Raw genomic sequence first — 72,089 nt, forward strand, 5'->3', positions numbered from 1 at the left:
TTACTCGATTCTTATTGGCTGCAGGGGTGTCCGTATAATCAGGTGATAATGAACACCGACTAAGCAGTTCCAGTAACACTCTGTTCACCGTTCTAAATTATTGCGCTGGCAATGAGCCTGTACAAATTGTCTGAAAAAGTAGCCTAACCATAAAAAAAGGGGTGCAGTCAAAGCCTCCGTTTACAATTTTGAAAGACTTTAACAAGCTAACTTGTAATTGCAATGAGTGACTTCAATAGCCTATTTCTTGTAACGTAACCTATATTTGGAAAATGTCACTTCAGAATTTAATGTGTGTCGTTGAGGTTGGCCAATGTAAGCCCTGTTCAAGGTTAAATACACCCCCAAGTGGCCAAAAAGTAACATTACAGCAGTAACGCAAAACGTGACAAACATTTGCATGTGTGGTCTAGATTTAACATTATGAAGTGATTTTATAACTAAACTATCGCTATATTTATAGCAAGTAAGCTACCTGACACGCTTGCAATGTAGGGCTACAATGTACATGATGCTGCTTTTAATTACACACTTCAAAAATGTAAAGATGGTACAACATGGAAGGTGAAAAATCTAAAGATGATTCAAGGTGAAAAAAATATTCTGCTCCATTTCTATAATTTATTTACCAGTTTAGTTAGTGTACTTCAGGTACAAGTATTATCACTTAAAAGGCAGAGAGACGGTTTACCAAACATAGAGCGGCGATTCTGGGTGAGACCTGGGGGGTGCTCCATCAACTTTGCTAACGCAAGTCGCGCTAACACGAATAAGTCTCACTTGGGTAAACGTCAACTTAGTTTAAGCCTCAAGCCGTTCCACTAACGTTCGGTTCCACTAACAGGCAACGCTAATTCAAGCTAGACCTCAATAAGCTTAGACTGTGCTGCCCAGATCTGGCGATCGTCGAAAAGAGGAGTTATGTCGCAAAAAGTAAAGCGTAAAGCAGCAGAGTATGGAAGCAAATCGTGACCAAAATTCAAATGAAAATGCATTTCCAGAAATCATTCACACTCATTCTTCCCTTGACACACGCGCGGATTTGGTAAGACGCACACTCAACATTTCAGGAGAGTGTGGGCTGACCAAGCCCCCACTCATTCCTTGAATGTCTGCATAGGCCCTTGAGGACCTTGGTTTCATTGCAGTTGCGATTTGTTATGCAATGGTAAAAAGGTCTCCAAATCCTGAAACATTGATAGTAAAGGCCAAGAGTAACAACCACACTTTAACCAAAGCCCATGTGGATCTTGTTAGTATTGCATTTCCAATTTTGTATGCAATGGTAAAAAGTTTTAACAATTCTGAAACATTGATAGTATAGGCCAAGAGTAATTACCACACCACAAATGGCCCACCATTACCCATAGGTGGCGCTACAGGCCACGCCCTAAAGCACAAAGATACAAGGCTTTCTGGAATGGATAGGCTAAACAAGCCCGCTCCCTTTACTTCTTGGCTTGAAATAAAGGCCCTTGTGGATCTTGATGGTATTGCATTTCAGATTTGGTATCCCATTGGTAATTCTGCAGCATAGATTTTTCTATACAGTTACAATTTATCAAGAATATACATTTTTCAATGGTTCGCAGTGTTTGGAGGAATCCGCCATTACTGCTTGCAGTTATATTAATATATCTGAGTCTGATGCCCGTGACCGAGTAGAACAAAATGAGTTTCTAGTTTGAGGAAGACCCAGATCATCTGGGATAGCACACATACGTCTTGCCGACGTCGGCCCGATGTGTAGAAGATACTTTGGCAAGATGTAGTATGGAGATTGTTGGTGTTTGATCGAAACTGACTTCCAAACGATATGTGGACGATGAATCAAATCACACCCGGCCGCACTACAGATATATTCTGATAGATAACTCCTTATAAGCTGTTAAATACTAGGCTATGTCCGATCTCTCAGAAAGCAAATATTTCACTATCCATAATAACCGATATGAAATGTCACTTAGCAAATGAACATAGCCTATAGGCTGAACATTGACTTTGATAGGAATAAGGAGACAATGAAAAATATGCTTGACCATTAGCAATACAGTAGCTAGCTAGCGTGACTTGATTCAACCTGGATTTTCTGTGTGAGTATTAGAGACACAATTGAAGTTCATGATTTTATATCAGGCTATGTTGATGGCATCAAGCCATTAAAAGAACTCCAACACAGAAAAGAGAAAAACGGAACATAAATATATAGGCTATAGCTTTGCCAGTTGTTCCACGTCTTCCATTGGTCTCGGCCGCCCTCCGAGTCTGTCTCGACTCACTTGGTAACAGTAACTGCCGATCTTGGCAAAGGAGAAGTTATTACAAGTTTCATAAGCACTTGCTCCATACTGTTTCTCCAACGAGCAACTTAGCTTTTGTTCTGAGGTAAAGTTCGGTCATTCTGAAATCGTCTACTTTTCCCTGTGAAAGCAAGCTGTTTCACCTTTGGCCTCAGACAAAATCTGAATTTCCGCAATCTGAATTTGAATTTCCGCAATCTGAATTTCAGAAATCTGAATTTCAGAAATGTGTATTTTTGGATCAAAATAATTCCGTTTTATTAAATTCGGCATACAAATAATTCTGATATTATATATTCAACAGCAAAATGTTTAAGTTTTATGAAATTCGACACACAAATATTTCAGATATTTCATATTAAATTTAGATGCTTTTGTCAGCTTTCTAGCTCCATAAATCCGTTGCTTTCCATCCTCCGACGGATGGTCTGGTGAACAGCTCCGTTATGTCCTTTATTTCTAAACCATTTAATAAATAGTTTTCGATGGACTCGAACGGAATGTGGATGGTTGGTCGTCCCCTTCCCATTTGAGGCTCCACAGCATCCAGCCGTTCCATGACTGAAGAGAGGTTTACTATGGCAACCTCATTAATGTGTACGTCTGTGACGGCAGAGTATGCAGCCAAGCTCTCTGTGACTTGTTCTACTCGGTCACAGGCATCAGACTCAGATATATTATTAGTTTCTACCAGCTCAGCTAATTCTATCAGTGTCTGCACAATTTGAGGGAGCGCCATGATCTGTGATGCGTCCTCTAGACCCGGCAATTCAATCAATTTCCCGGCACATTTGCCATGTAATGCAATGCGTATGTGCACACCGTCCCCTAGCGAACAAGATGGGTAGCTCGGTCAGCAGGGAGCTGAAGAAGAGCGGCTACTGACGTCACTCTGCTGCGCCGATGAGAATGCATTTTCGTTTTCGAATTATGGGCAGTTCTTTGCGGGCAGACCATGAAAATGAAATGTCCGCTCTGTTTTCTTTTTGATTATGGCATAACATGTGCAGTCTTGAGGAAGAAAATGCAAAAGCAAATAGGATGATTGATTACTAATTTTATTTATGAGTCAAATAATGCAGCCACATTCTTAAAATGAAAATGCATTTCTGGAAATGCATTTGAATTTGAATTGTGGTCACGATTTTGCAGCCACGTTCTGAAAATGAAAATGCATTTCTGGAAATGCATTTTCATTTGAATTGTGGGCATGATTTTGCTAGCCTGGCTGCCAGCCCAACTTCTCCCTGCCCAAAAGAAATTTGTTCGGGAAATTGGGTCTGGAGGGTCTCGTATTGGGGACCAACTACAGAAAACCAGAATCTGGGCGAACCAATGAAATTGCCAGGGCGGGCTTTATACGATGATGGACAGATGATCAACAGTAACGTAATCACCCACGTCACAAAAGAGCGCTTAAGTTGAATTTGTTTTGAACAAACATGGCTACCGCTGGAGATCTGGGATGTTGTGATTCTGCCATCGAGTCTGTTTTAGAAGACATCGACAGCGCATTAATTTTGAAAGAGGAACAGAGAGACGCAATCAAGGCATTTGTCGATGGAAAATATGTTTTTGCCGTCCTTCCCACGGGATTCGGTAAAAGTTTAATTTATCAGCTGGCCCCAATGGAGTTGTAATCCTAAACGGAGAACTTCGTATATGCATTGCCCTTTATTGTTTCGCTCAAAAAGGTTGACCGTGTGAACAAGTACTCTCCCTACCCTTAAATTAATTTTACAACATCGGCAAAAATCGATTGTATTCATTCTTCAAGCATACTTCAAGTCTGCTTGTAGTTTGGTTCTGTTAACAACAACTGCGGTGCTTAACATACGTCACATACTCTGTTGCTCTGATTGGTTGTAGATCTATCCAATTGAGCGAAGAGGCATTTGTTTTCCAGGCTCGTTTGAAACACGCCCTGTAGTCAAAGCCCAACGGAGAGTTCTCAGACTCATATTTTGACTAGAATTATGAGTATGACAACGTCAGGCTACGATTTTGCAGCCACGTTCTTGAAAATGAAAATGCATTTCTGGAAATGCATTTGAATTTGAATTGTGGTCACGATTTTGCAGCCACGTTCTTAAAATGAAAATGCATTTCTGGAATTGCATTTTCATTTTCAAATTTTACATTTCAAATTGAATTTTGGTATCTATTTGCTGGGGCATATTTTGAAAATTAAATTTCAAATGTCTTTTTCGTTTTCATTTTCTTTAAGGGAAAGAATGAGCAGTCTTACAGATGAAAATTAAAATGCAAATAGGATGATTGAATACTAATTTCATTTATGAGTCAAATAATGCAGCCACATTCTTAAAATGAAAATGCTTTTTTGGAAATGCATTTTCATTTGAATTTTGGTCACGATTTGCTTCCATAGCAGAGGGGTGTTGTTTCAGCAGCGTTAATTGATTTTTTGAGTTTTTTGGGAGTTGTTTCCAAAAAGGGCAATGTTGCCGCAATTAACATGGCAAGGGAAACAACTTGTCAAACCATTACGACCGTTAACATGCGTAAATTGCAGACCTACCAAATCGACTTCACATATATATATATATATATGCATTTAGGCCTACTGATAATTAGCGTACTTTGATGAGCTGTCTGAAACCGTTCTGACAGTAGGCTAGTTTATGGCCGATATTCTCAACAGGAGATTGAGAATAATATTAGCCCAAAAGGGAACGTGGCAGCAATTGAAAATTGTAGGATAGAATTCAAAACACTGAAAAAAGCCATAGTTAATAATTAACTATGGCTTTTTTCAGTGCACTTGATGCACTGATGTGGTGATGAACTGATGATTATTGCACTTGATGTGGGCTAATAATGTTTTAAATAACTTCAAAATAACTTTGCCACACACATTTATTAACTGATAGGCTAAATGCTGAGATTTAAGATAGAAGGGAAAGATAACCATGACTAAAATAGGGATTCACTGAAATGACTTGTATTGCACAGATCCAGCACTGACTTTTTAGATCAGAAGGTGACCCCAAACTGCACACTTTGTTTGGAAGAACAGTTTAAAATTGCTCAGCATGACAATCATTGTTATATCATGAGTATTTCCAATTAACATAGTCTGCCTCCACAGATCCAGAGGGGGCTTGGACAGTGACAAACTCACTTTGGGAAAGCATGCCCTACTGGGAACATTATAGGGGAGACTGTTGGGCACAGCATCTAATTGTCTTCTTTGGAAAGGGCAACATTTGGGACACTGTCATGTAGGGCACATAAAGGGCACTTCATAACAGCACCCTTTTCCATTGGAAGTAAGGGCATGGGAACAGTCCAATTTAGGCCATTGCATCTGCATCACATTTTCTATACTAAAAAGGAACTCATTAAGACATGTTTTTACACTTATAGAGGGCACACTGTCATTTATTGCGTGGGACATCCTGGGCACTCAAGCATATTACACAATGTGAATGGCAGACAGTCGGGCACTTGGTCTAATTTTTGCCACTCAAAGGCATTTTAGAAACACTTAACCATGGGAGCACCAGGCAGTCACCCCCTGAGTCTTCCACTGGACCTGGATACACCCATGGGGACAGTATGTTGCACCTATAATATTAGGGAAGCCAGAGGAGAGGTAATATAGAGGCTTGTGAACATATAGGCTACTTTAAACAATTTAAATACTTTATACAATTGAATAAAAAGTCTCCTTGATTCTTTGTGTTTCAAGATTACCTGAAAAACTGATGATAATATTCAGGTACTGCTTGGAGCAAAGTATGATCTTCATATTTCCTGGCATAGTTCAAGAACGTCCCACATGCAAAGACAGACAGATGCAGACAGACTGAACAGAGTCAAGGCTTGGCTACAGTGGGTCATTTGCTTCCTTGTGTGTGATTCCAGCAGACTACATAGTCTAGGCCTACCTACATAAACTGCAGTCTACTACCTTCCTTTCTACTATTATAGTCTACTCTCCTTTCTATTACTTTCTACGGAAGATGGTAGGCTGCTCTTATGTGTTCATTGCCATCCTTAAGAGTTGCTAAAGTGTTATTTTATATATATATATTATTTATGTTTTTTTATTTTTAAGAATGACAATTAAGGCCACGTTTACACATAGCCGGGTATTTACAGAAACAAATATTTCTGCCTCTCCGTTTCCAAAAATAACGTCGTACACACAAGTATGTTTTCAAAAATGTTTCTGTTTACATGAACTCGCATATTCGCCCCCGAGCGCCATCATAACTATGCCAAACCTGTAGGCGGCAGTGTAATGTGAAGGATAAATACGGTGGCCCTGAAGTGCAAATGACACCCCCTAATATGAGTACATCCCCCAAATGAAAATACTCCCCCCCAATACGAGTCAACTCCCCCCAAATCGGATGACTTGTTCACCTCCCCCCAATACAAAAACGCGCTCCCCCCCCCAATACGAGTCAACTCCCCCCAAATCGGATGACTTGTTCACCTCCCCCCAATACAAAAACGCGCTCCCCCCCCAATACGAGTCAACTCCCCCCAAATTGGATGACTTGTTCACCTCCCCCCAATACAAAAACGCGCTCCCCCAAATGGAAAACGACATTACATTAACTCAAAAACACATTACATTAACTCTGAACGGAAAGGGTAGGTATACACTTTCGCGCTGATTGGATGCAGTAGGCTAACTGACAAGAAATAAGAAATTCATTGACAGAAGTACAAAATGCAATAGCCTGACTGAGTTACGTGCACCAGAACATTTATTTGGGTATCGAAGCATGTAGCATAGGCTATGTATGCAAAAGCATAAATTGCAGTGTTAAACGTAAACATTGATAGCCAACTAGTCCAAGTAACTCTGTCATTATCATGAACTTAATCGTTTTGATTGGAAGGAAAGAGGAAACATTAATGTTTACAATTCAGAGTCATTACACTACTCTTTATTTTAATCAGGGTAATTCCTATGAAATAATCTTAGATCTGCTGTTAACGTTTCACAATATGTAGCCTATGCGCACGCTAAAAACGCAGTTGAAGGAAGCAGGACTTTTCAGAAGAAAAAACTAATAGTCCACTACAGAAGAATGAAATGCCACAATGACAGAGTAACGTGGACCAGGATAGTTGTTTGGCTATCGATTTTTACATTTAACTCGAAATACTTTTGCCTAAGTAGCCTACTATTTGCTACATTCTTCTATAGCCAAACACATGTTCTGGTGCACGTAACTCTGCCAGGCTATTGCATTTTGTACTTCTGTCGATCAATTTCTTATTTCTTGTTAGTTAGCCTACTGCATCCAATCAGCGCTAAAGTGTAGTACCTACCCTTTCCGTTCAGAGTTAATGTAATGTGTTTTCGAGTTAATGTAATGTCGTTTTCCATTTGGGGGAGCGCGTTTTTGTATTGGGGGGAGGTGAACAAATCATCCGATTTGGGGGGAGTTGACTCGTATTGGGGGGGGGAGCGCGTTTTTGTATTGGGGGGAGGTGAACAAGTCATCCGATTTGGGGGGAGTTGACTCTATTGGGGGGGAGCAGGTTTTTGTATTGGGGGGAGGTGAACAAGTCATCCGTTTTGGGGGGAGTTGACTCGTATTGGGGGGGAGTACTTTCATTTGGGGGATGTACTCATATTAGGGGGGGTGGTTTGCACTTCAGGGCCACCGTAGATAAAGCCATGCAAACCAATCAGAATTTTCAAAATCAACAAACACGACCGACTTCCTTTACCTTTCAGGCGCGAGGTTTATTTGTTTGAATGTGATGCGATGCACACATGTATTTCGTGATTCATAAATGTAACGCAATTCACAAATAAATGACCCCATTATCCTAGTTGTGTTCGACTTCATGCACCACCGGCGGTGCCGACAGCCGGCTGCGTTGAAGCTGAGAAAGCCATGCAGGCGACGCAGGTATTGGACCGAATTCTCACTCCCCCGCAGAATCCCACTCCCCTACGCGTGAACGCGCACTGCCTTCCTAGCGTATTGCTAGTTGTAGTTTGACGAACCGAGGCGATTTAGGATATTTAATTCATGTTTCATCTAAATGTAAGTTTATGTTGTAATGCACTTGAGAGCCGATACGATTTGTATGTCATTCAACTCTTCAAATCTGAATGATTGTCTCACGAAAATAGACGTAATTTGGAGCTGCACTTGAAAAACGATGTTGATGTCGATGTTGTGCTATACACTGTACCATTATCGGAATTAGGGTAATATGTGAATGATGTTGTAGTTGCGACTGCTGTTATGTCACTGTCTGGTTAAAGCGAGCATCCTTCTTTATATTCATTGTACAAATCACTTTTCACTTCTGATTCTTGATAACGTTGTACTTGCTGTTATAGGATACTTACTAAATGCACTATATGCCAATTGTAATATAATCGTCTGTTAGGCCTACATGAGTATATCTACATTATTTTACAAATGTATATAAAAGGCCCCTGCTCACGGGTCCCTCATACCAGAATTCAACTCCTATTTCCCTCTCAGTAAACTACTTGCCACACAACTGTTTTGTGTTTCACAATCATATCCATTTTATAGATCCTGCTTCCCACAGCCTAGTAAGTATCTTCTAATTTGCAATGTAGCCTACAGTGCTTGGTTTTAGTACCTGATAAGCCAAGCCTGGACCTTCCCTTTGTGAATGGCTAGTGAAAAACATCTAATAAATTGTGACATTTCGATCCAAACAAAAAACTATAATTAAATATTTAACAAAAAGTAGAAAAAAGACAGAAATAGTGATAATTTAAATAAGAGTTTTAACAAGTTTGAGGCTTGACCATGATAACAGGTCAGGGATATACGGCAGGCAGCACAGACATATTCCTCTCAGTTGGATTTTAGCACAACAGTGATGGAACCTTCTGAGGCAGCTGTCACAGGTAACCTGAGATTTTATTTGGGGGAGGGAGGATTTCAGCAGGAATGAAAAACAGTGTCAAAAATCCTACTCCCCTTCTAACATTTACATTTTTGCAACTACTATCAAAAGCTTTTTATGGCACACTCTACAGGGCATGAGGAGCCACCAAAATAATTTTGGGGTGTGTCAGATCTTACAGTCCCAGTATATAAGGGGGGGAGAATTTCGGTAGGTATGAAAAACAGTGTTGCCAAAATCTTACTCCCCTTCTAACTTTTACATTTTTGCCACTAGTATCAACAGCTTTTTATGGCACACTCTACAGGGCATAAGGAGCCCCCAAAATAATTTTGGGGTTTGTCAGATCTTACAGTCTCAATATATGAGGGGGGGAGGATTTCGGCAGGTAACAAAAACAGTGTTGCCAAAATCCTACTCCCCTTCTAACTTTTACATTCATGCAACTAGTATCAAATGTTTTTTTATGGCACACTCTACAGGGCATGAGGAGCCACCAAAATCATTTTGGGGGGGGTGTCAGATCTTATTTGTCCCAAGATATGGGGGGGGGGGGGATTTCGGCAGGTATGATGAACAGTGTTGTCAAAATCCTACTCCCCCAGTAAGTTAAAAAGAAAAACTGAATTGCTGCCTCCTTAAATAGTTGATTCAAGTAGCAGTTGGTTTTTAGGATTTAGGTAGCATGTGAGATAAAGAGAACTCATACACAGTAGCCTACTGCAATGCATACAAGGTGAAAATAATGGGGCATTTAGTTGTATTAAACATAGATAAACACAGCTCTATTTGAATATTTCAGGGCATTTAGTGTTATTATACTGTTTCTAAAATCCATTGTGAAATGCATTGTAGTGCAAATGCGTCGTTTCACAACTGATTACATAGGATAATGTCTGCGGATTGAAAAACATCTGAATGCTGTTCTGCTACAGGGCAAACTGTTAACTCCTTAATGTAGAAAATGTTTTTCATTTCACAGAGTTACAAAATTAAGCTGAGTTGTGGGTTTAAGGCTTACAACTTAAGATGAAGTCTCTGAGGATAGGACGGTGTTGATAGTGAATAGAGAAAACAAATATTACATGATTTACAGTCAAATAGGGTTTGTCAGGAATCAGAGAGCAATCCTCTTTACAGAATCTCTCCAGCTACGCCAGGGTCCTACTCTCTTGTGCACTCATTTTCAGCTCAGCCTACAGGTTTGCAATAGGGTTAAATAAACATTGCCCTTGTGTCACCTTATGAATATAGGATATAATATTTTACTGCTGGTAAATTCCTAAATATTACTGTGTATTTGTGAACACATCAGTCACTTATATTTGCCAATGTGTTGCCAGTAATTCTGGAGTTGGCCGTATGAACAGGTGATAAGGAAATGGATATTGTGATCAGCATAAGCACATAGGAAATGTATTTTCTTCCACCCCCTATATATCCTGAAATGTTCAAATAAAGCTTTGTTCATCTATGTTTAATACAACTTAATGCCCCATTATTTTCACCTTGTATGCATTGCAGTAGGCTACTGTGTATGAGTTCTCTATATCTCACACGATACCTCACCAATTTAACAATCCTAAAAACCAACTGCTACTCTAATCAACTATTTAATGATGCAGATATTGAGTATTTCTTTTCAACTTACTGGAGTTAGGGTTTTGGTATCAGAATTCATCAGAATTAGAAAGGGTTTTAATTGCCATGAAAGTTTGCACAGACAAGGAATTTACTTTGGCATACATACATTGTAGGTGTATGCATACATTAAACATATAGGAACCTTAAAACTGAAATATGTGGTCTAACTATACAAAAGACTATATAAAAAACTGTACAAAGTCTAGCTAATACTAAGGGGATTTAAAATAAAATATAAAGTAGCCATAATTTACAATATAAAAATACAAATAGTACAAAAGATACAAATAGTGTAATATAGTGCAAATTGCAATGTGGCAAGGTGTCACTGTGCAGATGGCGATTAAAGTCATTTAAGTCAGTGTGAGCCCTTAACCTTGTTGAAGAGGCCAACAGCGGATGGGAAGAAACTGTTTTTGTGGTGTGTGGTATTGGTCCTGATGGACCGCAGCCTTCTGCTGGAGGGGAGTGGCTGAAACAGAGTGTGTTCACAATCTTCCTTGCTCGCCCCAGGGTCCTCTAGGTGTGCAGGTCTTGTAGGGTAGGCAGATTGCAGCCAATCAGCTTCTCAGTAGTGCGGATGATACGCTGCAGTCTGCTCTTGTCCTTGGCAGCAGCGAACCAGATGGTGATGGAGGAGGTGAGGATGGACTCAATGATGGCTGTGTAGAAGTGCACCATCATTGTCTTTGGCAGGTTGAATTTATTTCGCTGCTGTAGGAAGTACATCCTCTGTTGTGCTTTCTTGGTGAGGGAGCTGATGTTCAGTTCCCACTTTAGGTCCTGGGAGAGGATAGTGCCCAGGAAGCGGAAGGACTCCACAGTGTTCACTGGGGAGTCGCACAGGGTGATGGGGGTGAATGGGGCTGTATTCTTCCTGAAGTCCACAACCATCTCCACTGTCTTAAGAGCATTGAGCTCTAAGTTGTTCTGGTTGCACCAGGTCACCAGGTTGTCAGCTTCCCAGCTGTAATCAGACTTGTCAGAGATGAGCCCAATGAGGGTGGCGTCGTCCGCCAACTTCGAGTTTGACGGATGGATGACTGGAAGTGCAGCTGTTGGTGTACAGGGAGAAGATCAGAGGGGAAAGCACGCAGCCCTGAGGAGATCTGGTGCTGATGGACCGGGAGTCAGAGACGTGCGTTCCCAGTTTAACACATTGCTTCCTGTCAGACAGGAAGTCTGTGATTCACCAGCAGGTGGAATCAGGCACGTTCAGCTGGGAGAGCTTGTCCTGAAGCAGGGCGGAGATGATGGTGTTGAAGGCAGAGCTGAAGTCCACAAACAGGATCCTGGCATAGGATGCTGGGGAGGCCAGGTGCTGTAGGGTGAAGTGGAGGGCCATGTTAACTGCGTCGTCCGCAGACCTGTTGGCTCTGTAGGCAAACTGTAGGCAAACTGCAGGGGGTCCAGGACGGGGTCTGTGATGGATTTGAGGTGTGCCAGCACCAGGCGCTCAAAATACTTCATTACCACAGAGGTCAGGGCGACGGGTCTGTAGTCATTATGTCCTGTTGGTCTTGGCTCTTTGGGCACAGGGATGATGGTGGATAACATCCTACCTGCCGAAATCCTTCCCCCCCATATCTTGGGAGTATAATATCTGACACACCCCAAACTATTTTTTGGTGGCTCCTCATGCCCTGTAAAGTGTGCAATAAAAAGCTTTTGATACTAGTTGCATAAATGTAAAAGTTAGAAGGGGAGTGGGATTTTGGCAACACTGTTTTTCATACCTGCCGAAATCCCCCCCCCCCCTCAAATTTTGGGATTATAAAATTTGACACACCCCCAAATTATTTTGGTGGCTCCTCATGCCCTGTAAAGTGTATCATAAAAAGCTTTTGATACTAGTTGAATAAATGTAAAAGTTAGAAGGGGAGTGGGATTTTGGCAACACTGTTTTTCATACCTGCCGAAATCCTCCCCCCTCCTCATTTTTTGGGATTATAAAATTTGACACACCCCCAAATTATTTTGGTGGCTCCTCCTGCCCTGTAGAGTGTACAATAAAAAGCTTTTGATACTAGTTGCATAAATGTAAAAGTTAGAAGGGGAGTGGAATTTTGGCAACACTGTTTTTCATAACTGCCGAAATCCTCCCCCCCCTCATATTTTGGGATTGTAAAATTTGACACACCCCAAAATTATTTTGGTGGCTCCTCATGCCCTCTGAAGTGTATCATGAAAAGCTTTTGATACTAGTTGAATAAATGTAAAAGTTAGAAGGGGAGTGGGATTTTGGCTGGCAACACTGTTTTTCATACCTGTCGAAATCCTCCCCCACCTCATTTTTTGGGATTATAAAATTTGACACACCCCCAAATTATTTTGGTGGCTCCTCGTGCCCTGTAGAGTGTACAATAAAAAGCTTTTGATACTAGTTGCATAAATGTAAAAGTTAGAAGGGGAGTGGGATTTTGGCAACACTGTTTTTCATACCTGCCGAAATCCTCCCCCCCCTCATATTTTGGGATTGTAAAATTTGACACACCCCAAAATTATTTTGGTGGCTCCTCATGCCCTCTGAAGTGTATCATGAAAAGCTTTTGATACTAGTTGCATAAATGTAAAAGTTAGAAGGGGAGTGGGATTTTGGCAACACTGTTTTTCATACCTGCCGAAATCCTCCTCCCCCTCATATCTTGTGATTATAAAATTAAACACACACCAGGATGTGGACAATATGGCTGGCAACACTAACTGGGTAATAGCTTGTCAAATGGTATTGAATACAATACTTTTTTCACTAATAGACACATTTATAATGAAGCATTGGTATTTCTTTGTATAGGCGGTAATGTTATTATAGGTGACAGTACCAGTTTTTGCCATTCCTAATGTTTGATCATTCATTATCATTCCACAAATTAATCTTAATGTTTATTCAAAGTCTCAGGTTGGCTGTGACAGCTGCCTCAGAAGGTTCTATCAGTGTTGTGCTAAAATCCAACTGAGAGGAATATGTCTGTGCTGCCTGCCGTAAACATCCCTGACCTGTTTTCATGATCAAGACTAAACTTGTTAAAACTCTCATTTAAAGATCACTTTCTTTCTTTTGTTCTACCTTTTGTTAAATATGTCATTGTAGTTTTTTGTTAAAAATAAATGTGATGGAACTAATCAAAATGTCATCATTTATTAGATGTTTTTCACTAGCCATTCACAAAGGGAAGGTCCAGACTTGGCTTATCAGGTACTAAAACCAAGCACTGTACATGGCAAGTTAGCAGACACAAACTAGGCTGTGGGAAGCAGGATCTATAAAATGGATATGATTGTAAACTCAAAGCAGTTTGGCTAGTAGTTTACTGAGAGGGAAACAGAAGTTGAATTATGTTAAGAGGGACTTGTGACCAGGGGCCTTTTTATATAGCCTACATTTGCAAAATGATGTAGCTATTCTCTATGTAGCTATTCTTTTTTAGTCCCATACTGTGAGGTTTGAGAACCTAAAACTCAGTTTAAGCTTGTGCACACGCAAACACAAAAACACAGAGTTTTCAGAAATCTCCACTTTGGCCAGATTTTTTTTAAATGATCGTTTTCCGTGATAAAACCTCAGTTTTCGTGTAAATGAAAGGCCAAACCGCATGAAAATATATGCGTTTTTCTTCCGTGTAAACAGGGCCTAAATCTATCTAGATAAACTAGATAGATATACTGGGCCTGCTGAACCTATACTTCTTCCACAGATACTGGTCAAGGAGGCATTACGTCTGTCTCTGAAGACCCTTGGGGCTGGTGGGATAAACATTCTTTGTATAATCTGAGCACCTTCATCCACCACACGGATACTCCATAATTGATTGTAACTTGTCTTGAGGCTCTGCTTAGTTTCATAAGGCCTTATTTTATGTCAATTAACCAATGGCTTTTGAAAACAGATAAAGTGACATCATTTCTTAACTTGTTAATTTAAATTAATATATTTTTTGAAGATGAAGTAGGCCTAAATACGTGAATCATTCATTTCTGCACTTCCAAAAGTCTAAATGTACGTTTCCGAATACGGACTAAAGTGCTTTGCGCGCAGGAATTTACTAGACGGAACTGTCTTTTGAGATTCTGTTTCCGCCTGTTTGAAATGATTTGCAACACATTTTAGTCTAGCTTGACTTCTAGCCTGACACGGATCAGGCTAGCTCCAAATCTTGGTTACGTAGCTAGAACTAGAATAATCCACTTTAATAGAACGGAACTCTCGCTAAAGTAAGTGAGACTTGGCGACTTAAGTCTCGCTTTTCCTTAATCGACGTTGATGGAACACCCCCCTGGCTAAACAGCTAGCTGGTGGGACAATTTTACAACACCAAATAGCCCGAGGCTGTATGTAAATAGAGCAGCGTGGCGGGAGGGAGGGGCAGGAGTGGCATGACAACGATTGTCATGTATACCCGTGTTAGTGTGGACGGCAAACATTTGGAAAACGGTATGAAAACGCTAGTGTGGACGGAGATCGTTTTCAATTCGAATACGAGTATTTGTATTTACAGTGTGGATGGGGCCTAAGCGGTGGAAGGTAAAACTGACATTTTTGGTCTGTCCACCCTACCGAAAGTAGATCAAATATCAGCGTACACATTTCACAATTGTGTTTCATGTTTACTTGTTATGTAATGTCATAAAAAATTGAAAAACATTCATTTATTTGTGAGGAATGTTTATTTCATAGACCGTTGTAGTATGTGTTGCCCGGGCAACAGAGGCTAATGTGAAATAGTAGACTACCGTTTCCGAAAGTAGATGTGGGCCGACTTACTTAATAATATCAGCTAATATTGTACATTACATTTCACAATTATGTTTCACATCTCAAAGTAAAATGATTAAATATCACCCTGGCCTCTTTGCTTGTGGCATTTCTGCAGCTGCCTTGCAGTAAAACTATAGTTAGCCTTGCTATCCCCCAAGTTAACAGATGCGAAACTAATGTTCTGCTAGAGATAGTCACGCGAGTTTTCGCGATGTTGGTGACGTTAGTGGCGTCAGTGACTGTGGCTAGCAAGTTAGCCACCGTTAGCTTCACTTTTCGCCACAAAAACGCAATTTCTACTTAAACCGTGCAATGGAACGTAAATCCCAATACAACCAACGCAATCGCTACCAAGACGAACCTTTTGACATCACCGTTGTCTATGTAGTCAAAATATTGAGGCATCCTTAGGGGGGCGAAAAGAAACAATAAATAATAGTAATAATATATATGTGAGATAACAATGATTTGTGCTCGCCGAGGCAAGCACACCCCAATTACAATAGCTGCCTCGCAGCTTCGCTGTTTGGCCCCTAATAATAATAATACTAACAATAACAATAGGTGCCTCGCAGCTTCGCTGCTTGGCCCCTAATAAAACTAACAATAACAATAGGTTTCCTCCTGATGGAGGAATCCTAACAACTAGAGAGGGTACCATTTCTGGGGGAATTGTAGGGTATGCTTGCTTGCAGGTGGGTCCGTTTTCCCATCTAGTGATATTTTCAAGCATTTAGCCTACTCATATTGCATAATTCATTAAGAACACCCTTTGAAACAAGAAACCCCCTTTGAAACAAGCTACTGTAACAACGTTGTCACTGGCAGTATTTCAGATGGAATTGCGATTCAAATAGTATTGTCTGCTAACTAAAAATAAACCCCCCAAAATGTAAATAAGTTCGATATTAATTTATGGGGACATGGCTAATTCAAAAGCAGTTTGCTAGAGGCAAGCTAGCTGCCGTTGCTATCCACAATTCACTGATTGTTTGAAAGCGCCGGAAATGAGAATGTTTCTTTTGTAAGGGATAATGTATAGAACGCCGGTCATTATCGGGAAAACAAGCCCCGACAGGACGAACAGCAGAAGCCCTGAAGCCCTGAAGGGGCTTATTTTCCCAATAATGACCGGCGTTCTATGGATTATCCCGCTTATTACACGGCTACTTGCCAACAAAAATAACTTAACACAGTGTGTCTTTTTACAATGTATTTGTTACCATTCGTATTGTTGATCAGCAGAGAAATAGTTCGCCAAAGACGCTGAACTTCATAGACTTTGAACATTCTTTAGGCTTCAAATCAGCTGACGTCGCTAAGCAACAGAGTACACTGGATTGAAAAGTTAGATTAGATGTAATTTCCCACATTCTGGTGCTGACGGAAGAATCCTAATAAAACTAACAATAACAATAGGTGCCTCGCAGCTTCGCTGCTTGGCCCCTAACAATAATAGTAAGAAAAGGTAGAAACACTTAAGTGGCTTCGCCGCTTCGCGGCTTGGCCACCAAATATAGCTGAAAGCAGCAATCAAAGGGGCCAAGCATCATTCGATATGGAAATTCAGTAGCTAAAGCAAAAAAAAATATTTTACTTTGTTTAAAGAAATGGCATTATAATTTGATGACCACTTGTCTCTAAGCATTTAAAATACTTCCAAGGCTTTGTGATAATGCTGTTTTGTAAGTACATACAAATGTGTTGGTTTTTGTAGCTTAAATTTGGTGTAGCTGAAAAGTCTAAATGGTGGAAAATTGTGATTAGTTCAAAAATATATTGAGTAACAGAAATTGTCTGTTTAACCAAATAACTCAAAAACATTGACTGGTTGCTTGTAGCCATGTCATTTAATATCCACAACTGTCACTCACTGACGACTGGTAAATAAAGTAGCACTAAGTAAAACTGATCAAATTGTTACTGTCTCCATTTACAGTACATTTTTATTTTTAAGAAATGATGCATCTCATAACAGCAGTTTTGCATGTCATCACAAAACAAATTAGCACCCTTTTTTCTAATACTCACATTTAAGATTTCTCTTTACACTTCTTCACTTAATATTTCTCATCACAATAATATTTCTCAACACATTTAAAGAATATTTCTTGTCACATTTTTTTAAAGATCTCTTCACACATTTCAAAGAACATTTGACAATATTTAAAGTAGGAATATCTTTTGAACCATTTGTTCCAATACTCAAAGAATTTGAGCGCATCTATAAAAAAATTAAATTTGATCTCTCCACACATTTAAACAACATTTTTTAAGATTTCTCTTCACGCTGTCAAAGAATATTTCTTGTCATTTTTAGTTTTTTTTAAGATCTCTTCTATTAATATATATGACTATATTTAAAGTAGCAATATCTTTTGAACCATTAGTTCCAATACTCAAAGAATTTGAGAGCATTTACAAAAAAATATAGATCTCTTCACATTTAAAGAAAACATTTCTCTTTACACATTTTTAAAGACTTCTCTTTACACATTTTTAAAGACTTCTCTTCACACATTTAATCAACATTTCTTGTCACATTTTTTAAGATTTCTCTTCACACATTCAAAGAAAATATTTCTCTTCACACATTTGAAAAAAAAATTGTGACCATTTAAAGTAGCAATATCTTTTGAACCATTTGTTCCAAAACTCAAATTTGAGAGCATTTACAAAAACAATTCTCTCCACACATTTAAACAACATTTCTTGTCACATTTTTTAAGATTTCTCATCACACTTTCAAAGAAATATTTCTCATCACATTAATATTTCTATTAACACATTAAAAAAAAATATTTCTTGTCACATTTTTTAAAGATCTCTTCACACATTGTATTTAAAGTAGCAACATCTTTTGAATATTTCTCTTCACACATTAAAAAATATATATTTCTTGAACCATTTGTTCCAATGCACAAGCATTCTCAAGAGCATTTACAAAAAAATAAAAAACATCAATCATTTGCTATGTTCTCAGCAAATACCAGAAGTAAGTACCTGTCTGTGCATTCTGTCTCAGATATAGCTTTGTCTGTGATAATTGAACTTGCAATGTTGTTTTCTGAAGTTGAAAGGCTGTCAGAATTGTTGTCTTTACCACCAGCATGTGGGGAAGTGCAAGAAGAGAGGTGTATAATACTGGGTAGCTTTGAAGTGGTTTGCAAGGCAGATCCTACTGTTTGACAGATGTCAATAACGGCAAACTGATTTGAGTGTATGACTTGAAATGGTCCATTTTGTAAGAAATGGTCTTCCAAAATGTCAGCATCTAAACTGAAATGTATGAAATTTTGTTTCTTCAGATATGTGGAAATTGTAGCATTAGAAACAGAAACTTTTGTGGTGTGATCCAGACACATCGTTGCCCTTGAAATTGTTTTGTAAGAGGATGATTTTTGTCGTAGACTGCAGTTTCCACATCGATGTGTAGGATATTTACTATGAAACTTGATTTCTGGTTTGCGACACATTGGACATTCCCATGTCTGTGAGATTTCAATGGCTGTTATTTGAGCATTGGTGGTCTGGTAGGTTTCCTCCTCGTCAGACATTTCATTCAAGTAATTAATGTAAACTTCTTCAATGTCAGCTATTTTTGTAATGACTGGTTTTGGTTGTATTCAGCCAAACCTTTCTGTTGGCATTTCTTGAGGTGAGATTTGGGAATTTGTATGTGGCGTTCAAGTCGACAGCTGTGATGGTGTCATTCCACAGGTTGATCTTTACCGTTCCTGTTGCATCACTGCCGTATGCTTTGCTCAACTCCATGTCCACTCCTCGTACATTGATAGTCTCTGTTGGCCTTACTGCAATGATTTTGACGTTGACCATCGGCACCTAAAATTAGAAAAGTAGTACAAGGAAATACATCAGTATCAGCAAAGAACATGCATTACTTCAGCAAACAATGGACACTAAAATTACAGATGCACAATATCAGAAAGGCATCTGAATTGGGGACAATATTAGCAATAACTTTTGAGATAGTTATTGCAGAATATGGTGACAAGGTGTATTCATTCTCTTGCTTTAAAAACATCAGCTTGTCAATTAGTTTAATTTGGCTTTATCCTTCAAGTTACAAATGTTGCAAACACACACACCTGAATAGAAATGCTGAAAAAGCAAGGCAGGCACATGCTTAGATAAGATTTCTAGCTTGCGGTACAATCCAATCCTTTTTGAGGCCAAGTCAATTTACAAGTATCATTCAAGAAATACTTAACAATTTGAATTAAGTAATCAAAATGTAAAACACTGCATAATCACCACTTAGACTGATTCTTGGAAAAATTACCAAAATTATTCAGATAACCCATTAAGGAGGAGCTTCACAAATATGTGATCGTTTGAATGTGGGTCCTACAGCGTAACATCACATGTGATTTCGAACATTCCAATTGAATATTTTACAATAGACAAACTATGCGACAAACGCTTTAGTACAGCTTCAAAATGTACTAATGAGAAAGCTAACAAGTAACACTAGCATGGTAGTAGTATTGGTATGAGTATTATGTTAGGCATCTTAGCCCGGAAGCTAACTAAACCTAGCTAGCTACCGGTTCGGAAAAATAACTTGTGCTGTGGGGACTGTCGGAAATATTTAGAACCCACACATCTAAAAGGTTAAATGGTACACGTGCATGTGTGCACATTAACAGGGTGTTATCAACTCTACCAAGTGTCGGCTACTTTGACGCTGGACAATTTACTATTGTCCAGTTTGATGCTGGACACAATATGCAAATAGGCAACGCAAAATTAGAAAAGTTATATGCATCATGTAAACAATTTGTTAAGTATCACCTGTTGTGCTGGTCCAATATTTCAGTTCAGCGACAGAGCTCACTTTGTTGTTTCGTTGTTTGCATCGAAAGTGTAGTTCAGTCACCTGTAGAGTTCAGTGTTTCCCACACATAGACTAATTTGTGGCGGTGCGCCACAGAATCAACACCGGCCGCCACATATTGCGCTTCGAAAAAAAATTTTTTTTATCGTTATTTAGGTTAAAACACGCAGCGTATTCGTTCAGCTGCATTTCCTTTCCCCTTCTCTCCCTCCTTCTCTCTGTCACTCATGCGTCTTTCTCACATATGCACACAGTCACAACACGTTAGCAACAATGCATACATACGCCGTTCTAGTAAGACCGACAGCTATATCAGCAAGCCTTCAGCATTAGTGCCGTAGCTAAAAGTCGAGGAAAGTTGAGGCTACTTTTTGCTAGGTACCTCAAAGGCTCCCCTTCGTTCTTTTGGTGAGAAGTCTCAGGAGCTAGCTACATACCCGGCGTCATGGAGCCGACCTGTTTAGCACTAGCGTTGCTACATGCACAATGCAGAAATGATATGTTAGTTGTTGTTAATTTTGTGAAGGTGTGGTGAGAGAGCGTATAGCGTCATACTGAAGAGAACTTCGAGAGCGCTGCATTGACTGCGAGTGATCAAGACTAGTATATTATTGAGTTTAGCTAAAAGTTAGTCTCTTGGGCAGAGCCGAAGGGTCAGCAGTTAGACAACCAGTTGAAACTGGTCAAGGAGTAGCTAGCCAGTGAGTCATTTTCGGTTTCAGGGTACTCAGGGTATTCTTTTGTTTGGCAGTAATTGGGGGCGTTGTTTCTGTGCATTAGCATATTTAAGGCGGTTAGCACTACAAAGGCAGCCTCGTCTGCCAGCCTCATCGCACGAAGACTCAGTCGAACAAAGACAAAGGAGTCTACCTGCGGAGTCCACCGAGGAAGGCCGACGAGGCGGATCACCTCTTCTGATAAGTTTCAACCTATTTATATTTATATTTAGATTATATTCTACCTAGTATCTGTTCATAGCTAGCATGTGTTTCCTTAGCATTCCTGTTCATTACACTACCCGTAGACGTAGATATGTCACAAAGTATATTCGGTCAACTTCTAACCTTCACTACCTATCCAGTTCTTCTCCACCTGCCCCCTCTCTTTCCTTAGGGCTCTGGAACTGCCAGTCTGCTGTGAACAAGGCAGACTTCATCCCGGCGTTTGCATCCCATGCTTCTCTTCATGCCCTTGCGCTGACTGAGACATGGATCCGCCCAGAGAACACTGCAACTCCAGCTGCTCTCTCCGTCAACCACTCCTTCACTCACTCACCCCGCTCAACCGGGCGGGGTGGTGGGACAGGCTTGCTTCTTTCCCCACATATTAAATACACATCCACACCACTCTCTGTTACTGCCAAATAATTTGAACACCATTATGTGATGCTAACTAATCCTATCAAAGCATGCTTAATTGTTCTTTATCGCCCACCAGGACCGCTAGCCGACTTTGTGGAGGAGCTGGACATGCTCCTCAGCGTCCTCCCGGATGATGGAACCCCCCTGATAGTCCTGGGGGACTTCAACATCCACCTCCAAGGAACGCAGGCTGTCGACTTCTTGTCTCTCCTGACCTCCTTCGACCTGACGCTGCTGAGCACACCGGCGACCCACAAGGCAGGCAAACAGCTAGACCTCGTCCTGACACGTAACTGTATCACTGACTTAACCTCTGTAACCCCACTGCACATCTCTGATCACTACTTTATCCAATTCTCTGTCTCTCTCCCTCCAGCCCCTCCTACCTCCCCTCCCCTCGTAACTTTCCGGCGCAACCTCCGCTCCCTATCCCCCTCCCATTTCTCCTCTATTGTAACATCCTCCCTCCCTCCCATTGACGAGTTCTCGTCCTACCCCACTAACACTGCCACCGACACCTTGCTAACCACTTTAACTGCATCACTTGACTCTCTCTGTCCCCTGTCTACCAGGCCTGCACGATCTTCTCCCCACTGCCCGTGGCTTACGGATGTTATTCGTGAAGAACGGTCCACCCTTCGAGCAGCTGAGAGGGGATGGCGCAAGTCCAAAGACGGTCTGGACCTTGATAAGTATCATTCCCTCCTTAAATCCTTCTCTTCTCACATAACTGGTGCCAAAACCCTCTACTTTCTTAACAAAATTAACTCCGCTTCAAACCCCCACAAACTTTTCTCTACCTTCTCCACCCTTCTTAACCCACCTCCCCCACCCCCTCCCTCCACCCTGACAGCAGACGACTTCTCCTCCTTCTTTGAGAAAAAAGTCGCCGACATTAGCAGTCGGTTCCCTAAACCCACCTTTCCTACCCCCTCACCCTCCATTACTGACCCAACTAAATGTCTAGACTCTTTCTCTCCCCTGTCCGAGGCAGAGCTCTCTGACCTCATTCTCTCTCATCGCCCCACCTCCTGTCCTCTTGATCCTGTCCCCTCCCCTCTCTTTCAAACCATCTCCCCCTCTATCATAACTTTTCTGCCCCATGTTCTAAACTCCTCTCTTACCTCTGGCACCTTCCCCTCTGCCTTCAAACAGGCCAGAGTTACCCCTTAACTCAAAAAACCCTCCCTTAACCCTGCCGTCCTCCAGAACTACAGACCGGTATCATTGTTACCCTTCTTCTCTAAAACAATTGAACGTGCTGTATCTAACCAACTGTCTAACTTCCTTTCTCAGAACAACCTGCTCGACCCCAACCAATCGGGCTTCAAGACCGGCCACTCCACAGAGACTGCCCTCCTTTCAGTCACCACTGCCCTCCAGTCTGCCAGAGCGGCTTCCAGGTCATCCGTCATCATTCTGCTGGACCTTTCTGCGGCGTTTGATACGGTTAACCACCAGATCCTGCTCTCCAGACTTTCTGAGATGGGCATCACTGGCACTGCACTCCAGTGGATCTCCTCCTACCTGTCGGGAAGATCCTACCAGGTCTCCTGGGGAGGCAAACTGTCAGGCCCTCGCCAGCTCTCCACTGGTGTCCCACAGGGCTCCGTCCTTGGACCCCTCCTCTTCTCTCTGTACACCACCTCACTTGGACCAATCATCACCTCCCATGGCTTCTCCTACCACTGCTACGCTGACTACACGCAGCTGTACCTGTCGTTCCCTCCGACCGATCCGGGGATCTCAGCTAGGATTGAGGCCTGTCTCGCAGACATCTCCGCCTGGATGACTGAGCACCACCTCCATCTGAACCTTGCCAAAATGGAACTTCTCATCATCCCGGCCAAACCCTCCATCTCCCATGACCTCTCAATCACCCTAGGATCTGCGACGGTGACCCCCTCATCCTCTGCCAGGAACCTTGGGGTTACCATGGATGACGAGCTCTCCCTCACGGCCCACATTGCTGCGGTCTCCCGGTCGTGTAGATTCACCCTCTACAACATCCGGAAGATCAGGAGATACCTGTCTGAGCACTCCACCCAGCTGCTTGTCCAAGCACTTGTCCACTCCAAGTTGGACTACTGCAACTCGCTGCTCGCCGGTCTCCCATCATGCGCAACCCGCCCTCTTCAGAGGATTCAGAACGCAGCGGCTCGCCTGGTCTACAATCTACCCAGACGCTCCCATGTTACCCCGCTCCTCATCTCCCTCCACTGGCTACCCATAACGGCCCGCATCAGATTCAAGACCCTGGTACTGACCTTCCGAGCAGTGAACGGGACTGCGCCCGACTACATCAAGTCTCTCCTGCAGCCTTACACCCCCACCCGCCACCTACGGTCTTCTTCAGACAACCGCCTGGTGGTCTCACCTCTCAAGACCGCCCGGTCCCAGCACAAGCTCTTCTCCTGCCTGGCCCCCCAGTGGTGGAATCAACTCCCCACCTCCATCAGAGACACGGACTGTCTCTCCACCTTCAAGAGAAGGCTCAAGACGCACTTGTTCCGGGAGTACAATGGTACTTAGGAATGGTTTGATGAACCCAACGCTAGTTTCCTCAAGGATCACAATGACTCTTGCTTAGACTGTTGCTCTTGTTGGTTAGTGGTAGCTGATTTAAACTGTTGTATTTTATTTTAGTTAATCCTATTTTTTATTGCTTTCTTACAGGTACACCTGCACTTAGAGATTAATGTTGTGTAATTTTAACTTGTTTAACTACATGCTCTTATGGTTTCTTCCCTTTAGCACTATTTTTTGGTTGTTCACAATATGTACTTCTTGTTTTTGACCACCCGCAATGCTGTGGGGCTATCTCGTTGTTATTATCAGTGACCTATGCACTTTGTAAAGCTCTCCCTTGGAAGTCGCTTTGGATAAAAGCGTCTGCTAAATGAATAAATGTAAATGTAGGTGTGAATCTTTTTGGATTAATATTTAATGTAACGAATTATTAACGAAGGAATCATTACGACCCCCCCCCCCCGTCGGACGACCCCAACCCCCCTCCACGCCACAACTAGATTTCTAATCTGTGGGAAACACTGAGAGTTGATCCTCTTGTTACCTTGATGTCAAAGCCATCTTTGTCCACAAAACCTATGAAGGAAACAATTTACTGTTAAATGTTTAGGCCACAGCTGCTTTACATACCAAGTTTGCATTCATATAACTGCATAACACTTGTCACGGAATCAGAATAAGATAGGAACGTTAAATGAAATGAGTTTACAATGCAAACACAAAAGATTTTGTAAATAGTTAACAGTGCATTAGGCTAACTACTTACTTAAAATCTTTCTAACATGAGTCAGCTAAATCGGTGTTGCTTTCTCCGCGGCTTGAACAAAGTACACGTGCTTCTTTGCAGAAAACACAATTGTTCGGCGGTACTCGTCTTTGTCAGTTTGAAATGTAGCGTCGAAGTATTTGCTGTTGTTTGTTGCTATTTTAATAGGTGAAACATTATGTACATAATGTTTGTTAGCGTTTCTTCCTCCTCCTGCTGTTTACTCTTTTTATACGGCGGTCGAGAGCTCATCTTTGCGTTCTTTTTCGTCTTCTTGTTCTTGTTCGTCTGTTTTGGTTTGTCTATTCTTTTTCGTTTAGTGTTGTTCGTCTAGTGTTGTTCATCTAGTGTTGTTCGTCTAGTGTTGCTCGTCTTCTTCTTGTTGCTCGTCTTCGTCTAGTGCTGCTGGTCTTCTTCTTGTTGCTCGTCTTCTTCTTGTTGCTCGTCTTCTTCTTCTTCTAGTTCCGTAGTTTGACCTGAGCCTTTATATAGGATAGTCTACAGGTGCAAGTCCGGCACCACCTGGGCGGGAGGGTGAAATGAAGTAGACCTATAGGCTAATTTCCATCATAAGAATGTTAGTTTTTTAATCGTGAACATTCTGTTCAATTTGTAGGCTACAACATGCGATTTATATTAAATACATGTATCTACTAACGTGCATGAAGGATACCAGATTACTCCTAAATACAAGAGGATCTGTGACGTATATGAAGTTTCTTTGGCAAGAAGCCCTTTAGTCTTGTTTCGACAAAGAAGGTAAGAGTCGCTGTCCATGCTTTGTCTCTAATCTTATTAACGTTATATGACTTCTCACCCATAGTATTTCTAATATTGGTAGGCCAATTGTTGGTAGCCTAATTATTGGGAAACAAGTGTTGCCTATAAAGGCATTGTTTTTATAGATTAAATCCAAGACCGAGTTACGTGTGTGCTAGCTAGCTATAGTCTACTTATGTTTGTTTTATCTGGTGTCATTATAGTACTGCCGTAATAAAAGTTGCAAAGCAAAACTGTTCTGCAACTCTTTTGCCATGTAGTTCAAGTGATGCGCGGAGGCATACGATAGGGATTTGGTGAGGAACAGATTGATATGTAGCTAGTCTAATTATTGCGTGCAGAACAGTCAAAAAGATTGGCCAGATCGGATGTCATGACAATTATGAAGGTAGCCTAATTTCGGTGGGATTTTGATTTGATTTCTGTAGTCTTTGATTGTGATTTTTGATACTGACATTTGTTTTGACAATGCATTTCTGTGCATCATGTTTACTGGTGTATTTGCTGAGTGTCATTAGTATAAGTGTGCAGAGTTACTGCATATTAATTGTTATTATTTATCTGATACTTGTCAGGATGATAAATGATAGTTGACTTGACAGGATCTGTGCTAGACATGTTTTGTGTGAAATTAGATTGTATGAGGGAATATGATATGCATTTGAAGGGTATGTTTTAAGTGGACTACCTATAGCATCTTGATTTATTTTTGTTTGATTTGTATGTGAAAAATTTAGCAAATGGAGCAATGCTAGGGTTATTCCAGACAACATTCATTGAACTATCAAAAGGGTAGTCAAAAAATATTCATAATCTGAAAAGGTTGTTGTTGATAAACTGTGTTAAAATAATTATATTGTGTAGGCAACATTCTTGCTTTAGAGTATAGGCTATGACTTTTTTCATTGACATACTTTCTCCTATGTAGCTTATGACAACTTCTTAATGGTTTCCATTGCAGTGGTTCAATTAAATTGCATTAGAAGTAGGGAGATAACAACTTAGGTATGCATTTCATCTATCACCATTGAAAGTTTTGATGATTGTCTGTAAAAGGTCAGCCGCAGCAAAGATCTCCATTTTTGCACTTTAGGTGTTCAACTACAGAACGGCAGATTTTCAAATGCTAATTTAATTAGGGTCTCAGGTGGCTGAGCGGGTAGAGCATCGGGCTAGTAATCTGAAGGTTGCCAGTTTGATTCCCGGCCGGTGCAACATGATGTTGTGTCCTTGGGCAAGGCACTTCACCCTACTTGCCTCGGGGAGAATGTCCCTGTACTTAATGAAAGTCGCTCTGGATAAGAGCGTCTGCTAAATGACTAAATGTAAATGTAAATTACTACATTTAACATGCCAATGATCTGAAAAAGCAGTTGCCATCTGCTTGAATCGTTTTGGTCTGACGGGCTAAAGTCAATGGTTTCATTTAATACCTCTGTGTTTTGGAAAGACAACTTTTAAGTAGCCTAATTCATTTAATTGTATTAATTATTTGTATAGTAAGTGTGCTTGTGAAACAGGCTAGTGTGTATTTAAGATTACATTTAATAAGCACTGTAGTAAATTGGTTTCTCTGTATGTTAATGTAATTGCAGATGCCACGTAGAAAGAATTTCCGTCGGTCCCAGGCTGCTAAGAGGCGGATGGCTGAGCAATCCTCAATTGACTTGACTAATGAGGTTAAGCCTCCTCATGAAGAAACGGTTCAAACTGACGCGCTGACGCGACTGATTTTCAAAGGCCTGACGAGGTTCTGTCTCCTCTGGAAAAAAAGGCTATATCTGACACAAATAATTTTGACATACGAAACTGTTGCAAACCTGTTGCAAAATACTCTACTAAGTCTACCACAAAGAACCCTGTTGCAAAATACTCTAAGTCTACCACAAAGAACCCTGGTGCAAAACAATGTCCTATGTCTGGCATAAAGTCTGAGGAAATGTGGAAAGATGATATGCATGTGACTGACTCTGCTGACTTTCCACAGAAAAATGTCATCAGAGGCTCCTTTCATCAGGGTGATAGGCGCTTTGGTTACAACAGAAACAGGCAATGTGCACTGAATAGTGTAACTGCATTAAAGAATGTATTGACATGGACAAGAGATGATCTGCATGTTGTTCTATTGCATGGAGATCTATTGTATACTAGCATGAGACGACTGGGAAAGATTAACGATCCAACCCGCCGAGGTTACATTGCTGTTGCTGAATTGCCCACAATGCAAACGTTTTGTAACACACACTTTTCAATGACATATTCTGAATCCTACAGTGGGTATTTTGGACTTGAAGTGTATGATCATGCATTGCAAGATGTTTTCATGCCTCTTGATGAAGCATTCCAGAGAGGGCTTCTCCAGTGTGATGCATGTTTGCTAAATATGAATGAAAACATCTGTGCAGTTATAAGACAAGGTTTTTGGTTTGCAGTCGTGGACCCTCATTAGCGCATTGGTCATGGTGTGTATGAATTTGGTACAGGAACAAGCATTGTGGCTTATTATGATGACATTCAAATGCTGTACACACATGTTGTTAACCTTGCTAGTTCTTTAAATACGAGTTTATTAAGTACCCCTGACGTCACTAGTGCTTCATGTAGCCAATCAACATCCTGTGACACACCTCGACTCTACAGCTCTGTGTCGAAAGGTAACTCGAAAGCAAGTAGCCCTGACGTCACTAGTGCTTCATGTAGCCAATCAACATCCTGTGACACACCTCAACTCTACAGCTCGGTTCTGAAAGGTAAGCCTAAAGCAACTACCCTAAACTGTGTTTTGGCAGCCAACCAGGTCGGGCAACAATGTAAACAAAGGTTAAGTGACGAGTGTAATCCACTGTTTCAAGGTAAACGACAAGCCTGTGGCGATAAAGTTCATGCAGTAATTAATGGATCTAAGCTAGAGCATGGAAATCATACTTCAATGTGTTTTGAAGAAGCCAGGATGTGCCACAATAAACACCAGAACAATTCATGTACTGGAACACAAGAATTAATAACAGATGATGTCATAATTGTTGCCACAAAAAGGAAATACCATGAAGATGAAATATTTCAAGCAGATGTAAAACGCTTAGCATGTCAAACGTATGTAGAAAGGAAAAAACGAAAGCACCGGATTGATTGTGCAATTAATGTTTTCCATCATCAAACCAATGTTGGCCCTGAGTATGTTTGTGCTGTGTGTCATCGGCTTCAGTTCAGAAAGCAAGTCATAGAATGTAAAAAAGATTGTTATCTGAAGAAAGGTGATGGTCCTTTTCATTTGGCTGAACAGTGCATTACATTATCCTATTTGCACACTTGTGTCAACCAGTGTAGAACTAACTGTCCAAAATCAACACTGTGGGTTTGTTATACATGTCATTGGAAAATGCTTGCAGGCAAAATGCCAGGAGAAGCTGTCCTAAACAACCTACACTTAGATCCTATACATCATGAGCTAAAATGTCTAAACTCTCTAGAGAATCATCTTATTGCTCGACACATTCCTTTCATGAAACTGCTCTGCCTGCCTCGCGGGAAACAAAATGGTTGCCATGGACCTGTTGTACGTGTACCAGTACATACCAATAATGTTACAAACCTTCTTCCAAGAAATGAGTGTGATAACAAGATGATGAAAATCAAACTGAAAAGAAAACTCACATACAAGAGTCATTATGAGTACCAATATGTTAAAACAGACCATGTTAGAAATGCTCTTATGTACCTGCTTAAGTTTAGTAAGTGGTACAATGATGTGGAATTTAATGAAAAATGGGAAAACCCTCTGAATCAAACAGATGACACAGGAGATGATTCAGATGCCGTGCATGAGCATGATTCGACAAAGCAGAATGAAACAGATGAGGATGAAGTGCAAGAAACAGAGGATTTGACGTACATCAAAGACCAAGGTGGCTCTTTTCAGACACATCATTACAGCCTGTTGACATTGCATCTGAAGTGCTGGATCAGCATTTTGATAGCATAATGTCTTTTGCTCCTGCTGAAGGTAACAGTCCTGTGAGATGGACAAAACAAATGAAGCAAAGTGTTTCACAGTTTTGTATCCAACCGGAGGTCCGACTTTTTTTTTTAGGTTAGATTGTTAATTAGGGGCTACTTATATATTTTATTTTTTATTCCCCTTAGTATTAGCTAGACCCCCCTTAGTATTAGCTAGACTTTGCTCCTTTTGTATAGTTAGTCCACATATTTAAGTTCCAATATTCCTATATGTTTAATGTATGCACCTCCCTACCAAAGTAAATTCCCTGTTTGTGCAAACATTCATGGGGAATAAAAACCCTTCTGATTCTGATTCATGATGATGAAAAAATAACACTGTCTCGATATTTAAATGCTAGGATACTTAATGCCGAAGGACGATTTGCCAAAAGTACAGATTTTATATTTTATTCTCAGTATTTATCAGAACTTTTTCAAATTGTGTCTAATGTTTCAATAACACTGAGAAAAGGATCAGATAACAAGAGTACCTGAAACATGACACATGTTAACAGACCTAACATCTTTAAGAAACTTGCTGAACTTTGATGAGGGTTATAAGCAGTGTTGGGGTAGTTACAAGTTACTAGTTACTTCTGAAAATTGTAACTAGATTACCTTACTAGTTACTGCATTTGAAAAGTAACTTCACCACTAGTTACTTTACTTTCAATTTTTTTAAGCAAATGTCCAAATTTACCGCGAAGATACATGGACAAACATCATGGCCCTTTCATCACTTTATTTTTCAATTTTCAATAAAGGGCATCTCTTATCCTTTCCACATAGTGTATTGTAATTGTAAACATGTAAAACAAAATGGCATATAAAACTCAGCCATTCACTTGAACGAATATTAAGCCTGTCCACACTATCTGACCAAAGAAATATGCCTCACTTTAAAATCTCATTGAGTTGACAGCAGTTGAAAGACACTTCTCGCCTGGACATGAAGTGCATTTTACTGTAATATTTTTGTTCTTTCGAGCAACAAAGTTAGGGGTGTTGTTTCGCTCTGAAGGGACTTATTTTCCCAATGATGACAACGGCGTTTATACATTATCCCGCTTATTACACGGCTACTTGCCAACAAAATTACTTAGCACAGCGTGTCTTTTTACAATTTATTTGTTACCATTCGTAGTGTTGATCAGCAGAGAAATTGTTCGCCAAAGACGTTGAACTTCATAAACTTAACATTCTTTAGGCATCAAATCAGCTGACGTCGCTAAGCAACGGAGTACGCTGGGGTTGAAAAGTTACCGGACTACTTGCGGAGTGCTACGAAAGCCTGCCTGCTACGAAAGCCGCCTGCAGCCCGGCTGACTTGAAGCAGCCTATGGCATTCTCAAATTCAAGGCAGCCGGCTGCGGCGGTGCATGAAGTCAGCCCATGTCGATCGCGCCTAATGTCTACGCACCAGCACCTACGTCATTCAAATCACTCAAATCGGTCTCTGTGGCAACGGTGCCCAGACAAGCAAGCACACAGGCAAGCATGCAAGCGCCACTAAAAGATAACTTTTCGGACCGGCAAAAATGGCTTGGGTAACGCAGGAAAGCGCGTTCCTGAGGTCTAGTAATGTAGTGTAGTTACCAATATTTTGAGTGTAATGCGTTACTTTACTTCGTTACCTATAATAGTAATATCGTTACTGTAATCCGTTACTTGGTAACTCGTTACCCCCAACACTGGTTATAAGTTCTTAAAACCTATTTGTGGCACACCACCATTTTGGCAATGTGCTCAGAAAGATATTTTTGCCATGATACGACAGTTGTCTATACCAACATTTTTCTGTAGCTTTTCATCTGCTGACTTAAGATGGCCAGAAATGCTTAATTCAATTATCAGACATGAAGAGAAGCAAATTAACGTTGAAGACCTTGACCGGTCAGACAAATGTAAACTTTTGCAGCAAAACCCTGTTACAGCAGCAAGAATGTTCGACCACAGATGGCATTGCTTTCTGAAGGGTGTAATCATGTCTCCAGCAGAACCTATTGGTAAAATAAAAGATTACTTCTATCGTGTTGAATTTCAACAGCGAGGGTCTTATATCTATGTTGTATGTCCGTATGTTCATTGTCTCTTTTGGGTAGAGGATGCTCCTCAGATTGGTAAAGACAGATGAAGAAGTTACTGAATTCATTGATCGTTACATAACATGTGGAAAACCGTCTCAAAATTATGAAGAACTTAATGACATTGTTGATGGTTTACAAAAGCACAGTACAAGACATTCAAAGACATGCAGAAAGAAGAAAACTGTATGCAGATTCAATTTCCCATGTACGGTTTCTTCTCAAACATTTATAACCAGATCAGTAGATAAAGAAGAATCGAAAGATGAAGGCGCCAATGAACTTGCAAAGCAAATTTTGGAAAAGGTCAAACAAACCATTTTAAATGGTGACATCAGTTTCAATTCAACGGATGACCTATTCTCTTCTATTGGAATAACTCAGAGTTTATTTGAATTTGCATACAAGGCATGTTGCAAAAAAACAACCATTGTTCTTAAAAGGAATCCAAATGACGTTTGGCTCAACCAATATAATCCTCACTTGTTGCGCGCATGGAATGCAAACATGGATATTCAGTTTGTGACTGATGCCTTCAGCTGTGTTGTTTACATTGTAAGTTATGTTACAAAGGCAGAGAGAGAAATGGGACTGTTGCTTGAACGAGCTCAGAAGGAGAGCTATAATGGTAACATAGATGCTGATGCTAAAGAGGCAATGAAACAGCTCGGTAGTGTTTATCTACACAACAGAGAAATCTGTGCACAAGAGGCTGTGATTCGGTTAACAAACATGCACTTGAAGGAATGCTCTTGAAAGGTACAGTTTATTCCTGTTGGACTAAATCCAATTAAAATGAGTTTGCCTTTGAATGTTCTCAAAAAGAAAGCTCAATATGAATCTGATGAAGACACACATTTGTGGATGATAAGTCTCGTGGACAGATATAAGAACAGGCCATGTACAGATGCATTTGAAGACGTATGTCTAGCAAGCTTTTGTTCAGAATACAGAGTATTGTGCAAGTCAGAGATCCCTACAACAAAAGGAGCAAAAGAAAGTGGAATAATTCAATTGAGAAACAATTTTGGATTTGTAAAACGGAGGACACGAACAAAACCTGCTGTGGTCAGATATCCACGGTTTTCACCCCAAAAAGATCCTGAGAAATACTTTCACTCCCTCTTACAACTTTTCTTGCCATACTTTCAGGACTGTCAATTGAAACCACATCCCTTTCAGTCATTTGAGGATTTCTACAAGCACGGAGCTGTAACATGTGGTGGAGACTTACAAACTGTAGAATCAATTGTTAAGGCCAATAAAGCCATTTTTGAAAAGGAAAGTGAGAAAATACATGAAGCTCAACAACTGATGACAGAAATTGGTGAACTGGATGATGCATGGGCTCTGATATGTCCTGAGACAGAAAAAGAACGTCTCGAGTGTCTTGAACTAAGAGATGAGATGATAATGGATGAACATGATGCTGATGAAAACATCCCTGATCTCACAGGAAAACCTCAAACTGCTTGCACTATTGAAAGTAATAATGCAACAATGTCAAGAGAAGATGCATTGCACTTACTGCAATCTTAAAATGAAGAGCAATCTAACATTTTCTATAAGATCCGTGAGTGGTAGGGCTGTCAACAAATATTTCTAAATTCGAATATATATTCAAACAGTGGTTAGAAAACGAATTTCGAATGTGAAAATTAATATTCCAATGTAAAAAAAAAAAGAAAAGAAACGCAGCGCGTCTGTCTGCTTTGTGGGTGGGCGCGCGCCTCAGCGTCACTGCTGACAGTTGACTTGCGTGGAAGATGGCAGAAAGTGCAGAACCCAGCTTGACCACAACAAAGAAAGTGATTGTAACCCCCCAAAAATCTAAAGAGTGATGTCTGGAAATATTTCGGATGTTGGTCAGTTGATGGTAAACTTGTTGAGCCTACAGCTAAAGTAGTGTGTAAACTATGTAAGCTGGAGTTAAGGTGCCAGTATGGTACTCCGACTCCGTTACGGATGGGCGGGCCGCCGGATAAGATGGATTAATTAGCATTTCTGTTGCCTTTATGGTTCTCCGAAGGCTTGGGGTGCTGAAAACAATTCACCGCCAGAACAGTAGGTGGAGAAGCGTTTTTTTGTCGAAAACACGTTGCTTTGTTGCGTCTTTGTAAGTTAGAAATCGTTGTTGTTTATCTCCCACCTCTCATCACACGTGTGACCCTCATACCAGCTGTCACTAGTCAGACAATAGGTGCGTTCGACATGACCCGACTTCATGCGGCGCCGCAGCCGGCTGTAGGCGACTGACTTGAAAAAGTGCATTCTGGTTAGACTTTTTGTCCGACTTGAGACGGCGCCGAGGACACGTCACTGTGACGTCGCCATCAAAGCACCGTGAGATCGATTCGAGAACTGCCGGCTGTGTAGCCGAGCGCATTTTCTCAAGAGCAACTGCACGGGTTCAAGTGACGACACAGCAATTTCATGATTGGCCAGACTCACACACGACAACTTTGACGCGTGTTTTGGAATATTCGGACACCTTCAGTTTCGCCAACGCTCAAAAAAGTTTAATTGAATTAAAAATGTGTTATAGAAAGGGTTTTAGTCAGCCTCTTCACTAACGGAAAGACTAAGTTAAATTATAAATAAAGTAAAGTAAGCAAACAGCGCTTGATTGGCCATGACTGACATCAACGCAGCAAACCACGAGAAGCTGGAATGTCCAACCTCACAGAGCCGTTTTCAACTCCTCCCCGACTGCAAGCGGCTACTCTCGCCGGTCATTTCATGCAGCCGCAGTCCATGTCGAACGCACCTAATGAGTGCAGCAGGTGCAGCCCCATATTATTATATTAAAAACTGTGTCTAATGCGATATAACCACCTGAAAGAGCAAACTTATCTCTATCATGGTAGGTATTATTTGTGGGGAAAATAGTAGCACTTTATAACAAAATGATATGCTTATTTTATATACACTATAGAAACTATTAAAAAACGATTCCATGAAATGAATACGTTCTTATTTTCTTTGGTATTTTTGTGATTAGCAATGATGATTGCTGGGTAATATGTATGTTGTTGTCCAATGGCAAGTCCTATTTGATCATGTGACGAGACGATACGATATAGACAAGGCTCTGGTTTTGTGAATTCATTTCTCCACCACTAAGTGTATGATCCAATGTGAAAAATGATAAACAAAAAGACTGATATAATTGGAAACAAAAAGATCCATACAAACTGTATGTACAGTCAAAACTACAATGTACTACTCTAGGTCACTAAACTGTGGCAGTCAGTGCACAGACAACAAACTCACGTTTCTGAATTCGCTGGAGTAGAGCATAAACTAGCTCACAATAAACTTTCTCTCCAAGAGGTTCTCCATTTTCAATTACCGCCTCTCCAGAGCCAGGAAGGTAATTGGAAATGCCTTTGGCATCATGGCGGCACGCTGGAGGATTCTTGGCAGGGCAATGGAGTTCATGCCTGACAAGGCTGGGGATGTGGTGAAGGCCTGCGTAGTTCTCCACAACTACCTGGCCTACACAGATGATGTGACTCCCCCCGAGAGCCGGTACATACCGCCCAGTTACATGGATACAGACTTGGTGGGAGGGACGGTACAGCCTGGTGAGTGGCGAGGAGTGGTGGCTGGCGATGCCAATCTGACACAGACACCACAGATATCAAGGGGCCGTGCCAACAGAGCTGCTGCGGCTGTCAGGAATGACTTTATGGAGTTCTTTCTGACACCTGCAGGAGAGGTTGCATGGCAGAACCGCATGGTGTCGCGTGGCACACTTCCCATAACCTGATACGCTGGCTTTTTGTAAATATTCTAAATTAAAAAAACTCAACTGTCTCAAGACCTTTGGTGTTATTTTATCCTTACTTTGCCTACAAACAAGGTGCACAACACAAACCATTCAAACAATACTAGAGTGATATTTACAAAGTGCAAAGAAGCACCATAGTGTCTATTTCATACATCAGACCATAGAAATTAGAAGGATTTAAAGAAAAAAAGGAAATTAGAACATGGTTGGCATAGAGTTCTAATATGAACAAGCATCTACATTAAAGCTTTTTCTTGAAAAGAAGAGTGCCTTGGTCCAACCATTCTCTTGTATAGTACTAGAGTGCTATTTACAAAGTGCAAAGGTGCAAATAGGTGTGAGAAATGATGTGGTGCAATTCTTTGACTCCAGAGGGAGTGGCCCTGTGGCACTTGACCTAATGATCTTCCCTGTTACATTCAGATGAATTTCATACATCAGACCATAATCCCACATATCTGTTGGCTCCTGGCCTTTTGTCCATGTAGAGAGTCATCAGACATGTTCCTGTCTTGTGTGTGTTAGAACTATTATCAACTGATGGCTGTCTTTTGTCTACTGCCACAGGTATTTGCATCCATATGGCCCTGGGCCTAGACATGTGCAGTCTCAAACAGCATATTCTTTCCCACCTGATGACCTGCTAACAACCTAATGATCTTCCCTGTTACATTCAGATGAATTTTTATACAACAGACCATAATCCCACATATCTGTTGGCTCCTGGCCTTTTGTCCATGTAGAGAGTCATCAGACATGTTCCTGTCTTGTGTGTGTTAGAACTATTATCAACTGATGGCTGTCTTTTGTCTACTGCCACAGGTATTTGCATCCATATGGCCCTGGGCCTAGACAAGTCCTATAGGTGTGAGAAATTCATTGTTGCTGATTTCTGATTTTGCCAGGCAAAAAAAAAATTAAGTGTTTTATTTAAAACAAAGATATATTCAAACAACAATAACATATAAGTGTATATTCAAACAATAATAAACAAAATACGCAATAAAGCAAGTAAAGTAAAGTACAAACAGTGCAAAATAAGTAATAAAACATCTAAGTGAAAATAAGTACAAGAAATATCGAAATAAGAAATATAAACACGTGCAAAAAGGTAATAAAAACAAGGTGCAAAATAAGAAATGTTGACACTGTATATATATATAAGTAATGTAATATAAAAACTATTTATAGATGGTGGTACGTATTTACAATGCGCGGATGGTTAGCCTGGTTGTGATACAGCAGGGTGTAAATCTGTAATTAAGTTTTATCTCGCTTGCCGTGTCTTTGTGCAGTGTCTTTGCCAAGACACCTACACTATTGCCAAAATAAGTGTTTTCACACGGTGGTGGTGGTGGTGAAGGTTCCACAGGCGCAAAGTCCCTTTACATTTGGGCCCTGCGCTCCTCGACCCTTGCCATTGCCTCAATGACACTCTGGTCTTGCGCCGCCCGTCTTCTCTTTGGTGTGCTGGAGGCTTGAGGGGTGGATGGAGAGGGCGGAATCCTGGAGGGTGGAGGGGTGCATGGAGTCAGAAACCTGGGTGGTGGGTGGCTTGGGAGGAGCAATTCAGGCGGAAATCGGATTTCATCCGATACAATGCGTTGGAAATCATACTCATATCACGAAGAAAAAAAGCAACATATGTGATGAGTTCCATCTAGAATAGCCCTATATTTAGCCCTATAGCCTAGGCTATTTCAAAAAAAGAAAACTGGTGAAAGGAATACTATACAGTGACAGAATACATTTCCGTTTTGCATCATGTGTCTGATTCTTATCGGACTTGTAACCCATTCTGCCCATAGATTCTGCAACTGCAATGCCTTACTTCACACGCTCGTAACCATATAAATCTATGCTTGCGACTGGTTGTCGCAAAGTATGACGTGTACAGCTAGTTGCAAGCGTGCACGAGGTCTCGGAGCTAGGGAAAAAAAGAGCCACTGTTTAAAGCTAGACCGGAAGACACGGAAGTGGAAAGATGGCCGCGTCCAGTCTCGCGCTTTCGCTTGCCTCACCGCGCCACTGAGCAATTTTCATAGAAATTAATGGGGACGCCATCTTGAAAGACAAAAGTAGCTTCCTCTAGTTATATTAACTCTATGGTACAAACGCGGGGATAGTCTTAAAATGGCCGCTACACTCTGCCCTTCCGATTGACATCTTGTTTCACCCAATAGGAGCTTCCATGCCCCGTTGACAGCCTTTTAAAGCCAACTAGGTCTGTGCGTCCTGCCCCCCCCCCCCCACACACACACACACACACACACTCTTTCTAAACCAATATCTCAATATGCCTTCGACTGGCTCTGATATAAGCTTGTTAGCCTTGTAGCTTAGCGCCAGCTAATGGCGATACCCCATTTGTTATGTTTTGGTGGAGCCTTCAAAATAAAAGTCGATTGCGCAATATGGTTGACAGAATCAGTGTTCTTTGTGCGCCAATCCTGGGAATCAGATAAAGCACCCCAATGTGTTCATGCTTCAGTTTTTGTGTTTCAGTAATACTAATGTGGGAATTAGCTATTATATATGATAATTCTAAGTACAACCTTTCATTAGAGATAACAATTAAAACCTTTTTATCCTAAGAATTTGACCTTGGTTACAAGGGTCATTCTGGAGTCTCCAAAAGGCCCTTTTAGAAAACGCCTGGATGTACTCTTATAAAAACATGTGACAAATATGAATATATTGTGGTATTATGTTTGACTTTTGATTTGAATTAGGTAAGGCTTCAACCTGTGGTCCAATTCTGTCTTCCAGCTAATACCTTCCATCTCTAGGCCTCTTCAGGCCTCTGTTTTCAGAACAAAATCCAGGCGGAATTAGAAACTTTCCCTTTCCTTGTGTTCAAGCTTCTATTACTGAACACCAGTAGGACTGACAGGGGTCCTGACAACAGGGGAAATAACTTCAGAGTGTCAGCTTTCAAAAGAGACCATTTACATGCATGTAGGCCCACTCCAAATGGTTCAAGAACAGCTTTCAATTTACTTTGGGCATGCTGTTTAGGCGTTTTTAGGCACATTTAACAATCCCAGAAAAGACCATCAACTAGTATCCAGCCCACGATGTCCGCCACTGACGACCCCGACACGGGGGTCTAGCAGCGGTGCAGCAGTTCAGCTGGGATCAGTATCGCTGCCCTCAGACAGGTAACCTACGGCTATTGTGAAAGATATACATTTCAAGCCACATTCTACCGATAGGCCTACTAGATACAGGCAGGATACATTAACATTGCTAATAACTGTTAGCGACAACATCATACTAGAGCTTGTGGCTGTGATGAATATAAGGTCGCAATAGCACCTCTTTTCAGCAACAGCTTTATAGCAAATCCTGCTTTACATTGTCCCAGGTTTTCAAAACTGTCCTCCTCTGTGAAATGGTTCGAGCAAAAGTGTAATTGAACTGCACAGGGATCTTCTCATAAACAACCCTAACCCTTAAAAAAGAAGTATATTAAAGTATACTATAAGTATACTAAAATATGGATAGTACACTTTTAGTTAACTTTTGATATACTTTTAAGAAGTATGCTTGGAAAATAGTTCACTTTTAATATACTTTTAAGAAGTATACTTAGAAAATAGTTCACTTTTAATATACTTTTAAGTATGCCTGGAAAATTGTTCACTTTTAATGTACTTTTAAGAAGTATACTTAGAAAATAGTTCACTTTCAATATACTTTTAAGTATGTTTTAAAAATAGTTCACTTTTGATATACTTTCAAGAAGTATGCTTAGAAACAGAAAATGGTATACATTTCTTCTGGAGTAAGATGTACGTTTTCTATTATTATACAGCAAAAGCAGTCAAAATAATTTTAAAGTACATTACAGGTTAAATTTTTTAGATCCATCTAATTTTAATGATTCATGTCTATGAAAATCTATTATGCATTTTACATTGATTTTTTTTTGTTACTGAAGCTGTAACCTTAATTACTGCCAAAACATTCTGAAGCCCTATACTCTTATGCTAATAATTATCTATTGGAGTATTAATGGAAAAAAAACGAAAAAGCTACTTTAGAATTTGAAGGTTATACTGTCAAACTGACTTAAGAACGAAATAACGACGTGAAATAATGAAGATAGTGTGGCTCATTGGCTAGTCAATTCCCATGATGCAAGGCGGTAAATAGTGTAAAAAATTGCTGATAAGTTTGCCGTTTGTGCGAAATACAAATGTAAATTCATGAATTTCGTTTTTTAAATGTGTCTGCTTAGAATGTAGTGTTTTGTTGCGTGGTAATTGTCATTGTTGTGCTGGTTTACCATTGTAACCATGAGTTAAATGACTGTTACGTTTCATGAGAACAGCTGGATTCATAGAACATTGATGCCTAATCAGTAAGTAGCTTCTTTCAGAATCTGCAGTGTGACTTTATGAGGGCCCCGTTCTCGCCATGTGACGCATGACCTGAGGTGTCTGAGGGGCCCCTAAACATTTTTATTTATTAATAAGTCATAATAAAATTATATTTACTCTTGAGGTACTTACATTAATTGAAAGTGCACTTGAAAGTATTGCAAAGTATACTCTGAGGCTTTTTAGGAAGTGTACTTCATGAACTGAAAGTGCACTACACAGGTTACTTTAGTGTTCCAAGGTATACTTTTAAGTACTTTAGGAAGTATACTTTATGAACTGAAAGTGCACTACACAGGTTACTTTAGAGTATTCCACAGTATACTTTGAAGTATTTTAGGAAGTATACTTGATGAACTGAAAGTGCACTACACAGGCTACTTTGCAGTATTAAAAAGTAAACCTTAAAATACACCATGAGTGTACTTTAAAGTGTACTAAATGACCTAAAAAGTGGGCCAATTCAGTTTACTTAGTACAAAAATAGTATAGAAATAAGTACACTGCTAGTATACTTTAAGTAACATGATAATAGTCTACTTTTTATTCTAAGTATACTTACAAAATAAACTTGAAGTATACTTCTTTTTTGTAAGGGAAACATCACAGCCCGTCGAGTGTTTGGTTCCTTGGGAAGACTGAAAAGTGTCAGCATTCCCTGTACAGGCTGGTTCCGGTGCGCCTAAGAGATGGCCGCGTCGACAAGAGCTCCGCAAAAACCCAGCTTTTTGTTTGTTATTTTAGTGTTCGTTACTTGTTTTGTCAATGTTATATTGTCGTTTATTCAGTACGACCGGCAGACACTTCTGGACATTAAGTTGTCACTTGGCAAGGATTATTTTACGAACTTGAATTCCACTTTTCGGAGTGCGAGCTCGGACTGCAGCTGGCCCTTAGTTGTTTCGCCGCTCTGTTTACCCGCAAGACGGAGAAAGAAGAAACGTGGCTGGCGTGCTGGAGTCCTTGTTCGGACTCGGAAACGGTGCTTCAAACCTGCTCTTCCAACCATCTTACTAGCTAACGTTCAGTCCATCGACAACAAAATTGATTAACTTAACGCTTGTGTCAAATACCAATGGGACATCAGGAACTGCTGTGTACTGGCGTTCGTCGAGACCTGGCTGTCTTCGGAGATCTCCGACGCAGCGGTTACCCCGTTGGGATTCACCATATACCGCCAGGACAGAACAGCTGATTCAGGGAAGTGCAGGGGCAGAGGGGTATGTGTTATGGTTAACTCTCTCTGAGCTACGGATGTAGCGGTATTAGCATCTCACTGCTCTCCGGTCCTTGAGCTACTAACTGTAAAAATCAGACCCTTCTATCTACCTTGGGAATTCACTGCGGTCGTCATGAGTGCAGTCTACATCCCCCCCAGGTAGACAAGGCCGCTGCTTTGGATGAACTGTATGGGATTATCAATGGTCTGGAAAATATGCACCCAGAGGCAGTCTTCATTGTTGTTGTCAACAGAGCTAAGATGAAGAAAGTCCTGCCCAAGTACTATCAGCATATTGACTTCTTCACACGTGGAGACCAGATCCTTGACCATTGTTATACAACATTCTAGGGCAGTTACAAACCCCTACCCCGCCCTGCTTTTGGGAAGGCTGATCACACCTCCATTCTTCTCCTCCCCGCATATGAAACAAAAGCTCAAACAGGTCAGACCGGTTGAGAGGTCAGTTCACCTATGGAGTGACGAGTGTGTGGCAACCCTCCAGGACTGCTTTGACACCACTGACTGGCTGATGTTCCGGGACGCAGCAGATGGGGACATTAACGAATACTCAGACACTGTCTCCAGCTACATCCAGAACTGCATTGATGACGTTGTCCCCAAGAAGGTTGTCCGGTGTTTCCCAAATCAGAAACCCTGGGTTGATGCCGCGGTCCGGGCCAAGCTGAGAGCCCGCACCACCTCTAAACCTAGTCGCCTTTAATTCTGGGGACCCTGATGAGTACAGGAAGGCCAGATACTACCTTCTGAAGGCCAAGCAGCGAAAAGGGCTTACAGGACCAAGGTGGAGTCCAGCTACTATGGCTCTGATCCCAGGCGCATGTGGAGTGGACTTAAAGCCATTACAGACTACGAAGGGAGAGGCTACAATGAGACCCAGTCCTCTGTCCTACTGCCAGGCGAGCTGAACTCCTTCTACGCTCGCTTTGAGAGGGACAGTGACCCCCTTGCAGTGGAGCTACCTGAAGGCCAAGCCAGTGGTGTGCCTACACTAACTGTAGCCGAGGTGAGGCTATGCTTTAAGAAGATGAACCCTCGCAAGGCACCTGGCCCAGACGGCATATCAGGTAGGGCCCTTAGGGGCTGTGCTGACCAGCTGGCAGGGGTCTTCAGTGACATCTTCAACCTCTCCCTTAACCTGTCTGTACTCCCCACCTGCTTCAAGAGGACCACCATCATCCCTGTGCCCAAGAACACCAAGGTCACATGTCTGAACGACTATCGCCCAATAGCACTGACCTCTGTCATCATGAAGTGCTTCGAGCAGCTAGTCGAATCATTAATCTGCTCCTTGCTGCCCCCCACACTGGACCCTATGCAGTTTGCATACCGGTCCAACAGGTCTACAGACGATGCCATCGCTCTGACTATGCACACCGCTCTCTCCCACCTGGACAAGAGGAATACATATGTGAGGATGCTGTTCATTGACTACAGCTCTGCATTCAACATCATTATCCCCTCCAGACTGGTCTCCAAGCTTGTGGACCTGGGACTAACCACCTCCCAGCCCTACAGGACACCTACCAAACACGTTGCCTAAGGAAAGCCAGCAGGATTCTAAGAGACTGTTCCCACCCATCCTTCAGTCTCTTTACCCCGTTGCCTTCTGGCATGCGTTACCGCAGCATCCGGTCGCGCACACGCAGACTGGACAACAGTTTCTACCCAAGGGTCATCAGGCTTCTCAATGGACACTGATATGGACATTGTTTTACTGCACACTAGTCACTTATACACTGTCACTTTCAGCTACTGGTTGCTCTTTCAGTAACATTGCACTACTGTACCTCACTGTACCTCGCCACCAGGCTCCTGTTTGGTCATTGACTTAGTCACTGATCTGCATATTTGCACAATTGCACTGTACTCCACTTAGGTTAGAATAGGTTATAGGGTTGAAACAGGTTTTTTGTGCATTAGGGTTAGTATAGCGTACTATTTATTGTTATCTGTAATTTAGGAAGTTTTAGTGTTAGGGTTAGTATAGTTGTTTATTTATTGATATCTGTATATTTAGGAAGTTTCACTTATCTAAGCTCAGCATAGATGTAAATTTGTTCCGTGTACTTATATGTTATGTTATGCCAGGTGCTTGCGTTGTCTTGTCTTAAAATGTCAGTGCCCAGTCTAACCTTGTGTTGTTCTGTGCACCTGACAAATAAAAGACTTGAACTTGAACACTGCATTTACGACCGTAGTCCATTTTCGATATCCTTGAAAAACGTTATTTTAAGGGCATACCACTACGCAAATTTAGGGCCATTACAAAGGTCCAGACAAGAGCTAAAAAAGGTGCAGTGGCTTTTTCAAAACCTACTGTTTACAGCTACATTTTTTTATTGTGAGATTTGCATAGGAAAGAGGTGTCAATAGACTTTGGGGTTCACTGTATGTCCATTTTACCCCCTGAACTGTTGTTTCTTCAACCGTGACAAGGTAAATTCAGTTCTGCAATCAATGACCCATTTAAAAAAAACTAATATGAAGCTTAGCGCAAGTTCAGTCAGGCAAGACCGAACCCTGCACTCGGGCTCACACGATATGTTCCACTATTCACTCCCTCCGCTATGAACGCTCTTCTTTCCCTCTTCTCATGTCGGCCTGTCATCTGGGTTTCAGTAGGCAATCAATTGGTCGCTCTTTTCTATCAACAGAACTTTCCCAGCCTGCCGGCCTATCAAATGATGCCATGCCTTTAAATACGTGTTTCTCCCTGTTTAGTTTGTCCATGCCACCAAAGTGCGCGACCCTCCACCTCCCCGTCGCCGCCCGGTGATAACGTTCCGGCTCCCAGGGTCGTCGGCTACCGCCAACACTACCAGTGTCTGGACTGCGTGGGGGATTTCTCTTCGGATGCGGGGTAGACGCCCTTCGATCATTTATTTCCCATGGGGTCTAATCTCCAAACACTTGTAGTACATTTATAATTTGTAATAAACATCACTTTACTCATCAATGTCTCTACTGATTGAAATATAGCCTATTACATCTTAATTAACTGCAATTCATGATGCTCGAATCAACCTAGGCTACTTCAATTAAAGGGCACATTACATTGTTACAATTTACATTCACACAACCAACCTCTTCAATATTACGATCCAGTTCTTTATATTTTCAAAGGACTTCTCGTTGGTGATGTCATAGACCAACATTATGACCTGAAAGGATGAAACACTGCTGGTGATGTATTGTTCTCTTTTTATTTTTAACATGTCTGTATATAACTGTAGATCCTATCAATAAAAAATATATACATATATATCCCATATATTTTGAGTTATAGATTGTAAAAGATAGGTAGTATGAGCCGTGAAGTGCAGGTCCTACCATAGCTCCCCTATAGTATGCTGTGGTTATAGTTTGAAACCTCTCCTGTCCTGCAGTATCCCTGTAAAGAATATGCAAAGTCTAAACTGTGTCAGACCTTCTTTGAAGTTCATGAGATTCTGTACATTATGTAAATTATTGGTCACTTGTCACAGTGTTAGTTTAATAATAGTCTGGAATGTCAGTTGCCCCAATGAGTTACCTTATGTATAGTAGGCATGCAGTCACCTACCATATTTGTAGCTAGACTCTCTTTCCGTTTAACTCTATTGTTCTGATTTTGAAGTCTATACCTGCAATTACATTATGGCAATGGAATGTACATTGCTTGAGTTATGTTTGAAATAAAAAGAGCTTAAAGTAAGAGCATGACCCCAAGCTGGTTATCTTCTGTCATTGGATATTGAAGAATTTAACAGTTCTTAATTAAGTGATGGGCCACCACACGCCATCTGAGATGGGCCACCACATGCCAGTGAGTGCCGGGTAACCCACTCACCTATTGTTGATATGATGGTGGTATTGAAAGTGTCTTCGCTGAATCTCAATAGAAGACATGTCTTGCCTACTCCACTATCTCCAAATAGCCAGAGCTTGAACAGACAATCGTGTGTTTTCGCCATTTAAACACTCTGCTGCGTAATAGATAACGATAATATCTAACTACTGAGAATATAACGCGTAGATCTAGCAATCCGCTTCACTTCACCAGCTGTCTGGGGAGGAGTTAGGCAGTGACGTAGACATCAGTTGCAGACTGGGCCATGTAGTTGTAGACGATGTTTATTTTCTACTATTTCTGACATTCATGCATAGGCTACGATTTAAAGTTTGCGCAGACCGAAAACCGTCTGTAAGCAAACTGTAGTTTAAATAGCCAAACGTTTTTAGAAGGTTTGGAGTGCACGTGTTGAATGCATATAAGGCAATTGGCTATTTTATGGATCGGAGTACAATTTTCTGTAAGTGGACGTACGATCAACAAGTGGCCTACATGTAAAACTGAAGCAAAATACTGTCCAACAAAGCCCACATGTATATATCTAGTCTAGATTTACCAGAACAGCCATTAACTAGACAAGCATGGCAGTTTTCAGACAGTTTTTGCAAATACAGGGTTTTCACCGACGCGTCATCAGACCGGAAGTCGCCATCTTGGAGGCACTCCACATCACAACAAAGCACTGGCACTGAAGTAGGCTATATCCCGAACGTCGTCAAGGAAAATTGTGAATTATTGCCGTGTTTCAGGTTGTACAAATAGGACAGATCGTGAAAAACATTTGGTATATTATCGACATCCAAAAGTTATTAAAAACCAGGGAAAGGAATGCCAGAGATTGTCAGAGGAAAGGAGGCGCTTGTGGTTGGCAAAGCTCAACCAAGATCTACGAGGGAAAAATCTGGACAACATACGGATTTGTTCGGCACATTTCTTGTCAGGTATTGTGAAATGTTTATTTCAGCGGCTCAAAACTAATTTTCTATTGTGGTGATAATATTTTTTATAGTAAATAGTAAAAACAATTAGGCCTACTGCTTTTACTGTGCGCTTATTTTACTGTAAAGCTGACGTTGACATAATATAATTCATATCAAACTACTGCATGTGTATGGGTTCGGCGAGAAAACCAGGTAGTTGACAATATCGAGATATCCAACTGAAGGCAGAATCACCGGGTCGTCACGGATTCAAGTAGATGGAACTAACTGGTAGGGATCTGCACCGCCAATAAATCCAATTTTCTCAACATATCGACAGTTGTACCAAAGAGTGTTGAATTTACGTTATTTTCGTTGTACTCCGTTGAGTTGTTTACATCGAGTGCCTCCAAGATGGCCGCGCGTCCGGGTCACTGCCCAGAATGTGACGTCCGTGAAAACCCTCTATAGCTAATAAAGCTTGTTCATGGCCAGGATATTTCCTACTTATTCAGACACATTGTTTTTATTCAGACGCCGTTATTTGTCTTACCTACGTTGACAGGTAAAACATATTGAGCTGTCATTCTGCCAAATGTGATTTTCGTCTTTTGAATCATTTATTTTTAAATGGCATGCATCTTTGTCATAATTTCATTCTAGTTGGCCATAGACCTTCTCCATCCTTCTCTTGACCAAGAGAGAAGGCAGCATAAGGAAAAGCGTCTTGTCCAGTGGCCTAACTCTAACTTCATGGATGTAAAGTGCCCAGGTAGGTCATACTGTTGTTAGTGAGTCAAACTTTTTTTTATGTGTTGTGGAACTGGAAAGATTTTCATCCATTCAGTATTTTTATGCACGGATATCGATCTTATACTTATATTTAAACAAATTAAGTTTCTGCTACAAGATCACTACTGTGTTTAGCCATGCCCAGACAGTGGTGCTTTGTATGGGATGCTCTACAGTCTTGTGCCAGTCAACAAGGGGCAAGGCCCGACTAACTGAGGGTAGGTCAACAGAAAATGGCATCTGTATCAACACACTCAGCTAAACAAATTTTGAGTGGGACACTGAAAAGATTCTCAACTGTGGGGTATAATTCCCCTAGTGTCTGGTATTCTACAGTACACTACACTATTTACAGTATGAAACTGAGATGTTGACTTATTGACATTTAATGTGCAAAGGAAAAAGTTAAGGCCTTGACACGTTGGATGTGAGAAAAACATAAATACACAATTAAGACTTGATTGTGCATGTCTGTCTTGAGAAGTGCCTTCATGGAAAGCATTCAGCACCTCTAGAAATGAATCAGAATGAAAAAGCAATGTCCTTCACTCATATAATCAGATTGACTAAAGAACAACACAAACTCTTTTTCAATACACAGAAGTAACAAGAAAACAACAATGGATGGCTTGTTAAATAACAATTTTGCTAGACAAATCACTTTTGCAAAACGCAAGGACAGGAACCTCTAACATAAAGCTTGGGTCAAACCATGTACAGGATATTTGGATTCTGACTAGTGAGTGCCCTGCAAATCGCTGGCATTATATTGATTAATGGTTACATTCACTGTTTCTGACACTGTACACCCCTTCTGGGACCATCCTCGTCATGGGCTTCTCTGGAATAGCTCCTCTGCTGGGACTGGGACATCACTGTGTCTGACACTGTACACCCCTTCTGGGACCATCCTCATCCTCCTCATGGGCTTCTCTGGAATAGCTCCTCTGCTGGGACTGATAGTCCATTTCACAAAGATCTACTTCTTCCATGTCATCAGTAAGCATGACTTTGTTCCTGGGAGGAAGCAGCCTTTCCAGTTGAGGCATGAGGTGCTCTGGAAGCCAGTGTTTCTGTGGGAATCCCACCTGAGAGAAAATCACAATTATGAGATGGCCATCTGAATAGCCAATATTTCACATCTAAAGACAAGTATAGGCTCACCTCAAACTGAACGATTAGTTGGCCTTTGTCATAAGGGTCCCTGTAAATGGGCATGCCTTCATTCTGAACAACTTTGACGTTTTTATGCCTCACAACTTGACCTGTGGATATTTAATAATTAATTATTGCATTCCACATAAGGCACATTTGACAATGTAACCTAATTTATACATTTTAACAAAACTACAACTGTGATACCTGGTGGCAAAGTAATTATGAGCATTCTGTTATCCAAGGTGCAAATGGTCTTCTTGAACCCACAGAGAGCTTCAACTAGTTTGATATCCATTTTCATGATCAGGTTATCGTCTTGTCTCTGGAAAATCTCATGTTCCTTCTGATCTAGCACAATGATGACATCACCAGGTTCCAATCCAGGTTCTTGGTCACCTTCACCATGGAATGTTATTTTCTGGCCATCCTTCATACCTGTAAACATGGGTTTCCACACTGATTAAGCCGACTGTCTCTAGAGAGACAGCTTGTGGTATAATATGTATATTATAATATATGTATATTATACCACATATTTTCCTGTGGATAATTCTCCTTTATTCGGTGAGTACTGTGCAATGGCTTATCACTTAAGATAGATGGAAATGAAGAAGCTATGGCTTCAGTGTCACAAGTTACCCTGTAATTGTCTGAAGGGGGAAACCTAACCTTTGTCAATGTGAACTTCAAGAATTTTCTTCTTGCGCTCCACTTTGTGCCCATTGCAGTTCTTACAGCGGTCCTTTGAGTTGAACTTTTCCCCCTGACCCTGGCAGTCCGGACACATACTCTGGATTTGCTGGATCATGCCTGGTCCAATCTGCTGCACCTTGATTTGCACTCCTCTACCCTTGCAACTTGAACACTTCTCAAGCGTTCCCTTCTTCCCTCCATAGCCTATGTGGAATAAACAATGGGAAAGTGAATTATCCTTGGCGGTGCAGTGACGTATTTGAAAGAAGGAAATGTTTCAGGGAAACATGATTCAAGTTAAACTTACCATCACATTTAGCACAGATCACGTTCTTTTGAAGACCAAGTTTCCTTGTTGCTCCATTGTACATCTCTTCCAATGTAACACTGAGTTGATGAATAACATTCTTACCTAAATGAAAGCAAATACTTTTTCAGCTAATGATTTTGTCTATCATCAATAACTTGATTCAAAATATACTTTTTTTGATGTTGCATTTTCCTAACCTCTCCTCTCTTCTCTTTGCATCCTGCCTCCACCTCCAAAAAACATGTTGAAAATGTCTGTAGGTGAAGAGAACTGCCCTCCCATTCCACCCTCTTTGATAGCTTGTTCTCCGCCTTGGTCATACAGATCCCTTTTCTTTGGATCGGATAAAACTTCATATGCCTGTGATATCAATTTGAACTGTGCAGAGCAAGAGGCAAACAAATGTTTTAACCAAAAAAGTCAAGTAAATAAAAAAGTAGATATTGGACAATGGTAGGCTATGCATTGAGCACACAAACAACTTATTTAAGGTTATGTAATATACATGGATTTAACTAGCTGGATTTATATGTCAGGCATGGCTAGTCAAACGTTTAACGTTGCATTTTAAATGTGTAACTGTGCAAACACGAATATAGTGTAAGAGATGCTACTATCGTATGTGACTGTGTAGGCTGACATGCTGAACTTTAATGTAATAACATTATCCAAGACTAGAGGCTGACTCCGATGTCATTCCAGAAAGTTCCGCACATTCCGTTGCTGTCATGTCTAGAAGGTATGCAGTTTAAAATAGACACGGACACCAAAAATGATCCACACACCTTTTCTCCTTCATTGGGGTTCTTGTCTGGGTGGTATTTTAACGCAAGTTTTCGATATGCTTTTTTGATTTCGTCTGGGCTGGCATTGGGACTCACACCTAAAAGGTCATAATAGCCAGTTTCATGAACCATCTTTACGACGGAATCTTTTAAACCTGATAAGAAAAGACGGTTAGGACACATTCAACAGTTTACATTCAAATACAAAAAAGTTAACTGTCAGCCAAAATACAGACCATTGTGAACGAATAAGCCCTATGTAGCCTAAGGAAATACTCAGCAGACTAGCTTATTACATCGACTCGGCAGCAACATTTAGGCTAACATAAAAATGTATGCTTGATATCGTACTGTGCTAGTTAAGCATACATCCTGCCCAAGGATCTTGATATTTGCATAATTTAGTTACCTTGCGACTGAATCCTGATGTTGCCTATGTAACCTACGTCGGCTCTGTTTATGTCTGTCTCCGGGCGAAGTGGACTGGTTTTAAATAGCGTCAGCGTGCTGAACTTTCTGGAGCGCCTTGTAGAGCCACCGGAAATTTCGTTCCTCTTCTCGATTAATTTAGAAAGGAACCATACACGGCAAAACATTTACTCTGCACTGCTACAATCTCTACGATCTCTGTCTATGGTGCAACTTAGAACAGTCTCTAAAATTAGGCTAGTTGTTTAAAAATGTGTAAAAAAAATATGTAGGCTTAGCCTTATTGTAGGCTGAGAAAATACCAATCGTCCGCCCCCCCCCCCCCCCCCCACACACACACACACACACACACAATATACATCAGAAAATATGTAGAAATATATGTTCTCCTTTATGTTTTATTTTTTTTTAATGTATTTACATTTGTTAAGAAAAACATAAGTGTGTGACTCCCCCCTCCTAATTGACCGTTCCCGTTCCCGAACTCCTCCCTAGAACGGCCCTCGTCCAATCGTACCTTAGCAACCGCTACTGTGAGAAGAAGGTCCGTCAAGCTTTGACTCAGAAGCAACATGGTTAAACGGTGTGCTGATAATATCGAACGCCAACTGTGCCAAAACGTCTGAAATCACGTTCGTGTACACACGTGAATTTTTGACGTCTGTACACGTTTTGACGTCTGTACACGTCCGTTTTTGACTGTACACGTTTAAAATTGGGTGCTACCACTTCATTTTTTTCTGAGGGGAAACCAGATAACGATTATTGCAAGAGTGAAAACCTGTCCACACTCAACCAATCTTGATTGAATTAAGGTTAAAGGGGCAATTGACTGGGTTTTTGGGGTATTTCACACTGTTCCTTAAGGTCTCCGAATAGAGTATGTAACATTGGTTGGGTTGAAAATGGCCCGTGTGCTGTTCTATGCCCTGTGACAGATCCTCTGAAATGTTCCCGGGAAAAAACACTAGCTTTTCTCCTTTTATGGTATGCTCATTAATATTTAGATGAGCTGCGCGCTGATTGGTTGCTTATCAACGAGTGAAGCTGGTAGCAAAAACGCAACACGGCCAACAGCAGCACTGGCTGAAACACCGAAGTTGGAGACTTGAAATAAAAACGCGCAAATAAATCTATTGTGTCTACACAACACTGTTTTCAACAGATTGACTATACATCATTTGAAATGATAACATTACTTGTTTCCACTTCTGTTGTTGAAGCAAACTGGATTGATTTAGGTGGGTAGAACGTTAGGCTACAGCTTAGCAACCAAACCATATCGTGATTCTACTCAGATTCAGTTAGTTAGCTAGGCTAGCTCTAGATATCTTGCTGTAAAATAACATGACAAAGATCTGGACAAACATGCATGGTGAATTGTAGATTTTCATTACACAGGTTATTTATTTGAATGAAACACAGTCAGGCACATGAATCAACGTTAGCCCCATTGCCAATAAACTAGGCTAAATTATCACACATTCTACCTATGCTCTTGCGTTAACTAGCAAGCTAAACTTGTTTACATGCCTACAGTCTAGGTGTTACTAGTAACAGTTAATAGCAATGCTAACGTATCCTGTATCTAGAACCTGCCTTTCTCCAGTTTTTTCAAATAGATTATCTAGCCAGGCGTTAGCAATAAGCCAGACTGCAGTTCGTTTTCTGGCTATTTTTCGGAAGCTTCCCTTCTAATGCCGACTACAGCTAGTCTAGCTAGAGTCATTTGATGTGTGTAGAAACGTATTTAGCATTCTACCTGGTATGCTATATACAGGAAACGTTAGCATTGCTAATAACTGTTAGCACAACATCATACTGTCCTTAGCTTGCGGTTGCAATGAGCATACGGTTGGAACAGCACCTCTTTCCAGGTTCAGCTTCCTAGCATATCCTGCTTGAAATTGTCCAAGGTTGTCAAAACTGTCTTGGGTGAAATGTTCAGAGCAAATGAATGATTGTGTGTCAAACTTCGCCGGGATCTTCTCATAGACAACAGCAGCCATGACTGTTGAATGTTTGGCTCCTTGGGAAGACTGTGAGTGTTAGCCTTCCCTGTACAGTACAGCCTGGAACACAGCATTTACGACCGTGGTGCATTTTCAATATCCTTGTTATAATTCAAAACGTTCTTCTTTGTAATTACTTATAAGTAACCTACACAGAGCAGCGCGCAGCTAAACTAGTATCGGAGATAGACCTACCTCGGGCTGGTCTGGATGTAAATTCTGGGGCGTGACAAAGATACAGACCAGAGCCAATAAGAGGGCGATCACCGGTCCTACGTAGGACCGGTGGCTTTGTTGAAAAGCTAGCGTTTTACAGCCAAATTTTTTCTTTTTGAGATTTGAATAAGAAAGAGGTGTCAATGGACTTTGATATTCACGGTATGTTCAGTTTACCCTCCGAACTGTCGTTTTTCAACAATGACAAGGTAAAATCGGTTTTGCAGTCAATTGCCCCTTTAAGAAAAAGCTAATATAAATTGGCAGTGACATTGAGGGTACCCACTAGATGGCAGTGTGTGTGCACAAATAGTAAGGGCAGAGCCTCTGGTTAATGTGATGGGTATAGCCAAGGATAAATTGTGGCGCAACAGCAAGCAAAATGACATTACAATAAAACAGGTTAGGAATACACAGGGTTGAAGACAGCTGGACAGTACACAGAGAAGCCTTAGGCCGAATCCCAATACTCACCCTTACCCCTTCCCCTTAGTTTTGCGTGTTCCCGTGAGAGCTAGTGGTGTCCCAATACTCTTTTGGAGCTAGGGGAAGGGCTAAGACTAAGGGGTATACACCCCTTAAAACCAAGTAAGATCGGGAGCTTACTTGAAACCTAGGGCTATGTGAAAACTGCGCGACCGGCAACAATGGCGACCAAATCATCCAGAGAGTCCGATAAATGTTATATTATCGGCTTAATTAATTGATTAAAAAATTATGACAGTCTTGTTTTGTGTTATATACAGTCATGAACATATATATTTGCAACCATTTTCCTAATTGAAACGTTTCTAAAAATCGCTAGTTTGGTACGTTAATGTTACAGTTCTGAATTGCACAACAGTCCCGCATTTCTTTGACTAGCATGTCTACAGTTCTAAGTAAACTCCATTAGCAGCGAATTTCGTTTAATATCAGTGCATAACGCTACTTGCTTTGGAGATATCGATACGTGCTAGATGACGTACCTGTAACCAAGTGGCGTCCCATTTCCTAGGGCTATGTAGCCCTTACCCCTTACTTTCGAGGGCCAAGGGGAAGGGGTAAGTTAAGGGGAAGGGGTAAGGGGTAAGGGGGAGTATTGGGATTCGGCATTAGTCAAGAAATAAAACACGTAATACCCATGGCAATATACAAGTAATATCCAACACAGGGAATGTAAAATATACTTTTAATGTAATTGAGAGTAAATGAAATGTACAGGGTCTGTTTTTTTTCCCAAGGATAGGGATGGGAACTTATCAGTAGTAGTGGCTCCCAACCCTGGTCCTCAGGATAACAACCCATTCATTTGAATCAGGTGTGTTGGAGCAGGGAAACATCTCAAACATGCAGGACAGGTCTATAGAGGAGAGAGACTTGTGTTATGCTGGGTACACACATTTTTATTTTTTTATCTTTTAAGATTTTTAAAATGTGGGACCACAAACATGAGGACAAGAAAATCCTAAATGTAACCTTTCTGATCCTATAGTGTGTGGTGTTCGTCCTTGGGGTTCCCCTCACACATCATGATTTTGGAGCGGCTCCGACGTTCTTCCGAGCAGGTTTGGCCACTCTTAACACACTCACATCAAGGGAAAATCTGATAAAATAATCTGTAGATAATCGGGACATAACCTAGGATTGTCAGGACATTACCTAGGATTGTCGGAAGGGGGAACTCGGCCCCGAATCAGCCCAATTATCTTGTGGTGTTTACCCAGCATTAGTCAGAGCATGTTTGAACGGGGTTGTAAATTAGTGGAGCAAGGAACAGAGTGCCATTAATTAAACCTGAGCAAGGAGGGCATTATAAATGGCCCAGATAATGTGATCAGATTTCATCTCCATGCTGCTATGTTGCATTGCCTGAGCAGCACCTTTGGCCAGAAATCTGGTGCATTCCTTTGCCTATTTGGTAGGCTATTGAAAGTTTGAATCCCCTCGACCATACATGGGGCATAGCGCACACATTTCTTTTTTCACTCATACTTTGGTGGTTGTAAAATTTCAGCATAATACTTTTTCATGCCAAAACTAATCTTTAATAAATGTGTATATGACCTTTCATCAATTATTTACAATCTCTTTGCATGCTCTGCACTTGAGTCATTATACGCTATGGTTGCATTCATCCCTGTTCCTAAGTCGAGGTGCATCATTTTTGTAAAATTAATGACACTGAACAGTTTGCCATGAAATGCTTGTTTTGTTGACTACAAAAACAAATTGTAGGCCTATGTGTAGGCTACAGAGTCACATATATTTATGCATAAAGTTGAACACGTTGTTTATGAAATGTCTAAAGTTGGCCAATTTAGATTATGTAGGCCAACCTTAATATTCTAACCCAAGGGGGTTGGTATATTATGCAGTGTACATAATGCACTGTATATTTAAACATCAGTTCTCTGCTTTTTTTTTTACTGTCGAAGGCCGAACACACCACAAAACAAGGCTATAGCTAAATCTGGCTATTGACTTTACTAGGAATTAATTAGCCTACGCACTATAGAGGCTTAATTATTATTATTATTATATGTATATATTACATATATACATATATATATTACATATATACATATATATATATAACACGTTTTGGTGACCTTTTCGGTCGTTTAGACATGGCTACAGTTGTACCAAAGAGTGTAGAATTTACGTTATTTTCGTTGTACTCCGTTGAGTTGTTTACATCGAGTGCCTCCAAGATGGCCGCGCATCCGGGTTACTGCCCAGAATGTGACGTCCGTGAAAACCCTCTATATGGGATAGACTGTTGCACAGTACTAGTAGGTTAAGTACTAGCGTTATGTATCGTGCCTTGGTGTACTGGCAGCATTATACATTTAAGCAATTCAAAACTTGCATGTGCAGTAAGTAATGTCACATTAAATAATGTATTTAAACTCAAGCTTGTGTGGTGCGTCGTTGTATTCAATGCCACAGGCTAAACTTTAGGTCAAAAGGAACGTTTTTAATTTCCGGCACACTCAGTGAAGTTTGGCTAGCAATATCAGCTGGCTCGTAGCTTCTTCATGCAGCTTCATGCAGGACTCTAGACTGAGACCAAAGGGTCGGCTTTTTTTTACTGACAATGACCGCTTCCAGCAAACTTATTTTGAATTAGCCATTTCCCCCTAAATAAATATCAAGATTATTTACGTGTTTGGCTGCATATTTTCAGTTAGCAGATGGTACTGTTTGAATCGCAATTCCAGCGAAAAAATACTGCTGGTGAAAACGTTGTTAGAATATCTAGTTTCAAAGGGGGTTCAGCTTGTTTCATAATAAACTTACCCATCTGCAACCGACGCACGCCCTACAATTTCCCCCAGAAATTGTACCATCTCTAGTTCCTCTTTCAAGTAATAAGCCCCTGTGTTCAAGTGTTGAGCATTAAATTAGCTGCATGGTCTGTAGAGATCTTGGGACGAAGCTGCAATAGCATACTTAACAGAAAGTGTTTCATTAGAAATTGTGTAAATGTTTTATGTAGTTAGATGGTCTGAGGAGAATTAATGGAGTTGTTGAAGCGTCCTGGTGAGTTGCAGTCATTCGCCATAGTTCTAGTACTAATCTGAGGCTATTCTCCATAGATCTCTACATTATGTCTATGGATATCTATGCCTGGTCTCCCAACGTGATGTCATCACCAAATTGCGCTAATATGCTAACGATACATATCTAGAGTGCTTCATGTACCCATTTATCAACGGCAATGTTTAACCTGCAAAATGGCCTTTAAGTCACGCTCAGAAATGGGTCATTTGCATATTAAAATCACAAAAAAATCGAGCCGGGGGAACGCCTTTTTTTGTCACCTTTTTTAATCTGAGGAGTTTGCTGGTCTGCTGAACAGATTGACATCAAGTTAAGGTTGTGGCATTGAAGTTCAGGTTAGTAGCCAAGGGTGTAAAGACCACTCGGCTAATTACAGACGTCTTAAACTGTTAAAAAGCCAGTGCCACATTTGGGACGGTATTCACACAGGTATTGCATTGGCTCTTATTTGAGTGATACGTTTTTTCACGCCCCTGGTCCATGCAATAGCCAAGTACAAAACAAGCCTACTTTATTGTGTTGATTAGGTTGAATTAAAAAAGGAGAATTACAAAATGCTCTCTGCTCCCACAAACACCACAAACAAGCTTTAGTTATAGTAACATACTTGTGCTTTCCAGTCAGTGTCTTGTTCTGATTGCCATACCAAGACTGGTCCTGCTTGAAATGCATCCAATCCCCCAGTCTCTTTTTTGTTGCCATTGTTCTGAGAAGCCTTTTAAAAAGAAAACTAGTCACAGTTGAGTTGTCGTTCTTCGAGGCCAACCAATCAACTACATCCTCATACATCTGAACAACATTTGTAGACTCAATACTGCTCATCTGCAAACCATGAAACTGTCGTTTCTATGAGCCAGACGACAAGGATGATCACAACTTGACTTATTTTGTTGAGCCATCTTATTACATACCACATATATACTTTCTTGTATCCACATTCTAATTACATCATTATGTGGGCCTACTATACACGTTATAGCACAATACATTTCACCCTGTGTACATGTAAACGGTACTGTGTACATTTCCCACACTGTCAGTAAGATGCTTGATGTACTGATCAAAGTTATTGTAAGACATATGTTAGACAAATGTAAGTCTTATTGTCAGTGTGGGAAGTCACAGTGGTTTTTACATATACACAGAGGAAACAGTTGCATTTACAGATGAGCCGTTACCCAGATAGCATATGGATGTGGGCCACTTTAGGCAATCATACGGCACTGCTGGCTTTTTTCTGGCCCGGACAAAATGCACGTGAGCCTAAAGTGGCCCACATGTTAAACAGCAAATGTGGCCCAAATATCACAAATCAAATGTGGGCCTTTTTTGGCAAAGATGCGGTGCTCTCAGCAATGTGTATCAGCATGTGAGCCTAAAGTGGCCCACATGTTAACAGCAAATGTGGCCCAAATATCACAAATCAAATGTGGGCCTTTTTTGGCAAAGATGCGGTGCTCTCAGCAATGTGTATCAGCATGTGAGCCTAAAGTGGCCCACATGTTAAACAGCAAATGTGGCCCAAATATCACAAATCAAATGTGGGCCTTTCTTGGCAAAGATGTGGTGCTCTCAGCAATGTGTATCAGCATGTGAGCCAAAAGTGGCCCACATGTTAAACAGCAAATGTGGCCCAAATATCACAAATCAAATGTGGGCCTTTTTTGGCAAAGATGCGGTGCTCTCAGCAATGTGTATCAGCATGTGAGCTTAAAGTGGCCCACATGTTAAACAGCAAATGTGGCCCAAATATCACAAATCAAATGTTGGCCACCTTCGGTGAAGATGTGGCACAGTCGACGAAGGCTAATCTGGGTGTTAGCCAAAGTGGGCCACATGGGAAAAAAGTATTCGGCGGTCAGATAGATGAGCGGTTAGGGAGTCGGGCTATTAATCAGAAGGTTGTTGTTTTGATTCCCGGACAGCCAATTGATGTTGTGTCCTTTGGCAAGGCACTTTACCCTACTTGCCTCTGGGAGAATGTCTCTGTACTTACTGTAAGTCGCTCTGGATAAGAGTGTCTGCTAAATGCAAGTACCTGATACCCTGTTGACTTTGTACGTTTGCCCGCTGACAAAGAAAGTATCAGTCTATCATTTTAATGGTAGGTTTATTTGAACAGTGAGTGACAGAATAACAACAAACAAATCGAGAAAAACGCATGTCAAAATTGTTATGAATTTATTTGCCTTTTAATGGGTGGATTAATTATTTGACCCCTCTGCAAAACATGACTTAGTACTTGGTGGCAAAACCCTTGTTGGCAATCACAGAGCTCAGACGTTTCTTGTAGTTGGCCACCCGGTTTGCACACATCTCAGGAGGGATTTTGTCCCACTCCTCTTTACAGATATTCTCCAAGTCATTAAGGTTTAGAGGCTGACGTTTGGCAACTTACACCTTGACCTCCCTCGACAGGTGACAGGGGGGATGGTGTTCTTAGGGTCATATAGGCAGCATTCCTCCTCCTCCAAACATGGTGAGTTGAGTTGATGCCAAAGAGCTTGATTTCGGCTGACCACAACACTTTCACCCAGTTCTCCTCTTAATCATTCAGATGTTCATTGGCAAACTTCAGACGGGCCTGTACATGTGCTTTCTTGAGCAGGGAGACCTGCAGGATTTCAGTCCTTCACGGCGTAGTGTGTTACCAATTGTTTTCTTGGTGACCAGCTGCCTTGAGATCACTGTAAAGATCCTCCCATGGAGTTCTGGGAGATTCCTCACCGTTCTCTTGATCAACTCCACGAGGTGCGATCTTACATGGATCCCCAGACTGAGGGAGTTCAGTTCTTTTGTGTTTCTTCCATTTGTGAATAATCACATCAACTTTGTCACCTTCTCACCAAGCTGCATAGCGATGGTCTTGTAGCCCATCCAGCCTTGTGTAGGTCTACAATCTTGTCCCTGACATCCTTGGACAGCTCTTTTGTCTTGGCCATAGTGGAGAGTTTGGAATCTGATTGATTGATTACTTCTGTGGACAGGTGTCTTTTATACAGGTAACAAACTGAGATTAGGAGCACATTCTTAAAGGGAGCGCTCCGGATCTCAGTTTATACGATAAAGAACACCGGGGAACCAGAAATCTTTCTGATTGAGAGGGGGTCAAATTATTTAACTGCAAATCAATTGATAATAATTATTGTTTAAAATTATAGACGGATCATTTCTTTGTCAGTGGGCAAACGTACAAATTCAGCAGGGGATCAAATATTTTTTTTTCCTCACTGTATGATGCCGCAAATGTGGCACAGTTGTCTTCAAACATATCAGTGTGTTTGTCTAAGGGGCCCACATTTGAAAATATGATCCAAATATTGTTAACACATGAAGTGTCCGATTATCCATGTTATTATTATAATTGTATATAATGTATTTTAGAATATCCCCCTTATCTGTAACTATGTCCTATGAACCCGTTTTTGTTATTTATTTAATAAATTACTCAATAAAAAATGTAATGTTAAAAAACTTGAATTAATATAATCAAACAATCTTACAGTCTATAATTCTGCTGGCATATTCAAGTTTATGTGCAGGATTTGTGGTTTTCTTTGAAAATGTATTTTAAAGCAACATGCTGTGGCCACAACATAAAAAAAACAACATCTAATTTGAAGACGTGCGTATCTAGTAACTTAGCCTGACGTTGTCATACTCATAATTCTAGTCAGAATATGAGTCTGAGAACTCTCCGTTGGGCTTTGACTACAGGGCGTGTTTCAAACGAGCCTGGAAAACAAATGCCTCTTTGCTCAATTGAATAGATCTACAACCAATCTGAGCAACAGAGTATGTGACGTATGTTAAGTGCCGCATAGTTGTTGTCAACAGAACTAAACTACAAGTAGACTTGAAGTATGCCTGAAGAATGAATACAAACGATTTTTGCCGGTGTTGTAAAATTAATTTAAGGGTAAGGGGAGTACTTGTTCACACGGTCAACCTTTTTGAGCGAAACAATAATGGGCAATGCATATACGAACAAGTTCTCCGTTTAGGATTACAACTCCACAAAAGAAAAGGAGAAACCACAATGGCCTCTAGGTTTTCATTGTATCCCATCTTCTTCGCGACCATCAGGGCCAGCTGATAAATTAAACTTTTACCGAATCCCGTAGGAAGGACGGCAAAAACATATTTTCCATCGACAAATGCCTTGATTGCGTCTCTCTGTTCCTCTTTCAAAATTAATGCGCTGTCGATGTCTTCTAAAACAGACTCGATAGCAGAATCATAACATCCCAGATCTCCAGCGGTAGCCATGTTTGTTCAAAACAAATTCAACTTAAGCGCTGTTTTGTGACGTGGGTGATTACGTTACTGTTGATCATCTGTCCATCATCGTATAAAGCCCGCCCTGGCAATTTCATTGGTTCGCCCAGATTCTGTTTTTCTGTAGTTGGTCCCCAATACGAGACCCTCCAGACCCAACTTCCCGACCAAATTTTCTTTAGGGCGGGGAGAAGTTGGGCTGGCAGCCAGGCTACTAGTAACTAGCAACCACTGCGCGTTCCCGCTCTTTCTACTGTCTTGCCGCACTCAGCTTTGGAGACAACAGCGAGCGCCTAAGTATCAGAGGTAAGTAGAGCTAATATCTGCCTATTTGATAATCTATCTTGTAATAATCTTTTAATTAACCGTGTAACGCATATACTATCGAAGCATTGCTTTTAGATAAAGAAGTCTAAGACAGGAATTACGGATGGCTTTTTGCTAATTTAGTAAGAGCTAGCGTTAGATGGTCTAGTGAGTGTTTTAGTTAGCTAGCTACCTAGTTAGTGCTAACCTAGTGTTAGTTCTGTTCTGTAAATTGTGCTACAGTAGCTGACATGGCGTTAGCTCTTATTAGATTACAGTAATATACAGCCCTCACTAAAACAAAGGCAGAATAAAATAGTTAAAATAAGGATAACGTGGCTTTCTGAACGTTTGATTCAATGTATGTCCTTGCCGCGTTCTACAAAGCCTAGAATTATTTGGCAGTTGGCCAATTATGACACGAGCAATCAACCTTCAATACTGTAGCTCATAGACATATATACATAGACGCCCCATTGTCTGCGTCAGAAAGTTGCTGCGACGTGCCAATTTGCCGCCATCTTGGGGAGGTAATGACTCGCCTGTAAACAAACGCAAGTGAACGGTGGAGCTGCGGCTTTTCTGGTTAAAAAGCACTTTAGCGTTTACATTTCTTAACCGATTCCGTTGAGTCGTTTATATATTCAAGGGTTTATGATCTACGTGAAGTACCAAAAAAAGTTGTCTCCATGTTACCTAGAATCTCGATAGTTAGATATTTTCCTTTGGTAGTGAATATTGTACGATTACGGCTCAGAACAAGATGAACTAGAATCAGAGTGTAAGTAGCTAGTGCTAATGTGAATCGCGTATGGTTATGTATAAAACAATTCTGGTGTCTTGAATTGGACAATAAAGTTAACGTTAGCTAGCCAACTTCAACTTTGTCTCTGGACCAGTTTATCATCGGAGGTAAGGAGAGAATGTAAATTTTCTGCACATTGCCATTCAACTTTATCATCTACTACTAATACCTTTATTATCAACCACTTACAAGTAATGCTAATTAATGTACACTACTTCGTTAGTGTAACTGATATTTATGCTCACCTAGAAGCAATATTGTCTTTACTATTTCAGTGAAGTGGAGGAGTTTGATAGGGGGATATCTAAACAATTGTGCACTAAAGGGAGACCATTCAACTAGTAAGTATCACTGTTACCGACTTCACAATCTGGGGTTTGAATATTGAAGGGCCAGAAAAAGTCAAATATCCATAATGTTTTTTATATATTTGTTTTTCTTGCTTCTGTTTCATTGAAGGATGAAGTTATATGGAGGTCTAGATGGAATGATATGGAGGGGTGATTGTCATTGTGACAATTGTTCAAAATAAACAATGTATATCTTGAATCTGCCCTGAGTCAACCTTGTGTCTTGCCTCTCTAACATTACACGTTTGTGGTTGAAATTGAGTGACTGCAAAAGCCATAGCAAATAGAATAGAATATAACTTCACTTTTCCAGAACTTTGTGGTGTCAGACACATACAAAATGTAGCATGCACACAGGCATGTGCAGTATTTACAGGTTCACTTTGAAATACTGAAAATAAATCTAAACTATCGAAATAGTGCTAATACTAATAATAATTGACCATCATTGAGAGAAAATCGAACAAAATGTGCAAATAGCCTACAAATCAAATAGTGCTTTCCTACATTTTGTTTATTGAGAAACATATCCTTTAGCAGTGACAATTATGTTTCCTTTTCAAAAACCAGTAATTTCATAAACTAAAAGAGTAGACAAATGTAAACAAACATCAAACACCTGCTTTCTATATTTCTATAACAAGTAAAATATACACATTTAAATATATTATCTTAATTTAAAGCAGCAATACAGAGTTCTGATCCAAAACTCGTAGGCTAACTACCTAAAAGGCATGCAAAAACCTTGCAAACACCACCATCAGCCCAGCTGAAACTGATAGAAGCTTGTTAACACACTAACTGGTGTCTTTTGGTAGTTTGGCAGCTTTTCTTCCATTCTTTCCTGTCGGGGAAAGTCTATTCCATATCCTTCTATATATGATCTATTCCAAGCTTGGATCTTCCTGAACTGGCTAGAACCCTTGGAACAAGACACTTTTGCCAAGTTTTTTGCCAGAGTTGCCACTCTGTAATTTCAGAGTGCTCAGTTTGGCAATGTGGTGCAGCCTGAGTTTGTGGATTACAGACACAACTAAAGATAATAGCGAAAAGTGATGATTGTCTATCCCAAATTGTGTTTCCTCAATGTGCTCCTTGAGAAGAAACACATCATCTGAGCCAATTTCTGCTCGGACAAACTGCTGTATTACAGAAACACTGACAGCTTTCCCCGATGATGCCTGTCGAATATACCGCTCTGCTGACCTGATCACCTTCACTGTTCCTTCTGAAGGAATCATCAGCCCTCCTCTGTTTTTTAGGGTGAGCAAATGGTAGCTCTGATCGAATGATGCGCGTGCAGCATCTGTCACCAGGCTAGCACGGCATACACCACATGACAGCTTCCTCAGTATCTGACGAACCACAAACTCCGATATGTAGACTAATGCGTTTTCCACAAGGCCACCAAAGCGGGTTGGTAGGTAGCTGTGGTCAGAGATAAGTGCAGATACGTTCAAGAAGGGCAATGGAAGCTCTTCAGTTTCAGAGGCAGAGGACATCTCAACAGTCGATAAGGACACAGTGTCATCCTGTGCTGCCACGTTGCCCGAAGTGCTCGGAGAGACACCACATCGGACCATGAGACGGCGGAAGATGCCCTGGAACTGGCCTGCCGAGGGATTGTTATTCCAGCCCCCTAAAAAACACACACACACAGACCCACACAACACTTAATACAGATTACTAGAATACCTTTTTGTAAAGAACATTTATAAACTTCTGAAATCCTTACCTGATGCTCTGATTGAGTTGAATAAGAGCTCCAAGTGATCCTGGCTGAACCGATACGTGCAGATGTATCGCTGACATTGTAGCAGCTCAGGACACATCAACATCAGGGTGTCAATATTGATAACAAACCCCATGACAGACAGGTGCCTTCAAAAGAAACAATATGATTGTCAATATGATCCTGGCTAACCAAATACCTCCAAAGAGCACCAAGTAATTTTGCTAATAAAAGTTGTAAATGGACATTTCCATTTTCCACATGTATGAACTGAAACACTGAGCATAAAGGAATTTGAACAGAAACAAAACAGCAGACAGCAAAAAGATCAGAACAAGAGAACAGAGCATCATATGAACGGAAGTGTCGCAATTTAAAAGACCTCTTTGATCGATGAAGAGGTGTTCCATCCATCAGCAACAAACTGAGCAAGTATTCCCTGCCTCTCGACAAGAGTTCTTTACTCTTTGTCCAGTTCAAAGAACTCAGGGGAGCTTTGAATCCCTTGGCACAGGGATTGCGGCTGTTCATTACATCAAAGAGGCTGTCAATCATCTAAAAGGAAATGTTTTGAAAATAAAAAGAATTCATGATTTGTAGCATGGCCAGTACACTTTGATAAGAAATGATGTTTGAATGTAGTCTTACCTCAATGAATTCAGCCGTTGCCTGACAGAGTGTGAAGCGTGGATAGCCAAGGTCCCTCAGTGTTCGCAGAGCTACTGTCACAGAGCGACTCAGCGTCTGTGCAGCCAGGGACACCTTCATTTTCTGAGAGTCAAAATAGACATGCTTGTCGGTGACCCTGTTGGCAGCATGCAGTCAGTTTTTGGTTTGCACATCGTTCAAGTGAACAATGTAGCTCCAGTTTATGAGGCCAGTGGTGCTTCGCATTGGACTGCACGCCTGTAACATGTTTCGTGCCAGCTTTAACATATGGCAAGCGTCCATCATTACAAACACCCTCTCACCAGTCACTGGATGTGGGAAAAATGTTTGTAAAGGCTCACAAGGGTCTGCCTTTAGCTGGCACCCAAGCTGATTACACATGCTGATATTGGAGGCATGCCCATCCATTGTCACACACATGACCCTTATTTCACGCTCATGCAGTGCCTCCAATGCATGAACCAGCAGGACCTTCTGTGTGTCAGGGGACACAGACTTGGTGAGGTAATACACAATTGGAGTCTTCCAATGGCCTTGTAGGCCAACCACCATTAACACGAGGGCCTCAGTGGCAACATCAATCTCATTTATGCCATCCCCCATATCCACAAATCCAGACATCTTCTGGGTATGCGGATTACACTGGACATGCTTTTTGATGGACATGGCATCCAACATGAGTGCCACACATCCATATTTGACTGGATCTGCCTCTTGTTTTTTCCTCAACATGTTGGACATGTTGCCAGGCGTGGCATCCACAAAACTCATCCACCTTTATCAAATGAAAAAGTAGTTATATGATGTATTTGAACCAGTAATTTTAAAAAGTGCAATTACAGTTTTTCTCAGTCGCTTTGGTGCATTTCTCACATCACTATTTACATTTGCACAACAGTTAGTTCAACCTCCACAATATTTAGTCATTTGTGCACATCATAGTAGCAGTTTCTCATTCCTTCCAACAAATATCAAATGCGTTTGGACATGCATCAATTACTTTCATACAACTCTCTGCTGTTTTATAACATTATCATTTTCTTATATCATGTCAGTCAAAATTCACTATACTTGTGAATGCTGAATAGTCATTCCATATAAAACAAATAGTCATAATTTCATTGCTTGAGTCATTATATACAAAAATGTTGAACTAGTTGTCAAAATCATTTTACAATTTTACCAAGTTTCTTAAAATATTTTTTTTCCTGAAAATGTCTCCTAAAATGAAGAATTTCTCTCAGGTGAATCTCATCTTTCACTGATGAGAAGGGGTGTATGAAGCATCAGTTGCAACCAATGATAAGCCACTTCTCTACAATCCTTGTCAGAGCTGAATCCCATAAACCCCCACTTTACAAGCACATATAAACCAAGCAGGACATAGTGTGTACCATTTCCACAGTACTGTGACACAGAAATGGAAGGTCAGCGGGAAGGGGAAGGGGACAAAACAGGGGAAGAGGAAGAAGAGGACAAGTACATACGTGGATCCCTGATGAAATCAGGGCTACAATCGTGGATCATGTTATCAATCACGGCCTCACAATGGCTGAGGCTGGTCGTAGGGTGCAGCCAAATGTTGGTAGAACCACTGTAAATTCAATTATTCAAACATTTCGTCGGGAGAACAGGTGTGTATACTGTAAATGGACAGATATTCAGCACTAAACAATCTGCACTGCCCTACTGTCATTGTGTCATACATGAGGCTTGCAGTGGGACAGTAACTTGTCACTGTACATTTTACATTTAGATGTACAGCTTTACTGCATCACACATTTATGTAGTGTACAGTAGTGTGAAAGTAAAGATTTGCCATATTTATTGTAATTTCACTCTACACCACACAGGATTGCAAGACAACCTTGCAGAGGTGGAATAGGGTGTATTTTTACTCTGCAACAAGAGGAAGCCATTTGTGCAATGGTGATTGCAAACAATGCCATAAGGTTGAGAGAGATACAAAGTGCTGTCATAGAGGATGACAACGTCTTTGGGAATATCGAATCAGTTTCAATCGCTACAATTGACAGAGTGCTCAGGAGGAATGAAATGAGCATGAAACAAGCGTACAATGTGCCATTTGAACGGAACAGCGACAGAGTGAAGGAGATCCGTCACCAGTATGTACAGGTAAAACATGTATGTGTTCTATGCATTATCTAATGTTCAGTGCTGTAAACTGTTTACTTTGTGTAGTGTCATGCGCTATACTTAGATGACTGTTCTGTGTATGTGTATTCACAGTGTATACTGTACAATATGTTGTCCAAAATGCATTATGTTACACAGGAAAAGTTGTTATAGTTTTTCTCACTCCTTCTGTTATAAAGCATGTTCTGGACCTGGAGGCCAGGGAACCGCTGCACACATTCATATACCTTGATGAGGCGGGTTTCAATTTGGCAAAAGGTAGAAGATGTGGAAGGAATCTCATTGGACAGAGAGCAACTATTGATGTCCCAGGCCAACGAGGAGGGAATATCACTATGTGTGCCGCCATCTCAGAAAACGGCGTCCTCACCCATATCCCCCGTCTTGGTCCATACAACACACATCTGCTGACTTTTTTAGACACTCTTTACAGGGACATAATCCCTGAGAATGAGAGGGGTCTACCTGGAGACCATCTGAGTGTGTATGTTGTTGTTTTGGATAATGTGCGTTTTCACCACTCAGTTGTCGTCAGACAGTGGTTAAGCACATAATAGGATGCTGGTGGAATATCTCCCTCCCTACTCCCCATTCCTAAATCCAATAGAGGAGTTTTTCCTCTTCCTGGAGGTGGAAGGTATATGACCGGCATCCACATACCCAAATGGCCCTGCTAGCGGCCATGGATGCAGCATGTGATGACATCACAGCAGACTCCTGCAGAGGGTGGATTCGCCACTCGAGGAGATACTTTCCTCGCTGCCTTACAAGAGATGATATTCGCTGTGATGTAGATGAAAATATGTGGCCAGACAAAGAGGAACGTCTGGATGTTCATGAATGATTACAGTACTATGTATGTTAAGTTCAAATATGTACTGCAATATTGTTTACCGTTGTGCACAGCTGTACCTAAAGGGAGTTTACGTTTGTTATGAATAAGGGTGTATTTTTTCTTTTGCACAATACTGTGAACAAATCAGAATTGCAAAGAGCATATGCAGTAAAAATGTGAAACCTACATATTGAGTGTCTTGTACTCATTTACTAGCCTGGCTGCCAGCCCAACTTCTCCCCGCCCCCAAAAAAATTTGGTCGGGAAGTTGGGTCTGGAGGGTCTCGTATTGGGGACCAACTACAGAAAACCAGAATCTGGGCGAACCAATTAAATTGCCAGGGCGGGCTTTATACGATGATGGACAGATGATCAACAGTAACGTAATCACCCACGTCACAAAAGAGCGCTTAAGTTGAATTCGTTTTGAACAAACATGGCTACCGCTGGAGATCTGGGATGTTATGATACTGCCATCGAGTCTGTTTTAGAAGACATCGACAGCGCATTAATTTTGAAAGAGAAACAGAGAAGGCGTTTGTCGATGGAAAATATGTTTTTGCTGTCCTTCCTACGGGATTCGGTAAAAGTTTAATTTATCAGCTGGCCCCGATGGAGTTGTAATCCTAAACGGAGAACTTCGTATATGCATTGCCCATTATTGTTTCGCTCAAAAAGGTTGACCGTGTGAGCAAGTACTCTCCCTACCCTTAAATTAATTTTACAACACCGGCAAAAATTGTTTGTATTCATTCTTCAAGCATACTTCAAGTCTGCTTGTAGTTTAGTTCTGTTGACAACAACTATGCGGTGCTTAACATACGTCACATACTCTGTTGCTCTGATTGGTTGTAGATCTATCCAATTGAGCGAAGAGGCATTTGTTTTCCAGGCTCGTTTGAAACACGCCCTGTAGTCAAAGCCCAACGGAGAGTTCTCAGACTCATATTCTGACTAGAATTATGAGTATGACAACGTCAGGCTACTCATTTACCTCCCTAAACACAGTAATATGTAACTTTACTGCATTTTTCAAATGGCTGTGCAAATAGTATATAATGCTGTCTTGAGCATTTTCAGGTAGTGTCACTATGATCTGACTTTTTTGCATTGGAAAATATTTGGAGTAAACTGTCATAATGAAAACATGACAAATCTATTTGACTATCTTGTTCATAAACAATGGTGTCAGGACTTTTCATCTTGATGACACTGACACTTTCATTGACATGAATACTTGCTTTTGAGGAATGGGCTATCCATTTTGAGCAAGTGACACTCTTTTGCAGGTTATCAACTAGGTTTTGTAGTTTGTACTAATTGTTTTGAGAACTGCATTAACTGTTGTGCAAATGTAAATAGTAATGTGAGAAATGCACCAAAGCGACTGAGAAAAACTGTAAACGACATGACAAATACCTTTGCAATGTATGTGGATGTAGTAGGTGAATGTGGAAAGACTCTCTCAGATAGGCGTAAGCTTTTGGACCATGTAGGTGGAGAGTAAGGGCAAACTCCTTCTGGTCTTTGCTGTACTCATGGCCCTGTTTTGACAGGAGGCCTATTGGAAGATCTGAAATTCAATTAGCACAGACTAATTGGTAAGTGCCCTTAAAAATAATAAGTACACTTTTTGGTACCTAGAATGTACATGCAGGAAATCCAGTTACAAGGTGCGTATTTGAACTCATGATGTTGCAGTTATTTTCTTGTTACGCTTCTGCCTTAGATACTACTCTGTTGGGTACACCCCTAAGATATACATGTTATGTACAAGTTTAATTATACTTGAGTAAAAATCAAGCCTTTCTTTAAGCTCTTCATTTATGAGGTTCTTCCCCCTGAGATCCTCCAGAAGACCATGCAACGTTTTTTTTGCCCTCCGTTCTCGTACCTTTGTGTTCCTCATATCTCATTTACATTACATTTATTCATTTAGCAGACGCTTTTATCCAAAGCGACTTCCAAGAGAGAGCTTTACAAAGTGCATAGGTCACTGATAATAACAACAAGATAGCCCCACAGCATTGCGGGTTGTCAAAAACAAGAAGTACATATTGTGAACAACCAAAAAATAGTGCTAAAGGGAAGAAACCATAAGAGCATGTAGTTAAACAAGTTAAATTACACAACATTAATCTCTAAGTGCAGGTGTACCTGTAGAAAAAACAATAAAAATAGGATTAACTAAAATAGAATACAACAGTTTAAACCAGCTACCACTAACCAACAAGAGCAACAGTCTAAGCAAGAGTCATTGTGATCCTTGAGGAGACTAGCATTGGGTTCAGCAAACCATTCCTAAGTACCATTGTACTCCCGGAACAAGTGCGTCTTGAGCCTTCTCTTGAAGGTGGAGAGACAGTCCGTGTCTGTGATGGAGGTGGGGAGTTGATTCCACCACTGGGGTGCCAGGCAGGAGAAGAGCTTGTGCTGGGACCGGGCGGTCTTGAGAGGTGGGACCACCAGGCGGTTGTCTGAAGAAGACCGTAGGTGGCGGGTGGGGGTGTAAGGCTGCAGGAGAGACTTGATGTAGTCGGGCGCAGTCCCGTTCACTGCTCGGAAGGTCAGTATCAGGGTCTTGAATCTGATGCGGGCCGTTATGGGTAGCCAGTGGAGGGAGATGAGGAGCGGGGTAACGTGGGAGCGTCTGGGTAGATTGTAGACCAGGCGGGCCGCTGCGTTCTGAATCCTCTGAAGAGGGCGGGTTGCGCATGATGGGAGACCGGCGAGCAGCGAGTTGCAGTAGTCCAACTTGGAGAGGACAAGTGCTTGGACAAGCTGCTGGGTGGAGTGCTCAGACAGGTATCTCCTGATCTTCCGGATGTTGTAGAGGGTGAATCTACACGACCGGGAGACCGCAGCAATGTGGGCCGTGAGGGAGAGCTCGTCATCCATGGTAACCCCAAGGTTCCTGGCAGAGGATGAGGGGGTCACCATCGCGGATCCCAGGGTGATTGAGAAGTCATGGGAGATGGAGGGTTTGGCCGGGATGATGAGAAGTTCCGTTTTGGCAAGGTTCAGCTGGAGGTGGTGCTCAGTCATCCAGGCGGAGATGTCTGCGAGGCAGGCCTCAATCCTAGCTGAGCAGTGGTAGGAGAAGCCATGGGAGGTGATGATTGGTCCAAGTGAGGTGGTGTACAGAGAGAAGAGGAGGGGACCAAGGACGGAGCCCTGTGGGACACCAGTGGAGAGCTGGCGAGGGCCTGACAGTTTGCCTCCCCAGGAGACCTGGTAGGATCTTCCCGACAGGTAGGATGAGATCCACTGGAGTGCAGTGCCAGTGATGCCCATCTCAGAAAGTCTGGAGAGCAGGATCTGGTGGTTAACCGTGTCAAACGCTGCAGAAAGGTCCAGCAGAATGATGACGGATGACCTGGAAGCTGCTCTGGCAGACTGGAGGGCAGTGGTGACTGAAAGGAGGGCAGTCTCTCGCTCCAGACTCTCCACCCTAGCCAAGGCTTTACTGAGTTTAGTCTTCAGACCAGTGGGAGGTGCAGGCATTACATACAGGTGTTCCTAATAGAAAGAATGATGAAAATGGTTTGAGTAATGTTTATATCACATCACTCACAGTCACAGATGCTTGATGCATAGCTAGTACAAATACTCACATTCACAACATTAGGTAGAGGTTCAGGCTCCTGCAGACAACAGTCCACTGACAGGCTCTCTTCAGCCTTCCTTGAGGCTTGTGTTGTCCTGGTTGTCACTTGCTGAAATGGAAGGAAAATACTTAAAAACAACTTGAACAGGTTTAATTATCTCACAGTGTACTATACATTACATCTTTGATTCCTAAACATAAAAAAAGTCACTTTTCATTAAAGTGTGACATTGACTTGCTCTCAAATCCTTACAGCCTAGTGATAGACCTACTCTTTGGAAAATGAAGACTGTTGGCTTAGCTCCATCTCTAATCCTGACAATCTGACCTGTCCTGTCAATGTCCTCCTGCTTAAAGTGCTCACTGCAGAGCACGGAGTAGTCACTGGCTGAAAAATGTTCCCTTCTAACAACAAATTCCCACTGCCTCCCCAACTCCTTCTCTTTGGGAAACCTATAAAATGTGAAACATTTTCAGAATCAGAATCAGAATGGGATTTATTCGCCATGAAAGTTTGCACAGACACGGAATTTGCTTTGGCAGGAAGGTGCATACAGTAAACATATAGGAATCTTAAATTTAAATATGTGGTCTAACTATACTAAGGATACATAAACTAGCAATACTAAGTGGAATACAATTAAAATAAAATATACAATAAGTAAAATATAAGTTGCCAATTTACAATATAAAATACAATATAAAATACAAATATTACAGGAATGAGTGTAGTGCAAAATGTAAAAAGTTTTAAAGACATTCAGTCAGTGTGAGCTTTGGCCTTGTTGAGGAGGCCAAGAGCGGAAGGGAAGAAGCTGTTTGTATGGCGTGAGGTTTTGGTCCTGATGGACCGCAGCCTTCTGCCAGAGGGGAGTGACTGAAACAGGGAATGTCCAGGGTGGGAGGAGTCAGCCACAATCTTCTTTTTCATTTTAGCTACAGTAGCCAGCTAACTACAGTCATATTCATAATATCAGTCGCACAGCCGAAACGCACAGCAGGGATTCAAGTTTTCCGTTGCAACCATATATGCTATATAATTAACGACATCCAAGTAACAGTAGATTGTATATATATATACATATATATATAGCTTATATTTTTGGTTAGGCCAATATTGTCTTCTTTTGACAAATGTTAAAATAACGTAACGTTAGGCTTGGCTCCCCATGTCTATTAGCTAATAGTCTGACTCTGGTAACCAACTAACTGTCAGTTAGCTCTCAACATCGATCATGTTATAATGGCAAAATACAACCAGAAACAATTGT

General features: G+C 41.1%; 2 protein-coding genes and 1 pseudogene across 3 annotated transcripts; 1 reads left to right on the forward strand and 2 right to left on the reverse strand.

Moving 5' to 3' along the window:
• Positions 1 to 29,418: 29,418 nt before the first annotated feature.
• LOC124476370 lies at positions 29,419 to 33,549 on the forward strand (annotated as a pseudogene).
• Positions 33,550 to 36,864: 3,315 nt separating this feature from the next.
• LOC124476819 (ras-related protein Rab-8B-like) lies at positions 36,865 to 45,595 on the reverse strand. Its single transcript, XM_047034201.1, is given in 5 exon segments — positions 36,865 to 37,264; positions 44,471 to 44,547; positions 44,717 to 44,777; positions 44,949 to 45,009; positions 45,216 to 45,595. Coding segments are annotated over 5 exon segments (444 nt in total). The 5' UTR covers positions 45,340 to 45,595; the 3' UTR covers positions 36,865 to 37,143.
• A 1,487-nt stretch (positions 45,596 to 47,082) lies between these two features.
• Positions 47,083 to 50,537, reverse strand: dnaja (DnaJ heat shock protein family (Hsp40) member A). Of its 2 annotated transcripts, none has more exons than XM_047034851.1 (8): positions 50,286 to 50,537; positions 49,877 to 49,974; positions 49,289 to 49,469; positions 49,089 to 49,193; positions 48,758 to 48,985; positions 48,293 to 48,523; positions 48,095 to 48,195; positions 47,083 to 48,018 (listed from the first exon to the last, which is right to left on the reverse strand). In XM_047034851.1, the coding sequence occupies exons 1-8, from the start codon at positions 50,470 to 50,472 to the stop codon at positions 47,803 to 47,805; spliced, it is 1,347 nt and encodes a 448-aa protein (XP_046890807.1). In that variant the 5' UTR covers positions 50,473 to 50,537; the 3' UTR covers positions 47,083 to 47,802. The 2 variants fall into 2 exon arrangements, with proteins under 2 accessions (XP_046890807.1, XP_046890806.1); XM_047034850.1 differs by having other exon boundaries at positions 47,084 to 48,018; positions 49,877 to 50,031; positions 50,286 to 50,529.
• Positions 50,538 to 72,089: the final 21,552 nt, after the last annotated feature.

Source organism: Hypomesus transpacificus, chromosome 14 (assembly GCF_021917145.1).
Source record: "Hypomesus transpacificus isolate Combined female chromosome 14, fHypTra1, whole genome shotgun sequence".
NCBI classification, from domain to species: Eukaryota; Metazoa; Chordata; class Actinopteri; order Osmeriformes; family Osmeridae; genus Hypomesus; species Hypomesus transpacificus.

Excerpts from the sequence above, each read along its gene's own strand:
- dnaja (XM_047034850.1), bottom strand. The coding sequence starts at position 50,472 with ATGTTTTGCCGTGTATGGTTCCTTTCTAAATTAATCGAGAAGAGGAAC. Across the intron at positions 49,194-49,288 it reads GCAAAGAGAAGAGAGGAGAG|GTAAGAATGTTATTCATCAA; the intron begins GTTAGGAAAATG and ends GCTTTCATTTAG. Across the intron at positions 48,986-49,088 it reads GATCTGTGCTAAATGTGATG|GCTATGGAGGGAAGAAGGGA; the intron begins GTAAGTTTAACT and ends TATTCCACATAG.